We start from the raw sequence: 72,089 nt of genomic DNA, 5'->3' as shown, positions 1-72,089 counted from the left end.
AATGTTCAAAAAATCATTGTTTCAATTAATCTAAATTTATTTTAATTTTAAGATTTTAGAGAGATAAACATAATATAATTTTAACAAGATTTGGACAATGTTTACTATATATATGAGCTATATCAAAAAAAAATTTCCAACTTAAAAAGACATGCAAAAAACCTCAATTGACAAATTCTAGCAAAACTCAACAAATTCTCATATTTCATAACCATAAGTAGTCCCCATGAATGGAAGAAAAATACATTTTAAATGAATAAAAAATAATTCATCCTATCTAATATTCAAGTAATTCAAAAAATATAAAAACATAAATCATCTATCTATCTACATCTAGGTCGTTTACTAGGTTATCCATGCTCATTAGAAGCACAACTGGATCTAGCTCTTGCACCTGCTTGAGTGACCTTGTCATCTGCTATGACATCATCAAGAGTTAACCGCTTTTTAAAGGTATCAAGTCTAGTATGACAAACAGTGTAAACTTTTCTTTATTCATCAATATTACAAATATTATATGTAGCTTCTTGACTCTCCCGTAACATGAAACAAAGATAATATTAATAAAACATTAACGTTAAGTATAAAGATCAATACATAGAACCTAAAATTTAACATTTTATAATTATAAAAATAATTGAGTACTTATGAGATTTTGAATCTGTTGGGCATATTCCTTGTACTATATGTATCCAAGTGGTAGAACATGCTCGAGATCCAGAGTAATGACCCGATGTGTGATACTCATGTACCGAATCATATACTTATCATTTGTAATTACAAGATTTATCTATGTAAATATCTCATTTCTCCGTACATCCCACTGTAATATATAAGCCCAATGTCAACTTAATCAATTGTTGTCATTATTTTTACCTCAACGAGTTATGGTGAGCAATGCATCACTCGTGTCGATATCAATTGTAATGTGTTATTTGTAAACGAACTGTCGCATTACTTGGTTTGGAAAATGTATATCGACCATCTTAAAAAATATCAGTAGGACCATTGATGTCTATAAGTCCATCCTGCTAGTGCAAATTGCTGGACAAACCGTTAATCTATCATCTAAGTAAGGCGTTCACATTACCTATAGAATATAATTTTTTAAATATTAAACAACAATAATTCAGTAAAGTGTAGTAACTTTTATTAAACAAATAATTAAAAAAATACCTGAATAACAAGTTGCCTGTTTAGCTTGCTCTGATAAAATGTCATCTCATGTGTTGGATTATTTTCAAATACTCTACCTACACACCATCTAGTATTAAAATTATGTCGATTTAAATGTATTTTTTAAAGTTACAATTACATAATATAGATGCATATAATTACAAAAATAACATCGCAATAATTGGATTCGAGGGGTAGATGAAGTGTAACCCTAATAATTTAGACAATCCTAGATGAAAATTAGGGTAACTAGACTACCCACATGAAGATGTTCCCACAACCATAAGTGTTATTCAATAAAACACCTTTTTAATTAGATATGTTAATAACAAGCATTTAAAGTCTATATAGTATTTCTTGCTTTGTACCTATAGTTTCCAACCTGTTTGACCCTCTTTATCCATGCAAGACATGGATATTTGTATATATATGTCAAAACAGCAGATCCTTAGCTATATGTGCGGATGACGTCAAAATCCTCAATGAGCATAGATAACCTGTTAGGTCAGTGAATAATACACTACTAAATAGATAAAGTATATATGCTTTGACATGCTTACATGACATATTAAAATTATCATAATAATTCATGCAAATTTAACTAATAATCAACATATTAGATTCGTAATTTATTTTATACCTCCATAAAACCTCCTCACTAGCATTGATTGGTGGTGTCACAAATATCTTCTTAATCTACTTAAGATGTATACTAAGTTTTTTCAATTTAGAAGGAAGGGATGCTAGTCTAAATGATCTCTTGTATAACATAATTTTATTACAAACACTAAAAAATGAGACTATCCATCTATTAACGGGCAATCCAATTAAAACTATCACATCTTGTAGTGTCGATGCCATTTCTTCATGTCTAAGATGAAATGTGCATGTCTCACATCTCCACTGCTTAATTAGTACAATGATCAAGCCGTTGTCAAACTTGATATGGTTTAGACAATTAATGTATAAAAAATCTACACAAAAGATAAATGTCTGGACCTGCTCGTCTAGTCTCATCTACCCATGTGTATGGGAATAAATAATAGTTTCATCTTGAATAACAATTTAAATTATAAGTACATACATATATAATATTGTCATAACTAAATTTTAATCTATTTGCTTTCAATTTAATTTAATTTTTTAAAGGGAGTAAAATTTGAAATTTAAAGATAGGGGAATAATTTTGATTAAAAGACTGATTTGTCAACTTATGAATAAACTAAAGTTATAATGTGTTTTTGTCCTTCTCTATTATATATTCATTTTGAAAAAGATGATCATGATATCGTAGTTATTCATTATCAAATTTAACTTTAAACTCTAATCAAGTTCAAATATTAAAAAGATGATGAGTTTATTTTGTACTTGGAATTCCATATGCTCTAGGACTCTTATATTTTAAATACAAATATCAATGTATAGAAAATAAAGGAGGGAACATATCAAAATCTCTACATTAAGGGGAGATAACAAATTTATATTTCGAGAGCAGACCTAAAAGAAAAAGCAAAGCAAAAGGCCAGAAATCCCACACAAAACCTAAAAATCTTCCATTAATGATATGGAAAAAAATGCTTCCCTATCCATCTCTTGTTTTCTTTCTCTCATTGGTGTCTCTTTAAAAACAAAAGAATAAAAAATCACAAACTACTGACCAACTGCCATACTAATAGCTCTACTGATTCTAGCACATCAATGCCAACATATCCACGATAGATCCAACTTTTCCCTTCAATTATTGGCTAGTCTCACAACAATTATCTCCACCTCTCTCTAAAAAACTAAAGCTTTTATTAACAATAAAACTACGTTGCTCTCTCTTTCTCTCTCTTACAAACCTATATGCCTAAAACGACCATCAACAACCCCTAAACACCACCACTTACAACGGACCTATTATCATACAAAACTTTTTTTTTTTATTCAAGGAAACCTCATCTCCTGGAAAGTACATTTTGTGGGTCTAGGTGAGTGAGTAAAACCCCGACTATCTTATGCTCTTACAAGAGATGCACACCTTGACTCGAATTCAAAACTTATTATGCAGATCTCAAACCTTTTGTCATCACGTTACGTCCCTTGGGGACCATTATCATATGAAACCTATAACCTTTTATAGCAACACCTTTCTTCACTTAGTTGTTTCAATTGAACTAGCCTTCAAAATAATCAGCTTACAACAACACCATGAGTCACATGACCAGCAACTCTTTTTACTTTAGCTCATATACCAACATCTTTTTCTCCTAAAATATTAGCATAGATGTGAGGATATGAGGGGATTAAATCAATTTTGTTGTGTGAATTTTTCTAATTTTAAAAGATAATATTAATTCTCACCACAAGCATAGATAAAAAAATGAAATGAGAAGCTACCCAATCTTTTTTTCCATGCTCAATCCAGGACTTCAAAGCGTCATCCACGCACCATCGTATGTGGCAGTGCATGACAAACACGTGTTGTTGGAACCCACTGTTACTATAGCATCTGGTTTTATTTTAGTAGTCTCATCGTATTTAGCAACACTATTGAAGGTTGATTTAGAAGCTGAGATTTGTGTTTTCAAATTAATTGTTTGTATTTGTTGTGAGTATTTTTTTTAGCATTGTAAAAGCGGATGTATGAGTAGATTAGTAAAAATAGGCGTATGTGATTCATGATTTCATATTTTTTAACATGTGTTAAAATAATAACATAAAAAAATAAAAAATATCATAAAGTTTTTTTATTAACCATTTATAAAATTTACATAATGGCCAAATCCTAAAATAAAATTTGAAAAATGTATTTGCATTAACTTATGATTACTTAGCATAACAAACAACTCAAAAATATTTTTGCAAGTTTTAGTATTTTTTATAAAGTTGTTGTTTTATCACTTTTTGATTAAAAAAATATTTTTTTTGCTTTCATATAAACTTTATAATAAGTTTATAAAGTCCATTAGAATTTGACTAAAATAAAACGATCCATTAGGCCTGTATATAAAATACTAAAAACTCATCCCTTTGAAAAGGTCCAGAGCCTAGTTCTGTCATTCTTGCAGGTTCAATGACCATTTTAAAACTCAATCCAAAAATGTTTGAGGTAAGTGAATTCACAATGAGTATCAATCTCGGTATTTACAACTCTCTAGTCAGAAATATCAACTCCAATATTTATTGATGCTAGAGTAAAAAATATCAATCTTAATATTTGTTGATGTTAAGGGTCAAAAATATTATAAATAAACTATTGATAACATAGCACAACAACTTGTAGTAATTTAAGACAAAACTAACAGTGCAATCTGTCTAAGGTAGAACACTCTTTCCTCTGGTGTAACAAGTCCATTGCCATAAAATCTCTGGAAATCAGCTAGTATTTCTAATGGTCATAATACTAGGTAACAACTCCTTAAATAAGACATATCCCTTCTAATAAAAAAATGCCATATATTTATTATTTTTTCTAGTTTTTAATGGTTGTCGCCACATTGGGAATAACATATTATTTGCATAAAAAACAACTGCAATCAATAACTTTCCATCATATCGCTTATATAAATGTGTGCCATCAACACTGATAAGTGATCTACAATACTTGAAACCTTCAATAAAAAGTCCAAATGACCAAAACACACATCTAAAAATCATTATCCTATAATCAAGATTTTCTTTGTGCATCTAATCAATGACTATTTTGGATTTGATTCTTTTATTATCAACAATAACTTAAATAATTTTTTAAAAGATTCCTCGTGTGAACCAAAAAGATACTTGATGACCTTTTGTTTTGCAACTCATGCTTTATCATATAAAATTTTATACTTGTAATGTAATTTTATTTCATCCTATATGCTTGCAACCATCAGGCTTGATGACCTATTTCATCCTATATGCTTGCAACCATCATTAAAAGCTTATTCATTATAAGGGTTAACATAACATTAGCAATACAATTTTCATTAATTTGATGATGGTTTTTTTTTCACAAAGGTCAAAACACATATGTGTTGCCCTTTTAACTTTGTTATATAAAATGAATCTGACATTTTATGACTCCCACAAATACAAATTACATTCAAGTTCTTGCACATATTATAATTGAACAAATATGGAGTTTGATTGTTGGACTCAGTATTCAATAAATATGCAATATGCGATCATTTAACAACATTAACCTATTCATTTTTACTATTGAATGTTTATCCAACCTTCAACTTAGACCTTCTTGAAAAAAAGTTTATGACTTTATGCGCGCCATCATTAGAAATAGCAAAACTAGACCCAAAAACACTCCCAAATTCAAGAACAAGAGGTATGATTTCATTATCACTTCATCATCAATATCATTATCAAAGTCGTCATCATCATTCACCATCACATTTAGGTCTAACATATCATCATCCTCTTTGTCACTAGGTTCAAAATAGTCAAATCTATGTTGATCATTAAATGAATTGTCAAACATAGTATCATTTATCCTTTACAACAATCAACTCACAATAATTGTTTTTACCTCTACTAACTAAATTTGAATGACCAGTAGAAGTTGGGACATATAAAGATTTTGATTGACTACTCATATACAACATCATCATGTTTAAACCATTTTGGGTGAAAGAGTTAATAATTGTTTTAAAACTACTGTTACACATAATTGGTACAAGATAATATTAATGTTAACCAATCTGATACCTCTAAGTTATTTTAACATCAATATTATTATAATTCCATTGAAGTCCATGATAAATAGCTTTTTTTTCATTTGTGCATATGACATGCTTAAATTACTATTTAACAACAAACTGCTCTCACCATTGTATGTTAGACTATTGTTTATAACATGAACAATAGTGTTACCATAATGACATAACTTAAATATATTATAAGACATTCTATTAAAAAAATCAGATTTTAATCAATTGAATATAATTATATCTAAATTGCATTATCCTAACACTGTTTTCATGATATTTTTAATGTCCAATTGCATTAAATCAAACATGTATTAATAAAAAATTAATAAAATTAAAAAAATATCAAATTATCAACAATTCAACAAAAAAATTAATTTGTCATAATTTTATTATGATCAAGCTCTCATCCACGATATCATCAAATATAGTTAATTACATTATTGATTGATTCCACCAATACACATAAAATTTCTAATTTGAAAACTTAATTTCAATTAACCGTAACATATAATTAATTTATAATTAATTTAACTTATTTTTATGTTCAACTATATGAAATCAACTTTAATTGATTATATTCTTAACTAATTTCACATTAATTCAACAAATTCTAAATTTAATCTAAATAATTATTTTATTTTAATCAAATAAAATATAAATTTATAACAATATAATATATTTATCTGTAGGAATAGAAAAAAAACAAGGATGGTGGCATCAACAATGATGAAAAATATATCGATCAATTTTGCTCATAAAAACATTTAATGATGCTGACAGACCACCAATAAGTTTTATTTTTGGGTTGTTTAAAGGGTTAAATGAAGGTATTTGATGGGTTTTATAGAAAGAAAGTGAAGATGGCCGTCGGTTGGAGAGAGAAAACTATGATTTTGTATTTATTATGTATTCTTTAATCAGGGTTTAAATTTTAATTAATATTACGTTTGTCAAGCATGACATTTACTTTCTCGTGATTTGCGAGATTTACTTAAAAATCACATTTTTAGTGACAATATCAAAATATGTTATTTCATAAAAAAAAAAAAATCAAACAGTGCTATTCTCACGAAATTTTACATTTACTATCTTAATTTTACATAAAAAAAATCAAATTTTACATTTACTATCTTAATTTTACAAAATAAAAAATCCAAAGTTGAAAGAGGAGAGTGGGGAGGAAGAGAGTCCCCACAACTGGCTGTCCCCGCTGCTGGACAAAACTGCCAAATAATGCTATTGGGATCTTTCAAACCAGACAACCCCCCACCCCTTCTTCTTCTTCTTCTTCTTCCTCTCCCCTCTCTCTCTCTCTGCTAAACCCTCACCAACTCTCAACTCCTTTCACTTGTTACTCTAATTTACATCTTTCTAGCTGACTCGAGTGGTTTTAATTTTTCTACCCTTCGTTTGATTTTAAGTTTTACCCATCTTGATTAATTCTTCTTGGGCTCCATTTCTATAACTACTACTGCTACTGCTAGTAGCTAAGTTATTTTCTTTCTCTTTTCCTGTAGAGAATTTAATATCATTATATATAAGAGTTTCAGCAGGAGCAGAACACAAAGGAATATATTAATTTTTGAGGTTGTGTACATGGGGTCTCTCCTTCTGCTCCTCGGGGGTTACATTTATTACTATCGTTTTGTTAGCATCACAATGGAATGTTGGTGAGGAAGTGAGAGGTGGAGAGAGAGAGAGAGAGAGGGAATTTAATTTAAAGCTCTCGCTCTGGCAACAACTACTGCTCATCAATGGAGAGGCTCCAAGGACCCATTAATCCTTGTGTATGTTACTCTTGTTCATTTTCTTTTTTTCACTCTTTCTTTCTTTGAGTACCTTAACTAGAATAAAAGAAAAGGACTTGCATTTACTTATCCAAATGCTTGCATTCAATGCATTGCATTATTTTTCTAGAAGTGCTAACGTTTACTGCACTGCTTCCTTTCTTCGTTTGTTTCACTCTATCTATTGAAACTGAACACCCATCATATCCTTGAAAGTTGGTTTTTCTCCACACCTCCTCAGAAGGTTAGGTTTAAGAATCCAGCCAAGAGTTTCCCTCATTGCCTTTCTTTCTCTCAAGATTTTTTTCTTTTTCTTATTAAGTTATTGTTTTCTTCTTGCAGTTCTTAGGGGAGCATAACTTGGATTTCGAATGCTTAGACCAAGGATTTATCAATACAGAAAGCTTAAGATTTGGAGAAGAAGGACCATACTTTTCAAGCCCAATCTTTGATGAAAAAATGCCTTTTCTTCAAATGCTTCAAACAGTAGAAACCCCACCCACTTTTCCCTTCAAAGAACCCAGCTTTCAGACACTACTCAAACTCCAACACCTCAAAAAACCATGGAATATGAACAATTATTACATGCCTGAAACAGAAAGCCAAGTTCAACCACCGGAGCTTGAAAGTTGTGTCACCCATGACATATTTGATTTACACTCACCAGTCAAATCTGAAACCAAAGAACTCCCAAACCCACACTCAAATTCCTGCCTCGAAGGTGTAAGTCCTGAGCCCGCTGAACCCTATTCAGGTTCCTTAAATCCATGGGGTACTCAACCACAAACCGTACCTAATATTAAGACCCAGTTCTCCAAATCCACTACAATAATCACCAGAGAAAGAAGAAAGAGAAAGCGTACAAGGCCAACCAAGAACAAAGAAGAAATAGAGAGCCAACGCATGAACCACATTGCTGTTGAACGCAAACGCCGTCGCCTAATGAACGACCATCTTAACTCTCTCCGTTCTTTCATGCCACCCTCTTATGTTCAAAGGGTAATCTTAAAATTACTAATATTAATTACTATCTACATTTTCAGTTTGCAATTATTGTTATTATTACTCTCAAGAATTCAATTTTAGACTCAAGATTTCAAAATCCTTAGTTTCCTTTTCCACTCTTTGCATCCACGACTCATTTTTAAGTCTTGTAGACTTGAAAGTGACGGTGTCTTTCTTTTGTTGTTGAATAAAACAGGGTGATCAAGCATCTATAATAGGAGGTGCAATAGAATTTGTGAAGGAACTAGAGCAGCTTCTTCAATCTCTCGAAGCACAAAAAAGAATGAAAGAAATAGGAGCAGGCTCCACCATCGGCATTTCTTCCAACCAATACTTTACTTCGCCGCCACAAAGTGACAATCTGGCGGAGGAAGGAGGCAAATGTGAAGAGATAAGAACAGTGAAGAAGAAGTCGGAGGCGGCGGAGATAGAGGTGACTGCTGTACAAAACCATGTAAATTTGAAGATAAAGTGTCAAAGAAGTCTTGGGCAGTTGGTGAGAGCTATTGTTGCATTGGAGGAACTTAGCCTTACAGTTTTGCACCTTAACGTTAGTTCTTCCCAAGCAACAATTCTTTACTCATTCAATCTTAAGGTAATACCACTTTGTTCCCCAAGTTAATTCATAGTTTCTTCTTTCAGGTCAACTATTTTTTACCAGCCAGCTAGCTTGGTTCTTGCCTAATCCAAAACCCTATTTTCATGTCAGATACATATATATTTTTTTATGGGTTTTATTATGGTGTTGTAATGACAGTTAGAGGATGATTGTGAGCTGGGATCAACAGATGAGGTAGCAGAAGCAGTTCATCAAATATTCAGCAGTTTCAACGGCTAGCTGATTGGTCTGTATGGTAGGAGTGCTACCTGGCAAGAGAGGCAGGTTACAGCTGAATTTATAGGATTATTACAGTACTGCCTTCTTCTTTATGGAAAACAAGAAAATGTAATTTTGGCTTCATGAGGGTGGTAGATGAGGAGCAGACTAGGCAGAAGGGCACGACCATTTGTCTCCATTCTAAGCTAGTACCACAGAGAGGACTGCTGCCAGTACACAGAAGTGCACAGAAGCAGATGATGTTTATTGCTTAACCTGCTGAAATAGTTTGCCTCGCTCTGTCTTTTTTTTTTTTTTTTTATTTAGCAGGAAGGGGGGTAAAAGAGTTGCTTGGATGAAGGGAAGCGTGGGTGGGCAACGCTGGGAGTTAGGGGCATATAGAACAGAAATAGTTTGCCTCGCTCTGTCTTTACTCATTCAATTTTAAAAAAATAATTGTAAATTAAAATCTTAATATGTGTCTAATAAAATAAATTTATAATTATGCGTACCAATAAATATTTTTTTTAAATGTTAATCTATTTAAAGATTAAGTTGGGAGGTTGAAAAACAAACATAAGATATTTGTTTATTAGACAACATTTTAATTATAAAGGCAAGTTTTAAATAAAAAATAATATTCTAATAATATAGAAGCTAATGCATTAGAAGAATATAAGAATATTACATTGCATGACTTTTTGATGGTGCATCATTTATTTATAATTTTTGTTGAAATGAGCAGACCATTCATCACCTATTTATTTTTTTAATAAAACAGATGACACCTCGTCAACCATTTCAAGTAGATGAAAAATCTAGTCCCTACACTTCAAATGAAGAAAATTCATTTTTGATGTTCTTTTTCTCTCTAAAAAATACCTCATAAACCTTAATAAAACCAATTTCTAATCTGAAAATAACCTTTAATCAACCTAAAAAGCAAAAATCATCCCAACTTAAAATAATTTTTGAATCCCAATCTATTTTTCTAGCAAAATAAGAGGTTAAAAATACCGAAATAAAACTTTTTTTATAAAATAAAATCTATTAACATCAAAATCAATTTTTTTATTAATAGAATGAGAATAAGAAATAAATTTTTATCCTCTCTCTTCTTTTTTTCTCAACTCTCACTCCTCACAAAATAAAACGATTGAAACACAAAACAAATAAAGTGTAAGACTCAAACATCAAAATCTTAATAAACAGGGATTGAAAATAAAAAATAAAAGAAACTTTAGAAAACAAAATTTTAAAATTCACACCACATGAATATTAAGAAAAAGGAAAATTTTTTTATCTCATTATCAAATTTGATCCACATAATTTTAATTTGTTCTGAATAATAAAATTGAATTCTATTCTATCAAATTGAGTATTAATTTAATGTTAGGATAATTTATTGACACCATATAAATCTTACAATAATCTAAATAAAATAGATTATCAAATTTAATTCTTGATCACCATAATAAAGAAGAATGAAAAAAAGAAAAAAAATGTGGTGACTAGATTAAAAAATGCTTTTAAGGACAAAAAATAAATGGGGAAGCATTTCCCCAATTCGTAATGCTTTGTGTATAGATATCAATGTTTTAGCCACCTCTTTTATTTTTACAATGAAAAATGACAAATGTATCACTGATTGTATTCAAACTTCGTTGTATGTTGCATTTTATGAAATATTAACCACGTGCAATTTATTAATCATTTCTTCTTCGACAAGATGTATGAACATAAATATATTTTTTACTTGATGACATGCCACTACAACCTCTCTCTCTTTCTCTCTCTATATATATATATATATATATATGAATGTCTAACTTGATGAAGAATGAAAAAGAATTGAAGGAAATCTACTCGTCTTCGTAACGAGATTAATGATAAAGAGGCAAACTCATAAAAAAAAAATGTAGCATGTATTGTCAAAGGAATGATATGAAGAAAACATGTCAAAATAGATAGTATATATTAATAACTGCATTTGTTTTAAATTCTTAACATATATTATTGTTTTATAGTCATTTAATTTAAAATTTAATTGTATTACAATACTAGCAACTCTTTTTTGTAGGATCTGAAGTCAGATATTGTTTGAACTAAAGGAGGTTTATTTGCTTCTATTAACACCAACTAATGTGACTACTTAATTATACAGGTAGGTCTGGATTTTCACTTGTTCATATGGTTTAAAGAAATTATCAAATCTGTAATTAAGACTATCAAAACTTTAAAAGTAATTTTCCTCTCTTCATTCTTTAACTATTTAAAAAAAAAACAATTATCATTAATACTTGGGTTGATTTTAAAATCTAGGCTTAAGAATTCCTCCCTCCAAAGGTACTTTTCATCTCTTTATTATTGATTTTTATAATAATGTCTTTATGAGTTTTCAAAATTTTATTTAGAGTTAGCAACTTATGAAACATTAATCTTTCTTTTTCTTTTTCCTTTTCTTTTCCTTTACTTATGATTATTGTAAAAATACAATTTATGGCTTGATTGATGTGGGACAATGAGAAATTAGCTTTTTGGAACTTGAAAAAAAAAAAAACAAAGAGAGAAACAAATAATAAATTTCTTTCATGTATTTTTTCCATTGGTTAAGGTTTTTTTTTTTTTTTCAATGCTTGCCCCGTCAACTTTGTTTGTTGCATTTGCTCTTTTTAAACTCTTCATGCTATTTCATTCAAGGTTTTTTTCATGATATATATTGTCAATTATGCCACTCAGGTATGATTTTCTACTCGAGATCATCCGAGATCAGAGATGGTTAGATCAAATCTCCTACATGTGACCTTTTCAATATAAGGTGTATATATATATATATATATTTTTGATAAAGAATGAAAATATCTAATTGAGTTCCTTTTAAATTTAATTTACAATTTAGTAATTGAGCTGGGTTTAATTTGATAAAAAAGCCTAATAAATTTTTTTTGATTAAAAAGTCTAGAAAAACAAAACTCAACAAGAAATTGTTAAACCTCAATTTAATATATAGGCTCATTTAAAAAAAGAAGAAGCTCATTTAAAAGGATTAATTTTTCATGTTTTAATATAAAAAAAATGATCTTTATAGAAACGAACCAGTTCTATTTAAACTGGTTTTCAGTTCAATCCTGGTCATTTTATTAAGAAAAACAAAGCCCAAATCAATAGTGAACACCCCTGCAACTTCCTGCAGCTCCAGCATGACATGTCATAAAAAAAAAACATTGTTATTTGTAGCTACGTACGAAGGATATCTTGTTCTTATTAGCTTAGTCTTAACCTTTACCTTGTGGATTCATTCATCTTCAGATAAGAATAAAGGTTCAAGCAGGAAGGATTGCGAAGGTCATGTGGTTGAAGGACTGCGAAGGGCAAAAAGATTTTGATATGTAGAAGTATAATATAAATTATATTTTAAAATTTTATTTAATAATTTAAATTATTGAATTAAAATAATTTTTTGATATGATATATGAATTGTGTAAGTTTTAAACTTAAAATTTTTTATTTAAAAAAATATATTAAAAAATAATATAATTATATCCTAAAATTTATTTGGCAATATAAATTATTAAATTAAAATAATTGTTAATATGAAGGATAAAAATACAAAAATAAAAAAAAGTCAGAGGGGGGAGGAAGAAGTCTCTGAAAATTGTCATAAGGCTCAGATTGAGAGATGCGGACTGGACAGCAGCTATGGCCGCACACATCCCCATGTGCAGAAGCATCACCAACGTCCGGTCAGAGACAGATCATCCTTTCTCCAGACCAGTCCTAGTCATTTTGGTTTTTCGTGTCTCTTCTTCTGACAGCTTTTTGCTCCCCTCTTCCTTCTCCGGGGCCAGCCTCAATCTCTCCTCTTATAATTTCTTTTATATATATATATATATATCACGAATACATTTCTCTACGTGATTTATGGTTGAGTATATACTTTCAAAGAACAAGAATTAGCGGCAGATTGCTTATAATCCCGATTTATATTTTATTAAGGTGAAGCCAGGGGGCAACTTCCACCTTGATGACATCAATGGATCCAGAAGGAACATTGGGCGCACATATATATTGGAATAGGAGACTGCTTTATTTGGAAACCCGAGCCAGCATATTCAAAAACTAATCTCGTTTTCAGAGTTTCGTTGGCATTAGATTATGTGTTAATCTCGCATTTCCATATCATCATCAGCATTATCTTATCGTTACTTCTTCGAGCACATCAGCGTCTGGTATTCAGTAGAAACAGCTCTGTTTGTTTATTATCTACTGGAAAGGTTTGTCGTTGCTGGATGAGAAGTCGGAGGTCGTGGATTACCAAAGTCTTCGCCGTCAGCTGTGAAAACTCCGATGACGAAAAGTTTACGGGAAAAGGCAAAAGAAATAAAAAGAGAAGGAGTAAATAGAAACTACTTTATCTTCCTTGAAAATAAACCTTTTCATTTGTTTTCTCTCCTGATTCTTCTTCGGCATCTTCCCTGGCTTTCCTATGCCTAGTGACATGGTAATATCTTGCATATGTTCCTTGTGGTTGATGCATGCTGGTTCTCGTCAAATCCCTGATGTACCCGTTGCCCCCAGTACTCATTCAAATTCAGAGACATTCTGCAGAAAACTACAGGCACCATGTACTTCAGACGGACCTGATGTTTTGGCGCTCAGTCCGAGCCTTCACACGAAAACCGAAATATAATTTTTTTGGTTTTTAAAATAATTTTTTAATTTTAAATTAATTTATTTTTTATATTTTTAAATTAATATGAAAAATAATTTTTAAAAAATAAAAAATATTATTTCAATATATTTTCAAATAAAAAACACTTTAAAAGATAATCATTATCACTCTCTCAATCACCCTAAAATAATATTTTAAAAGATAATCATTGTCACTCTCTCAATCACCCTAAAATAATATTTAACATCTTAAAAAAATAATTCTTTTAATAATATGTTATATTTTTAATAATTAAATAATTTTGGTTTAAATATTACTATTCTGATTAAATTAAAAATTAAGTATTCATCTCAAAACACAACTAGTGTCCAATAACATGAGAAATTTTATATTAATAGTTATTTTATAAGTCAAGCAAAATAGATATTAAAAAGAAATTTACATTTGTCTAGCAAGAATATTTCGCCTAACATAAATAATAAATTCTTTAATCCTTTATCTTTTTTTTCTCTTTTTTTTTGTGTTTAATTTTTTTCCTATAGAGCAATTAACAATAATTAAACTTCAAGTTTTTTTTTAAAAAAAGATTATGATAACATAATACCATGACACCTATGAACATATATAAGTATGTTCCTATGGTGTATAGTCAACCCAATAATATTTTATTTATTCTAGTAATAAAATATATTATGTGCAATAATAATAAATACACATATATTTATATATCATACTTTATAAGAAATAGAGCAATAATTTCCTTCTATCCGTATTGGAGGAGACTCTCTTAACTATAGGTGTTATGATATTAGAATGACATATGAAATAAATCTTGTAGATTGAAGGGAAGTTAAAAAACTAAAATGAAAAAAACTGATAAGATAAATTATTCATTTGAAAACACAATTAATATCACACACATGAAAATGACATGGTACGACATTAGCCATCATACACTTAATTTCAAATCTTAATGCATATGAAAATTGTATGATTTTTGTAAATTTATATTTTGATGCCTTCATTGTAAGAATAAATAAGAGTAAAATTATTATAAATTATGTATAAGAGTAAAATTATAACTTTCTAAATAACAAAATATTTATTTTAAATAATATTATAACATTTTATATATAACCAAAAAGCTAAACTGGATAACAAATTCACTGTTACCATAGACAAATAATATTATTCACTATTATAATGAAGTTGGGGTTATTTTCCTGTTTTGCGTAGCTCATTGGTCATTATTAGATTAATCAAAGTAAAATTATATTTTTTATTTTTTTAGTCATAGTAAAATTACTAATTTGCACATTAAAGCAAAATTTTTGAAATTGACTTCTAGAGGCTTTTACTTCATTTTTTTAAGAATAATAAAATGAATTAATTATACTTAAAAAAAAATAAAGCTTGTATTAAAGAGATTTTTTTATCTTTTTACCCTAGTTTTTTTTTATTATCAAGTTGATCAAGGATAATTTAATTTTTAAAAAATATAAAATATTATTAAAACAGAAAAGTAATTAACATGTGCAATGCATGGGTTAGCGTATGGAAGATGTCCATAATCTGATGCACTCTTTTAGTTATTGATATTTTACTATTATTTTCCAATCCCAAATTATGGTAGAGCGTCACGTGTGGTGTTTGTGAGATGCGATGTTGCTGATAGAGCTTCTTCTTTTTTTTTCCCCAATCCTCCCCGCAATGCCATACTTGTCATTAAAAATTTCATTGTTATACTCTTAGTTTTTGATATTTCAACTTCAATCTTTATTCTTTTGATTTATAATATTTGTTTTTGGTCCTTTCATAAAAGTTTTATTTATTTTTAATTTTATTTTCCAATCTCAATTTATGATATTTTATTTTTTCAATTTGGTTCTTATTTAAAAAAACATTCCTGACCCTTTTGTACAATTTTTATTTATTTTTAATTTCATCATTCAATTCAAATTTATGATATATTATGTTTTTCAATTTGATCCTCACTCTTTTGATTTTTTATCATTTTGTTAAAGTATTTTATTTTCAATTTTATCCTCTAATTTATTTTTTGGTTTAATTTTGATCATTATTATTTTAATTGGTAATTTTTTTTGGATCCTTTAATCCTTTTGTTAAAATACAATTGATTTTTTTTTCTTGAATTCAACATTTAACATTTGACTGATAGGGATTGGGCTTTGTAGTTTTTCTTTGTATGATGCTTTTAGTCTATTGATTTAGATCACAAGTTTCAGAAGTTAACCCTGGTTTGTAGTTTTATTTTATTTTATTTTTTTATTTTATTATTCTGACATTAGTTTTTTTTAAAAAACATATAGGCTTAATTTGTGATTTTCTTTGATTTATTTTCTATTTAAAAAAAATATAGGCTTAATTTGTGGTTTTCTTTGATTTATTTTCTATTGGATTATTCTAATCTCATAATCTAGATTTTGAGTTTGATAGTTTAACCCGAGTTGACTCGTCTCTTATTATCAAGGTTACATGTTTGTTATGCTAACTTGGGTTGACTTCAACCAATTTTTTAGTTTTTTTAACTCAATTTTGTCGTTCCATACATAATTGGATGGAAATTAAACTACAATATTTTTTTTTTTAGAAAAAAATATGTTTTTTTCCCAAGTATAGTGATTTTTTTTTTTAAAATTCGAGAAATTTGGTTCATTTAATAACCTTTTTTAAAAAATTCGAGAAATTTGGTTCATTTAATATCATTGCTGATTTTTTTGCTATCTAATTAAAATAAAATCAACTTATTTAACTCGGTTAAGTCTATCATCTGAGTTGTAAATTTTTCTTTTTACTTTAAAAAGCACTAGTAGGCCAGAAATACATAAACATCATTTTTAATTAAAAAAATAATAGAGACTCACCATCAAATCCATGTATAGTCTCCCACACTACATGGACATAAAATTGTATATAAAAAGAATTCAATAATAGGATATTTATTTTCCAATATAGATCCTTTATGATAATGTAGGCATAATACCTATTAATAGCGTGTGTTGTATTTCAGGCACAATACCTATTAATAGCGTGTGTTGTATTTTTTTTAGGTTTGTTGTATTAACATCCTTTATTTTTTTAAAAAAAATATATTAAAATAATTTTTTATTGTTTTAAATTATTCTTAAAATCAACACATCAAAATAATCTTAAAATATATAAAAAAAATTAACAAAATTTTATAATTTAAGAAGCTGTGATTGTAACTGCATTCTTACATGCACCCTTTTAATCTTACAAAAAGAACGTTCATTGCGTGGCTTGAGTTTTTATGTATAAATTTTGGATTAAGATTGAGAGTTCTTTAAACTCTTATTCATGAATTTCCTTTTCTAACATTCATAGGAGTAGACATGCATAATCAAACCGTGTAAAGTATTATGTTTGCATGTAACTGTTCTTTCTTTCATTTTTTTTTTAATTTGGTTTTCTCTGTAAGGGTCTTATCATAATCAAGCTTTCTTCCTAATTACCGTTCATGACATCGATCGTGGGTAAACTTGATTTTATATTAATCTTTTTAGATAGAAAATGTGGAACAGGTAAGCATGTAATTAATCTCGATAATATCGTAATGATTTGGCGTCTTGGATCACTCTTTTCCAGAGATAATTCACTTCTTCTTTTTTTTTTTTTTTGTGGTACAATATTGTGATAATTCACCTTGAAATGATCTCCAATGTCCTTCACTACCAGACCTTTTTCTTTTACCCCAATTCCGTGAAAGAGATCCTTGTCCTGGATTCTCTATGCATTGTTCCTTGGGATTGTGAATCAATAAGCATAACTTTTTCACCGTGGAGTTCTCCTTTTTCTCTTCCTCTTGTTTTTATGTTTTTAACTGTGAGCCTGGTTAATGGTCAGCCAAGATGGCAATGAAGAGGATTTTCTGGGTATTACAAACCTGTTTTAAAACAAATATTTAAAACATTATTTTTTAAAAATAATTTCTACTTAATTATATGATATAAAATTAAATGCTTACAAAATCAAGAATCAATCCGAATGTTTGTTTGAGGCTACAATATTTTATATAAAACAAACAAAATAAATTATGAAACTTATTTTTCAATCAATATAAGCTAACCAACTAAATATATAATTCAATTCTTAGACTTTATTGAGTTTAATAACTTTATTTTTTTAAATTATTGTTAATTAAATATACAATAATAAAAATAATCAATCTCAAAATTAAGCATTGACCAAATATCAAGATACTTATTTGAGAATACGAGAAACTAACTTATAGAAAATAAATTAAAAATCAATTTAAAATTAATCAAATGTTAAGGAATAAAATTTAGAAACAAAGCAATAAAAAAAATCAATAAAAATCCAATATTACAAGATAAAAAAGAAGAAGAGAGAGCTTAAACACATAGACTTGCCACCCCAGGCCAACATTTGTTTTTCTTTTTTGTTTTTTTTTTTTTAATTTAAAGGGTGATAGGTGATCTGCAGTGGTTGAAGACTTATCACCTATCAAACTACTTGCTGAGAATTCAGCGACAATCATGATGCTTAAAAAAAACTAAAGGTTATTTTAGTCTAAATTTTTATTTTCAACCCATTTTCATATAAAAACACCATAAGAACTTTTGCAAACCACTCACTAATTTTAAAACAATAAAATAAAATAAATAAAAAAATCTAAATTGAATCCAATCTACTTTTTTGTCATGTTTGTAGGAAGAAAACCATCACAATCAAACTTTTTTTTATCGAATGGAACCATTTATCATCAAAATTAGTCATTTTTGTTATTAAATGATGACAAACCAACAATTTTCTCTCTCATTATTGTTTTTATATAACTTTTTATCTTCTCTTTCAAACTCAAAGATTAAAATGTTAAGAAAATGGCCTCATGGATCAAAATTAAAATTAAAAATCTAAAGGGATTTAATATAGAGAAAAATAAAAATAGGTGGATTAAACAAAACTTTTTATAAAGAATTTGAGATTGACTTGAGATTTCACCTTGCTTTACACTTTCATTTTCATTTATTAAATTTTTTAAATAAAATTTAAGAAAATAGCTATTGATTTAGACATAAAAAGCTACAATTGAAAAAATAAACTTAAAAATAAAGTTGGATTAAAAAATTTACAGTATTATATATTATTATAGTAATTTACCTAACTATTTTAATAAATTTTCTTTATTTATTACTATAAAACTTAGTTTCTATATATGAAAATAGATCTAATGATATTCATTATATGTGAAAACACACATAACCATTTGGTTTTGTATGTATATAATGAGCACAATGTATATATCAGTAGTAGCAAGTACCATTAAGTGCGTGAGATTTGAGCGCCATATTTGAGCTTAAGATTATATTCTTTCTTAATAATGCTATTTGAGAGTGAGTTTCAATTTATTTTTTTATTAAAAGTTAATTTTTTTAATGTTTTTAAAACATTTTATTATATTAATATAAATTCGAACATCAAATAATACTAGGAGCGTCAAAAAGAAGAAGAAGTATGGGTTGTTAAGCCCAGATCTTGCATTTGGACGTAAAAGTCGCAATCCATTAACGTTGCATGGTTTTATTTTAGGTCATTTATCGTTTTTAAGAAAGCTCTTCAGTGCTGTCGGCCTGGTCCTCAGTGGGCATCTGGGTCTCAGTTGAATAACAAAATGGCTATAATAATTAAATGAGTTTATCTTTTTGTAATTAAGATGTCATGTCAATTTTAATTTTAAAGTATGTAATATTATATTTTTTAAAATATTTATTATTTTAAAATATATTAAAATCATATATATTTTTTAAAATTTTAAACATCAACTCATTAAAATAATCTAAAATATTTTAAAAATTAATTTGATTTTTTAAAAAAACAATTACCAAAAAATTTTCTAACGACAAAAAAAACAAATCAAGACTTTAAACTTTACTTGATTAAATAATTTTTTTACGTCATTAATAATAGATTTGTGTCTGAGGTCTCAAAAAAAATACTAATATTATTATTAATTGAATTATGAAAAAAATTGCAAGAATTGGTTCTATTTAAATGGATGGAGAATCGGATTCTCCACTCACTTATTATTATTATTATTATTATTATTATTGTAATAAATAGGTATAGTTATAAGAAAAATCTGATCGTGTTTTTATAAATAAAAATAATTATAAAAAGCTTTTTAAAGTTTGATTGTATGTTTATTTTTCTTTTATATTTTGAAAAATTATATTTATATAATTTTTTAAATAAAAGATAAAAAATTAAAAATTAAAAAATCACACAATTACTCTCTCTCTCTCTCTCTCTCTTATCTTGCTTTCTCTACTAAAAAAATCATAGTCTTTCTCTTCCATTGTCTGCAATTTGCTCATTTCGTTGACCTGATCCTCTTTTTGTTTCTGCTTCTTCATTATGGTAATTTTAAAGCCATGAAGAACTCATATCTTTAATTTGCTTACAACTTCAAGGTTTTGGAATGCAAAAGGATTTCATGGATCTCTCTCGAGTCTTGACAATTTGAATTTAAGGCCAGGATTCTAAAGTTTTTTTTTTTTTTTGTGGAATAATGGGTAATGTATTGAAATTTGAGGTGGGGTTTATTAGGGTTTTTCTTGTTGAATGGGGTTGAAAACCTAGATGATGATGCCAGATCAAAGATATAAGAAACTGGCTGGCAGCACAAGAATCCACGTAAAATAGTCTCCCTTCCTTATTCTCCCTCTGTGCAGACATTGTTCTCATACTTTAAACATCAATCAACCATGTCGAATCGTTGCTTTCTCACGCTGAGAAGGTGAAATCTAGATCACAGCAGGTAAACATCAATCAACCACTAATTTTTTTGGCTCAAACACTTACTTTTCTTTCATCTTCTAGATATTCACGCTAGTCTAACAAAAATAAAAATAAAAAGTTTTCAAGTCATTTTAGTTTTATATTAAATTTAATTTTTATTTTTTTATTGTTATTTTTTATTTAAAAATTTAATTTAATTTATTTTTAATATTTATTATTTGAGATATGATTAATTGAGAATGAAATTTCATGATTTTTTTATAGGATAATCTTGGTTATATAACCCAGTTATAGACTTGAAAAGTTAACTCGAATTGATCACGATTTAAGTTTTAGATATTTTTTTATAATAATTTTTTTTTCAATCTTATTTTTTAATATTAAATTTATTGAAAATTAAACTTTATAATTTTTTTTATTTCTGTTTTATGAAATTATTGCAATCATGAACTAGATTATGAGTTTAATGGGTTAGTATGATAAGTTAGAATAGATTGACTTAAATATTAAAAATTAAATATTTTTTTAATTTTATTGTTATTTAATTTATTTGAAAATTAAATTTTATATTTTGTTCTTTAAAAAAACACTAACAATACCTAAATCTTATTTTTATTATTTTTTCCCCTGTTGCTTAACATCTCGAGCCATCTATCTATTTAATTTAGAAAATCTAAATCCATAGAACAAAGTTGGTAGTAATTTGTCATTGATGAGTTATTTTTACGTAAAAAAATATTTGAATAATAATATTTTTTGTTTTTACATGTTTAAAAATGTGTTTGGAGATATGAATGCAATTATTTTTTAAAATATTTTACATTTAAAAATATATCAAAATAATATATTTTTTATTTTAAAAAAATTATTTTTAATATCAATACATCAAAATGATTTAAAAATATAAAAAATATATTAATTTAAAATAAAAAAATAAAAATATTTAAATTTTTTTAAAATATTTTAAAACATAAAAATATAAAATTACTTATATCGTATCCCCACCTTGCTCGAAGAGATAAAAGTGATGCCATCGAGCACAACGTTACTGACCGAATGGAGAGGATATTTTTGGCCAAGTTTATGGGAAGGGGGAGAAAAGAAAAACAGAGAAGATATCATAATAAAGTTGTAAGCACAACGGAGGTCCAGCCTCGAGTAACCTATCCAATCATAAACACCATAGATTAGCTATCCAACAGCCACATCAGCATTCTATCTACATGGAAGGAATGTGTGGTGCTCTTGCTTTAGACTTGGAAGAAGATCCATCTCCACAGTCTAATCAAGAATTTATCAAACAGTGACTTTCCCTTTGTGACCTTTAGAATCCTTTCACAGGACAAACAGTGCAGTGACCTGTACGGATTCACTACAGTCATGGCTTCGACTTCCTCCACACCCTTGTCAATCTCCTCCTCATCAAGCCTTATTGATGCCAAGGCTTCTCGCCAATCAGCAGTTGCATCGCCACAGTGTGTGAGCCTCCCTAAACTCCCCCCTCCTCCTGTCCAGCCCCAAAACCGCCCCTGGAAAGCCGCTGCTTATTGTGAGTCTCAAATAATACACATACATGTAGACACTTCGCATTACATATCAGAAACACAGATTTTCTGTTTTATTCACAGTGATTTTTTATTTTTAATTTCAGGTCGAAAGATCGCTCGCAATGTTATGACTATGGCTACAGGAGAGGCCCCAGTAGAAGTCGCTTCAACTGAGCTTGCAGAGATTGTCAAGACAGTTCAAGAAGCTGTAAGAAATCTTCCTCTCTTGACACGTGCTTTAATTAAGTTTGGGAAATATTTTATTTGAATCTGTTATCGGTGGACAGTGGGATAAAGTTGAAGACAAATATGCAGTGAGTTCAGTTGTAGTAGCTGGTGGAGTTGCACTTTGGGGCTCGGCTGGGTTTATCTCGGTGAGCTGCTTCTCCAAATGCACTTTTTTCCCAATGTTATTTCTTTAAGTCCCCTTACCTGCCTTTGGCATTGCTCTTTCCCTATAAATTAAATTGAAGAGGTTAAAGTGTTCCTGTACCAGGCAATTGAGAGACTTCCTTTGATTCCTGGGGTTCTTGAGCTTGCTGGAATTGGCTACACTGGAGTAAGTAGTATTTTCTCAATTTTTCTATTTTGATTTATATAAGAAGACAAATTATATTAAGTAGATTTCATTTTCCTTCTTACGTCTGAAGGCTTTGATATCATCAACATCCAACAAATGCCTCCAACGTTGATGGAATATTGTAGGATATAGGAGCCTGTGCGAATATCAGCACATCACCTTAACAATCTTCAACTTAATAGCTCCTTTTTTTCGTTTATGATGTCTGAAAACTTAAAATTTATTGTTTATACAGTGTGTGGCTAACAATATAATATTTTTCTAATGTGTCACGCATCACCTGTTTTTCTTGCCAGTGGTTTGCATACAAGAATCTGGTTTTCAAACCTGACAGGTAAGTGTATGCTTGCTACACAACCACCTAGAAATTGGTGCAAAAATGCATCATGTTTGTCTCATTAATTTTATGTTAATACACATGGGAAAATTGCAGGGAAGCTTTGATTGCAAAAATAAAAGACACATTCAAGGAAGTAATTGGTAGCAGTTAAAGGAAGCCAGTTGAAACACTGCTGCAATGAGATGAACTTTCGGTTTTCTCAAAAAGAAAAAAGGAATCATGCCGCTTTGTGCATGAACTTGTTGCCTTGCTTCATTTTGTTTACATAAGCTTCTAACCAGAGTAAATCCATGTAATGTACCTTTATCTTGAAGATACATGTAATTAAATATTTTGCTACTTGCTCTTGGAATTAGTTATGCCCATAATCACCTTCTAGGTGGAAGGTCTAGAGCAGCTATATTTATCTTTGGTACTTTGCGGCTATTTGCTCTCTCCCTTTGTGTGCTAGCAAAGCAATTCAGCTTGTTTCTTTGGGTTTGCAATGTATGAAGACTCCAGATCAAAATTTTGTATTGCCTTAATTAGAGAAGAATCTGACCAAAAGCATCTGGGAAACATTTACAAGCATGAAAATGAAGCGTTTAATGCTGATCCACTGAATAAATGAGGAATTCTGGATATTAAAGGACTGGTGAGTGTCGATTGTCTGCACAGCACTTCTTTCAATCTGAGGAAGGATGAGGATAAAAATGAAATGATGTCAAACTGCTCGAGTCATGACATACAAAATTTTAAACCGCGACTTGCAAGGACCTGATATACTTCCCATTTTACTGAACAACACCACAAGGTCTTAACACATGTAAGGATTTGATTATTGCAGTCTTAAAAATATCGACCTCGGCTAAATATATATCGTTCAGTTCACCATTCACAACAAAAACCATGCTTGGCTTGGCGACTAAACAAGTTCACAAAACCATGGTTTTCTTAAATCTGAGGCTCTAAATGTAGGCAAAGAAAACAGTAACCCAAATATTGTTTTACAAGAATCTGTTGCCAGAATTTGCTTATAAAGACAAAACCCTCATCTTGTGGTTAATCTCAAAGCCTAAACAAAAATTAGATATGCGCCCTACATAAAAGCAATGACAAAAGCTAGTTAAAACTCCATGGACCCATGGTGATATCACTAGGTGAATTGCCCTGCGCGACGCCGCGGGGTGCAAAGTGAACAGTATAAGAAGTAAGCTGTAGATTTTTTGGATTGATACACGAAGAAGATGATCAGACAGAGAATGGAATGAAATGAAAAAAAACATTGAAAGCGTCGACGCTAAACTGAGAAACCAGATGTAGAAGGCTATAGCTGCGCTGTCTTAATAATCCAAAAAAGCTAGAGCACTACATATTTGAAGTGTAAATTATGTTTGCAGAGCTGGTGCAGCACTGTTTGAAAGTAGTGTAACAAAATAAGCCACCAGGAATAGAACTGGGACGTCTGCTTCTGTGTTATTACGTGATCAGAGGTTGGTATTAATATATTTTCTCATCAATTTTAAAGACTTTAAAGCTTTAGCATTCTTTCTAGTCAAAATATCATAAAATAAAGGTGCACCATATACAAACTTTACGACATCAATATCTATTCTAGATTTCTTGATAATAAGTTTTAAAAATTGAAATCATCTTTTCTACTTCTTCTTTCAATAATTTCCTGTCTAGGATTCCTTACTCCCAATTCATATATTTGAACTTCATCTCTGCAAATTTATTTTTTAAATCTAATTCTAATCCTTGTTGAGCAATCATAATAAATTCTTTTTTAAGAATTCTAGCCAAACATTTTCCCTTGCTTCCATGAAGTGATGCAAACCCTATAAATACAAGTATCTACAAACCCATATAAAAATTAATTTTCTGAAAAAGGCTAAGATTAAAATTGAATTTGAGTTTAACCCAGCAAAAATCTTATCCTAAAGAACCAAGATTATAAAGAAGATCACCCCCACCTTTCACTTATATCAAGATGCAAATGAAAAGCATAGAAAAACACTATAAAAATTGATCAATTCTTTAATAAATTTGGATAGTTTAATCAAGAATCAAAACATAAGAGTTATTTATAAAGTATACACAATATATAACAATTTTGTTATTATTGTCAAAATTGAATAAAATCCTTACATAAAAATATTTATATGTAAATCCTAAAACTAATGGGTCAGACATGCATTGAATTTAAATAAAGTTCAAACTAATTAAAATTAGATTTAAAATAATAAAAATATATAAAATAATAGTTAAAATTATTTTTCACCCTTTGTCATTTATGATAGTATAAAATATCCAAGAGAAATAATTATTGAAGAATCCTCACTAAACTAAAATATGATATCATATAAAATAAAAAATAATTTATGACCAATTAGTTCTTCTTATTTGATATGAAATTCTTATAATAATAAGTAAGCCAAAAGCTCTTATATAATTTCTCAATAGCATCAAGAACTCCTTATAGTGAATATAATCTATAACTTTTAAGAAAACAATGTTTTTTCTGTTTTAGTATTTTGCTTGTAAAGTCTAGGGCTAATGTCAAACATGTTGTTCTCTCTTGTATAAATGAATTATAAGACATACTATATATGGATAGAAAGGTATAAATGTATAGTTTCCAACCCTGCTGGAATCGCATCCAAAATCCTTTTGTAACTCCAAATATGAACCAAAAGATAGACAAAGAGTTAAATTGACAAACTAGAACCTTTTTAACTAAAACCTCTTAATGTAGTCCATAGAACTCCTTTTGGATTCACTTCATTTTAAGCCTTAAAATAGAGCTAATAGACACTCATAAACCTAATAAACACTCCTAATAGATCATTTTATGTAGTAGTCAGGATTCGCATCATGAACCTATCTAGATATCATTTAATAGTTTGTTCAAGATATTGCTTTAATTTCACCAAATCAACCAAAACAAATTCTAATTATATTATAGTGAAGCGAGCTTGGATTATTGTTTACATATTATTTCAACTCTGGATTGAATTTAATGGCAAATTTCTATACCAAGTAAAAGCATCTTTGGTTAAAGAATTTGAAAATGATATTAATTTTAAAAATTCAGAATCAAATGCTTTCTTACATTGGTAAAATAAATCTTGGTATATATTCTATAACAAACATAGTCCTTTAGCCATTAAATAAAATAAACTCTAGAAACTTGAAATTATTAGGATAAATATATATCCTATCAATGTACTCTAAATATGATTTTTTTATATGTTAGCTTATGTATTTGTTAAAATCTAGGTCTATAAACTTGTTTCATTATCCCTAGAATATACTCTAGATCAACTTTATTTGGAAGTCCATTCATTTCTACGTCATTTAGAATCATAATCTCATCTATATATTTAGTGTTGAACTTTCACAATTAGTAAATTTATTTTTTGAACTACTCCTAGCTTCATCTACATTAAAGGCTTCCCTTAGTTAATTCTTGGTTCAAATAGATGATTATTCCTAGTACCGAACGGTTTTGGTCATTCAAAGATTTTTTTTTATTTATTTTGTTTATGATCATACCTCTTAGGATTTGATTCTTTTTCCACTTTCTCATCTAAATAGTTCTTAACTTTAACTACCATTTATTGAGAAATCTTATTCACTATCTCCAACAAAGTATAATTAAAATAAAAATCACTTCGTCATTTCCTTTGTTTATTTTGGTGTTTAATTGTGCATTGACATATTCAGTAGCCTTAATTATTTTCTTGTAATATTCTTTATTCATGTTTTGTAATTTTTCTACTTCATGCTTCAAACTTATCTCACCATTCTGTCTTTTTCTATCATTAGATTTTAAAATGGCATGAGTTAATTTTTCATCCATTGTTATAATTATATTTAAATTATATTTAATAATTTTTATATTGATTATACATTTCTTTTTAGTTTTTCAGAAAAAACATTTATACCTCTCTTCATGTTTTTTAATTTTTCTATTTCATGCTCTAAACTTATTTCATTATTCTACATTTTTCTAACATTGGACTCTAGAATAACATGAGTTAATCTCTCATTTATTATTACAATTACATTTAAATGATATTCAATCTTTTTTATTTTAATTCTATATTTATTTTTATTTTTTAAAAAAGAATTTATACCTTTCTTCGAGTATTTTATTTACATCATTCACTCTCCATTCAAAGAGTAAATATCTCTCTTCTATAGTCATTAAACATGCTTCCTTTTCATTTTATATTTCTTCCCCTTAAAGGTTTGATTATTTATTTCCTTATTTATTAGAGACATCAACTAATTTTTCTATTTTTCTATATTTTCTAGTAATATTAATATTTTTAGTGTCATAGTTTTAAAGAACAACTATAACACTCCTAGTGTGATTGCCTATTATTCTATAGGTTCTTTTATATCTATCTTAGTTAAGAGGATTTAATTTTATCTCAATTTTAGATAGCAAGTCTAATTTATGAAATTTATATTCTAGACCTTCGCCACAACTCTAGATTTGTGATTTTAGACTCATATCAATGCTAGAATATAATTTAATTAATGAGAAGTAATCAAATATTTTAATGCTATGAATGTAAATAAGAACTTTAATATTTCAAGATTAAAAAATTTACATTCATTGAATGATCTTTGGTTTGATTACAACCATGAACTGAAATGCCTTGACTGATATTTTTGGTGTTTTCTGGATTTCTATATAATGAAAATTCCAAGCTTGCTAGATTACAAACCTACTAATTACAAGCTTACAAGTTACTTACCTGTTGATTACTATCTACTAGTTGATGTCTATAGATAAATAGGTTTTGAAGTTACTGCAAACTTGATTGAAATGGCGTGCAATTGTTATTGGAATGTTGAGTTGTTATTATGTTTGATTGTCTCCTTCTTCTTTGTTCAGCCTTCTTTAAATAAAAAAAACTATAGAAAACCACCTAGTAACCATACATCTTCATTCTTTTTAGTTTTAAGGATGCACAACTTCAACTACTTTTCTCTGATAATCCACACACCTTGTCAATTTTTCTTGGATAAATTTGGACCTTTATCCTAATCCTCCTTCCATTCAATCTAAATTTCATCATTCCCTTGTGTATCATTATCGCACCTCGTAACCAAATCCCGAACTTTTTAATTTGGCCCACATGACTTGGTTACATGCTTCTAGTCATACCAAACCAAATAGAAAAATGTCATTGCCTAACCGAGTTGCATGAGAACCTTGCCCATGCATCCATCCACGAAGTAGATGAATAACAAGTATATATAGTAAGCACCCCTCCCAGCATAAACAACAATATGCATAACTTGCCGAAACGCTTTTCATGGACAATCACTCCTATGCACAAATCAAGGAAAGACTAACCTACAAATTAGAGCCCAAAAATATCGAGATCAACAACAAACGCTAGCACACCAGCAAGCGGAAGATGCAAATAAAAGAGAGAGAATAAATACTGATAAGACGTGCAAACCCTGTGAGCTAGAAAGACAAACACAAGCTATAATTCTGTAACACAAGAAATAATGCAGCTCTTGGTGTGTTGGATGGAAAAAGGGCATATGAGGCAGAAAAAATCATAGGAACATAGGTAAACATTAGTTGAACAAAGCACCTAGCAGCTCCTGGACCAGACGTATCTGGAAGAAAAAAAAAGCCAATCGAGGGGGTGTACCTTAGAACTATTCTAGTGAATAGTTGATTGCCTCTAAGTGAACAGTTGAATCATCAAATCTTTTATTTTTATTTTTTTTAATTATAACTGTAATTATAATATTGCAAACCAGTTCTCTGCCTTTGGAATATGTGATGCTGTTGAAGAGAAGATGGTGGGGACATTAGACGTAAGTTAATGAAGGATAACCCAAATCATTATTGTTTGATTGAGATATTATCTTTGATCTATGATAATATCTTCCATTAATGGTTGGTAGTTTCATAACATCCGGCCATCAAGTTTTTTGTTCCAAGATCCAATAAATTCACTACGAGACACTATCAAATACCTTTTCCCAGTTCTGCTAGGGAACATGCATCAAACAACTTCATTTCTCATCTGGTAAGAGTAACTAACAAGGGCTTATACGAGTTACAGCTCTTAAACTTGGATATCATCTACTTCAAGAACTTCGTAACCTAACAGTGATAAAGATAAGATACAAAATTGACACTTTTAAATCCAGCACTGAATGCCAAGTTAAAAAGGTGATTTTACCTTCGTTCCTTCCCTCCTGTTGTGTTAGTGAAACCATGTCAAGTTGAGACTCGTCTATGCATGGAAACAGTAGTAATCTCTGAAAGATTTGGAAGAATCTGCTCCACAACAATTAATTTCCCATCAGTTAGAACAAATATATGACAGCTCTTTAAAAATTCCAAGTAGCAGTATTCATCATCCCAGTCACTAGGGGAAACTGTCAACAAGGTTTTAACTCACCTATAGAATGATAACATCTCCCTTTGGAACGCTTTTGAACATATCTCCCTCCACATGTTTGACACAAAAGTTCTCTTTTAGTTGCTACGTTTCAACATTTCACAACAGGGCCACCCTGGCTCCTGTTCAATCTAGCTTCAAGAATCTATAAAACATATATGAGATGAGTTGACAGATTCTTAATTGTTGTTATGACTAATAACAACGTTGTACTGAGTAGAACTGATTCAATTGAAGATAAAAGGCACTGGATGGATAAAAAGCAGTGGCTTCCTGGCATGCTATTTATTATCTTTTAATCGAGCACAAGTCACAGAAACCTCAACTTTAACAACTCACATAAATACAATGAGTGTTGAGTATTTCAGACCAATTTATTCTCAATTTCAGTCATAAATGCTTGATAACTATAGAAATACTTGACGAACTTAAATAATGATTTGTTAAACGAGAAAAAAATAGAGATGGGACTAACAGCTTGATTGTTCTATGAGACAATATTTTGGTGGTTAATTTTTCACTGTAGTGATCACGGAGAGTGCAATGAAGGAAAGTGGTGAAGCTGTTAGAAGATTAATTGGAAAGAAATAGGCAAACAAATGCATCATAGATTTTTGTTTCCTTTTTCTACATTAAACCAACAACTAAAAGCAATAATACAAACATTTAGAATTAAAAACAAATATTGAAAAATACAAGAGTCTTAGAAGAAACCTGTGTTTGTAGCATGCAATAGCATTATTCTTGGAGAGAAAATGCTTCCTTTGCAGATGGATAATTTTACATATATTACGATTTCTTTTCTAAGATACAATAATCCATTTGAATTTTTGGATGCAACAACAATTTCTCAAACCTTTTAATCATTTAAATAAAAAAAGAGTCAAGTTCGTAGAAAGTTACTTATCAATATTATTAAACTTTGAACACGTAAAGCAAATCTTGAAATCTATATAATATGTTATTTTTTTAAGCTTGAGTTTAAAATTAACCCGTATGGAAGCTACGTCGATATAATTTAATTAATTTAAATAGTCTTAAAATTACCCATAAAACAAGTAAGAAGCATGTTTTGGTTTTAAAAAATATTTCAAGATGATATTTTTTATTTTATTTTATTTTTTAAATTTTAAGATAATGATATATTAGATCGACTCGAGTTTCATATCTTAACCCACCAAACCCTCAACCTAGATCATGAACTCCACTAGGTTTAACAGTTTTGTTTTTAAAAATTATTTTTTACTTAAAAATATGATAACAAAAATTATTTCTAGCAAAATTAAACACCAATCAAATACCATAATATTTATTTGAGATAGTAATAACCTCACACAAAATAAATCAAAATAAATTATGAAGATTTTTTTTAAAATCAACCAAATATTAAAAGACATGATTGATAAATAAAAGGAAAAAAATATTCAATCAAAGAAAAAAAGGAGCCAGTCCAACTTTGAAATCTTTCAACCTGACTCATTATTTAGCCTATGTTTAAAATTAATTGATGTAGGAGTTTTTCTGACGTGATCTAATTAATTTAATGGGTCTAAAAGCAATATGAAAAACCAATAAAAAAGCTGGTTTAGCTTTAAAACAAATTTAAGATGACATCTTTTTTGCAATATTTAGATTGTGACATTGTTAATTGACTTAAGCTTTATTGTTTAACCTATCAAACTAAAAATCTAGATCATGTACTCTAATAGATTTAATAATTTTTTTAATTATTTCTTACTTAATAATATGATAATGAAAATAAATACTCATAAAATTGAGCAGTAACTAAATATTGTGATATTTGTTTGAGACTACGATAATTTTATAAAAAACCAAATAAAAAAATTATAAAGATCAATTCAAAATCAACGAGATGTTTAAAAATGAAATTAAAAAATAATAAAAAAGATTTCAAAAAAAATAAAAGATGTAATTTAAATAGAAAATAAAAAAGGCCATTTATTCACTCTTCACATAAGTAGTGAAGAAGCTGGGTTTATCCAGTTCTTATAGTAAAGACTAGTTAGGTAGCTCATGATGGAGTTTATCCAGTTTTTATAGTAAATAATAGTTAGGTAGCCCACGCTCCACCACGGGCTAATTTTTTAGCATAAAAAATATCAAAAAAAGTTAAGATCAAAAAGCGTTAGTTAAGTCTATTTGCAAGGCTAGATTTAAGAGTCTTGGGTTTGGCTACAATGTTTGGTTCTAGAGTAATATTTATAATATTAATTATAATACCAATAATAATATTTATTATACTAATAATAATATTTTAAATATTAATAAAAATATTAAACTTGTTTGACTAAGTTCTTATAGCTTTTTATCCTTTGAAATTAAATTTATGGTTTTTCTTTAATGATAATAATAATAATAATAATAATAACAATAATAATAATAATAATAATAAACTTAGGTCTAGAGCCCTAGCTAGACTGAAGTTTTTGAGGTCTAGTTTTCCTAATAATAATAAAAATAATAACATTAAATTTATCCGATCTAAGTTCTTATAGTTTTTAATCACTTCAAATCAAGTTTATAGTCTTTCTTCAATAGTAATGATATTTTTCTCAAATTTAATAATAAAAAAATACTAGGAATAAAAATAACACTAATAATCATAATAATAATAAGAATAATAACAATTATGACAACGATGACAGCAACAACAACAACAATAATAATTTTTCATTGTACCCTTCAAATCAAATCTATAATATCTTTTCAATAGTAATAATATTTTTTTTCCAAATTTATTAATAATAATGACAATAATAATATTTATAATATTAATAATAATATTAAATATGTCTTACCTAAGTTTTTATAGTTTTTAATTTCACCCTTCAAATCAAATTTATGGTTGTTTTTTAATATTAATTATATTTTTAAAAAATTTAGTAATTATTATATTAGCAATATTTATTATAATAATAATAATAATAATAATAATAATATTTATAATACAAATAATAATATGAAACTTGAATGACCTAAGTTTATGTGAGTTTGACTACAACGCAAAGCCTAAGAACATTTGGTCTAGCTGTAACATTAAACCCAAGATTCTTGTATGTGAGTTTAGCTGCAAGATTGTATCATAAAAAGTGTGATAATTAAATAGAAAAAAATAAAAATAAAAATAAATTAAATAAAAAAATTAATTGAAAAAGAAAAAAACAAAGCAAAGCATTATTCCAATAAATAGTGCTTTACGAAGAGGGGTATAGTAAAATAATATATATATATATATATATATATATGCTTTAAAATAATACAAAATTATTAAAATATTTATTTTAAAAAATAATTAACACAAAAACAAACATAATTTTATAAACTACAAAAAAAGTAAAAAAATATGTTGTAAGAACAATATCTAACTAATACAGTCATTAGAGATTGTGTTGTTGTTGTTGTAAATGAGTTTTTTAGCATTTCTAGAATTTTTTTATATTTAAATATAAAAACAAGTTAAAAATCATTAGAGCTAACGTGAAAATAATCAAAAAAATATCACGTAACTCATAGTATGTTCAGACAAAAAAACTTGACTTGCTAGTCTCATAGGAAAGCTTTTTTGACGTGATTAGTTATTACATAAACATCACAAGTATAATGCTACTCTCGTAAGAAAGCTTTTTTGACGTGATTGGTTATTACACAAACACCACAAGTATAAGTTAAATGTTTTACATGAAAGTTTTGTGATAGTGGTTAGTATTTAAAATATATATATATATATATATATATTAAAAAATATTATTTTATTTTTAATATCAGAATATTAAAATATGTGAAAATACTAAAAAAATATTAATTTAAAATAAATAAAATAAATAAAATTTAAAATTTTTTTAAAATATAAAAACAAATAGATGGGGCAGGGCCACCCTGGCTCACATAAATACAAAATACAATGAGTGTTGAGTATTTCCAACCAATTTATTCTCAATTTCAGTCATAAATGCTTGATAATTATAGAAATACTTGACAAACTTAAATAATAATTTATTAAATGAGAAAAAAGTAGAGATGGGACTAACAGCTTGATTATTCTACGAGACAATATTTTGATGGTTAGTTTTTCCCTGTAGTGATCACAAACAGTGCAATGAAGAAAAGTGGTGAAGCTCTTAGAAGATTAGTTGGAAAGAATTAGTCAAACAAATGCAACATAGATTTTTGTTTCCTTTTTCCACATTAAATCAACAACTAAAAGCAATAATACAAATAATTATAGATTAACGAAAGTGAAAAAAAAAGACAACTCATTCACTCACTGTTTTAAAACCCGAACCGACCCGGCGAACCGAATCAGGCCTGGGACTGGTCCAGGTGGAGGTAAAAACTCGCTTGAGAGTTGGCCTGATAAAACTCGGTCGATTGGGCAGGTCAACCTAGGACCCGGTCCACCCGGTCAAACATGACTGAGACCCAATCTTTTTTATATAATAATAATAATAATAATAATAATAATAATAATAATAGACATTAAACGATGTTGTTTTGGCCTTTTAAAAGGTCAAAACATTGAAGATCAACAAAGCATAACTGGGAACAGATCAAAACCTAATTAACAAAAGACCAAATCAATCGTTGAGGAGCTAAGGAACAGAAGACATCTTGATCATTGTTTTTTCTCTTTGGAAAAATTTAGAATCTCCTTTTTTCACTTTCTTTTTTCTTTACTCTTTGCCATTTTTTGAATTGCTAGCATAGATACATTCGCAGCCCAATCGCTAGGAAAAATTTCAATAGCTGACATCGATTCGTTGTTCTTTAATCCATTCGCAACCCAATCATCTCAACCTCAATTATGTTTCTCTGTTCTTTTCTTTTCTGCAGCCGAATTTCAATTTCTATGAAAAATGATTCGCTTGCAGTTTTAATCGATGATGGGGCTGTCATTGTTTATTACCATAATAAACTCTAGAATGTAGTTATTAGAGTATGATTTGATGCTTATTACCATGATTTTTTTGCCAATGCTATTGAGTTGATGTCAAGTGCATTCGGCAGTTATTCTTGAGTTGCTATACAATTTTCAGTTTCCAAAGTTATGAGAATAATGTATTTGCTCATTTGATGCTTAAACAGATTGTAATGTATCGTGTTGATAAAAAGCATTTGATGAGAATAAAACTAAATATTAATGCATTGTGTTAAGAAACCAAATATTGATGAGAATGGGGATTTAATAATTGGATAGTTTTCACTGATTATTTATGTATTAAATAGTTTCCAAATATTAATGTATTGTGTTGAGAAATTATGGGGTTGTCATTATTAATTTCCTAGAGCATCAATTGATTAGTCTTTTTATATTATGTGTGATTAACAATGGGGCTGTTATTGTTAATCTAATGAATGGATTGCAAAATGATTTGACTTGAAATTATATTCCCTCCTATAAATTACGTCAAGTCTTAAAATGTCTTTATATGATGGTAGCACTCTAAGTAGTGATCATTTAACGACTCAATCATCTCAACCTTCAATTTCCATGTCAAGTGATGGTAGAGGAAGAACGGATTTGGCATGGGGTCATTGTAGAGAAGCTTTTGAACTTAGTTTTAAATGTAAAAAAACTAAATTAGTATGTATATATTGTGCTAAAGTATTTACGAGTGGTGGCATTAATCGATTTAAGCAACATTTAGTTGGAGCTAAAGGAGAAGTTAAACAATGTCACAAATGTCCTCCTGGTGTTTGACATCAAATGCTTTTGAATCTTAAAGGAAATACTGGAAAAAAAAAAGAGTTAGAGAAATGCAAGCAGATTTCAATCCATTTAATGCACAACAAAGGGAGCATAAAAAGATGATGATTAGGCAATTAGAATATGATGATGATGGTGATGAGGATGTTAATACTAAAAAACATATGTTACCACCGAAGGTTCAAAGCACCAACATTCTAAAACAATCGATTACAAGTTATGAAAAGTAGAAGAAATCTGTAACATTGGGGATATATTTCATCTCGAGAACAACTCCTGGTGCTTGAAAGTCTCTTTAAAATTGTTAACAAATGCAGGAAGCAGTTGAACAATGTGATTTTGCTTTAGAGAAATTGATGATTGATGCATGTGTGTCATTTAATGCTGGTAACTCTGTGTATTATCAGCATGCCATAGATCTTGTAACAGTCATAGGTCCTGGTTATAAAGGACCAAACTTGCATGTTATTCATGGTTATTACTTGAAAAAAGCAGTTAATAAAGTCAAGTTTTATGTTGAGACTTATTGTGAGATTTGAAAGAAAACTAGTTGCATATTAATGACTAGATGGATAGATCAGAAGAGGAGGACTTTAATTAACATCTTAGTAGATTGTCCTAAATGAATAGTTTTTTGAAAAACTATGGAAGTATCAGATGTCTCAAAGACTACTAGATTGTTATAACAGTTGTTTAGAGAGATTGGTTTGTATGTTCAAGTACAAAATATTATGCATATGGTGACTGATAATGCTGCAAATTATGTTATTCCTTCAATATTTTGGTCTTCTTGTGCTGCTTATTGCATCAATCTTATGCTCCAGGATATTGGTAAATTGCAATCAATTTGTTATGTTGTTGAGTATGCTTCTAGTATTATAAAGTATATTTATAATCATTGTTATTTATTATATTTGATGAGGAAGTTCACTAGAGGACAGGAAATACTTCATCCAGCTCCTACTCATTTTACTACCAATTTTATTGCATTGGAAAACATTTTAGCTCATAAAGATAAGTTGAGAGCTATGGTGACATCTAAGAAATGGGTCTTATCTACTTATGCTAAAGATAGCAAAGGAAAAAATTTTGTTGAGAGTGTGCTAAACTCTCTGTTTTTAGAAGAATGTGCAATAATTGTGTGAATGAGTGAACCTTTAGTTTGATGGTGATGATAGACATTCGATGGAATATTTATATGATGTTATTCATCATGCAAAAGAAGAAATGATGATAAGATTTCAAAAGAGAAAGGCTAGAGTGAAACTTTTCATAGACATTATTAATAATCGGTGGGATGGACAACTTTATATAAATCTTTATGCAACGGTATTTTGGTTGAATCCTCAATTTCAATATGATGCAAATATAATGGATAAACATATGAGCACCATTTCTGGACTTCTAGATGTTCTTGAGAATTATGCACATGAAAATCTACCATTGTAAAGTAAGATTACAAGTGAAATGAAGTTGTTTAGGAAAACTAAACATGACTTTGGTCAAGTATCTGCAATAAATAATTGCACTCTTATGCCTCTAGGTATATAATTTTTATATTTGAAAATATTATTTGACATAATCTTACACTCTTACTTTTTTTTTTTTTGCATAGATGAAGGGTGGATGACATATGGAACCAATGTTCCAAATCTACAATAGTTGCCTATACGAGTCTTGAGTCAATTTTGTAGCTTTTCAGGATGCAAGAGAAATTTGAGCATGTTTAAACATATTCATTCCAATAAGAGAAATAGATTGGAGCACCGAAGGCTTAATGACCTTGTTTACGTTCACTACAATCTAAGATTGAAACAAAAGTATTTTTCTTTTCTCTAATTCTTTAAATATTATTTTATCTTGTCTAGTAGCATTATTAATACTTATATTGTGTTTATCTTCACTTTTAATATATAGGAATTATTGGAAAGGATGAAGTTATTATCCAATTAATGTTGAGACAATTTGTGACATTGAAAATTAGATAGTAAAAGATGACCCGTTAATTTTGACAACTGAAGAAGCAGAGAGTTTTCACCACACTCTATCAACTATGATCATACAAGATACTTTAGATTATGATAATTAATGATTGATTATTTAGTGATAAATATTATTTAAAATAAAGCATTGTTTAACATATAATATTTATTTATTAATTATATTTGAAATGTAGATGTCATAAATGTTAATAATATTGAAGATGATTGTGATGATGAAGTTTCAAAGGAGCATGCTGATGATTTATTAGGTGTTGACGAGATTGGCTCAATTCTATCGATATTTGATCCAAATTTTGCTCCTATGGATATAAAAAAAAAAAAAACTTAATGTGTTCATTCAACAAAAGTGAATGTGTTATTGATTTAGAATGTATGTTGTTGGATGTTTTGTTTTAAATATTTTAGAATTTATATAGTTGGATGTTTTGTTTTAAATATTTAGAATTTATATTTGGTTTGTGTTTTGGATATTGAATTTAATTTATGTTGTTAGTTTATAATTTAAATTTGGTTTATATAAGTATTACATTATAACTAATTAGGTGTTTTATACAGGTGTTTTTTTGTTGACCTGGATCAACCCATCTAACCCATAACCTGATCACTTGATAAGATTGAATTTTAAAATTATGCTTTCACACTTCACATAAACAATGAAGAAGCTAAGCTTATCCTGTTATTATAGTAAAGATGGTAATATATAAAATTGCTAACTAAATACCAAATACATGGAAAAGAAACAAGGTGGTGTATCTATTACTTTTGATCCAGTTGCATAATTATTCGTTATACAATTTATATAAACTCGGTGTAATTTTTTCATTTTGATTAGGGTTTTTTTATTTTTTATTTTATCATTTTAAATTACATTAAAATAGTTTTATATGTTGAGATTGCTTTCAATTTATATTCCTTCACATATACAAAGTGTTGGTAAATACTTCGATAATAAATTAAAAATTAATTTTACAAATTAGAATTTTATTGGTGGTTATAAAAAGAAATTAACAGAAGAATTCCAACTTAAAAAACATTCCATTTGAATATGGACACGGGAAACTTTGATTTTCACCCTAAAATTTTAGTTTATTTATTTTTTTCATCTTTGTTATTTTAAAATTTAGCATTTTAATGTCAAATTTTATTTTTTTACGTTTCAACCCCTCCCTAGATGTTGAGATATAAGAGAGAAAGTTGCAAAATAAATTCTCTTTAAAATTTTAGTTTATCTATTATTTAATATTTGTTATTTTAAAATTTTGTAGTCAATCTTAAATTTATGTTTCTACTTTTCAAATAATAGAGAAAATTGCAAAACAAAAGTTATGGAAAATTAAAGTACTCGGATGATTACATTTCAACTACTAAAATAATTAATTTTGATATTAATATATTTAAAAAAAAAATTCAGTGGAAATGGTGTTACTATTTAGCAATGTAAAAAAAATTAAAAAAAAAATAAAATAGATCAAGATCTGTAAGTTTTGTTTTTTATTCATTTACTTTTTGTATTTTTAAAGAGATTAGAGATTATATTGCGGTTAAAAATAAATTTATTAATACGAAAACAAGTTAAAAACATTGAACTCGGAGACTAATTTTCAATCATAGAGCTAGTATGAAAGCAACCCATCGTCTATTTAGAGAAAGAGTTGGACCAATGAAATAATCTTATTTCTTTTATTGTAAATAATTTTACAAGTTAAAGCATCTAGTACAATTCTACGAAAGCTTTGTCCAGCTGGCAGACACTTTTTTGACGTGACTTGTTACCGAACATTAAAAGCATCATAAGTCATTACATTACTCTAGTTGCATTGTAGAAGAAACATGTTTCACCGAACAGAAAGGGTTCATAGCATGTCAGCTTGCAAGGTTAAATCCACAAGGTAAAAATTACCCAATGAAAACTCAACTCCAACACTTCATATTTTCTGAATGTGGTCCCTAAAACTTTGTTTGCAATATTGTAACCCCCTCCATTGCTTATCTCAAGGATTCCTTACACGACTAAAAGATTGATGTCTTGAAAGAGAAGAAGAAGAAGATGATGAGAACTTTGAGATGGAATATTAATGTAACGATTAAACAATGATAATAACAAATGTCAAGGTTAGAGGTTCCACTAATGGTATATCAAACAAGTATAGTATAAACTCTTATTATTGAATTGGAAACCACACACAAAGGAGGTTCCAATCAGATTATATATTGTTAACATGATTACATTAGTCATCTTATTCAATTAATGCTAATACTTGTAAATCTCGTCAAGCATTCATGATTATAACTTATGTTAACAACAAATCAAGTTCCTTTCATAGCTCAGGTGTCGGTTATACCATACATTATGGGCTATGAAAGTGCCAAGCATTTGTTGTACCAAGTGTTATACAACATAAATCAAGATTAGTCATTTAACAAGCAAAGTATTAAAGAGTGAACAAGATAGCAAATATAAAACATGTTAGTATCAAACATTAAAGTCCATATTAAGTTTACATTATACTTATTCTTACACCATTAGTGTAACCTTTTCACCTTGACATAATTAACTTAGCTAGACATAATGAAAGAAAGCAAAATAGATAAACAAAATAAGAACATAAAAGTTAACTAAGTAAAGGAAAGGAAATGAAAGGCATAAACTTAATATTAATGAAAACAAAGCATAAAAAATACAAAGAGAGAAAGGAAGAGCATGATCTTGATCAGGACACCAAGATGCCTAAATGCATGGCAAATGCCTCCTTTTATAGGCCAAAAATGGGAACTATTGATTTGATGACTAATTGATAAGTGGGTGACCAACTTTTGACTTGGTGACAATCCTTATCTTCTCTTGTCTGCCCAAAACGTCATTGATAACGTCAAAACTGGAGCCAGTTGCAAACATGAAAGTTGTAGGCAATTGTCTCAGCTTTCTTGTGTAAAAACTTCAGCTCATTTGGACTTCTAGAACTCCAGATATGGCCAAAATACCGAACAGTGCTCGGGCTGGAAGACAGATTCGGGCTTCTTTGTTGTTGCTACAATTTGGACTTGATAATGGCCTTTTTAGATCTTGGGCTCCATATGAAAGTTGTAGGCCTATGTCTTACCTTTCTATCCATATAAATTGGACCTAAATCTGAGATATATAGCTCCAGATATGACCCATTTACCGAACAGTGTTCCGGTTTGGATTGCACCGACATCTCTTTTCTAAGTTTGGCCATCTCTTTATCCTTGCACTTTAAGTTCTTCAAGTCATCAATCAATCCTTTTATTTATGTGATAGGCCTGCATTAAAAGTAGACATTTACCACAAATTAAAGGTATCTTATATTATTAGATATATTATTATAAAACATGCTTTGGTTAAGGAGTTATTGGTACTTCAAGTGCAAAATGATGATATAAAACCATGATAAAAATACACTTTTAAGTACTAATCATTTCCTCATCTTTAACTTTATTTATATGAATTAATAATAATTTTTTTAATAAATGTGGTATTTATTGCTACAACAATCTATTAATAAAGAAAAATATAAATATATCTTTACTAAAACAAAACCGCATATTTTGTGTTTAACATTTCATTTATTTTGTTGAATAATTCATTTTTAATTTTATATGTTTTAATTGCCAAATTTATATTTTATTTATTTAAAGGTGGTGTTAGAGAGTGCTTCTATTTTTTTTTCTTGGTGTCTTTTAAAAATGCTTTTGACTTTAAAAAAATAGCAAACTGATATTTCTTTAGTATTTTTTTATGATTTTTACATGTTAATGTTAAAAAATAAAAAATTATAAAAATAAAAAGTTAATTATAAAAAAAACAGCATTCAATCTCAAACTATTACATCGGTATTTATGTGTTCATGCTTGATAACACGTAGCAGCAAAGTGACACTATATATATATATATATATATAATCTGTTCATCATCTTGTCTTTTCTTTCATGGAAACGATTGATCTCCATCCATGTCCGTACTCCAGATAAGTTAAACAAACCAAAACGACGACTATTATACAAAAACAAAAATCAAACTTCATTTCAAAATAAAATATAAAATAAAATAAAAAACCGACGTTAAAAAAATCAAACAATCAATCATTTCATCTTAAATCAATTGATCGGCGCAAAAATTAACAAGTTATTTTTTAGAATTATAGTATTCGTTGTTTTTTTATTTAAAAATATATTAAAATAATATTTTAATATATATATATATCTAATATAAATGCTTTAAAATAATACAGAATCATTAAAATATTTATTTAAAAAAAAATTAACACAACAACAAACATACTCTTATAAACTACAATAAAAAAATAAAAAAATATGTTGTAATAACAATATCTTATAAAAAATACAGTCATCAGAGATTTTGTTGATGTTGTAAATGAGTTTTTTAACATTCTTTAAATATTTTTTTGATATTTAAATATAAGAACAAGATAAAAATCATTAGAGCTAACATGAAAATAATCAAAAAAATGAACTCTCGTAGAAAAACTTTTTTGATGTGATTGGTTATTACACAAGCATCACAAATATAATGCTACTCTCCTATAAATTCTTTTTTGATGTGATTGGTTATTACACAAGCACCATAAATATAACGTTACTTTCATAGGAAAGTTTTTTTTAACATGATTGGTTATTACATAAATACTACAAGTTAAATGTTATCAATTATTTTATTTGGTATCACCAATCAGTCAACTAGTTTATTTAAAATTTTAGATTTTGATAGTTTAAGAGTGCTTTTATTTTTGTTTCTTGATACTTTTAAAAAATGCTTTTGATTTTTTTTAAAAAGTACCAAATTGATACTTTTTTAACTTTTTTTTCAATGATTTTTACATGTTAATGTTAAAAATTAATAATAATAATAAATTTAATTATAAAAAAATCATTCACCTCAATCTCAAACTATTACATAGGTATTTATGAATTCATGCTGGATAACACCTAGCAGCAAAGTGGACACTAATATATATATATATAGCTTTCACTATATTATTTTTTTAAAGGCTGTTTATTTTTTGTATTTAAAAAAAATTAATTTTTTTATGTTTTAATTTATTTTATAATAATAATTTTTTAGTGTTTTCATTTTATTTTAATACACTAATATAAAAAATAAATTTTAAAAAATAAAAAATATTATTTTAATATATTTTCAAATAAAAAATATTTTAAAAAATAATAACAATCACCCACCTAACTACAATAAAGTAATTTGAAAAATATCATTTTAATCTGTTCACCACAATGTCTTTTCCTTTATGAAAAAGATTGATCTCCATCCATGGCCATACTCCAAATAAGTTAAACAAATCAAAACAATAACAGTTATTAAAAAAAAATTAAAACCTATTTCAAAATATAAAAAACCCACCGAAAAAAATCAAACAACCAATCATTTTATCTTAAATTTTTTATTTTAAAATATATTTAAATAATTTATTTTTAAAAAAATTATTTCTAATATCATCACATTAAAATAATACAAAATTATTTAAAAACTTTATTTAGAATAAAAGATTTTAAAAATTAACATAAAAACAAACGCACTTTTATAAACTACAATAAAATACAGTCATTTGTCGTTGTAAATGAGTTAATTAATATTTCTAGAATTGTTTTAGATATTTTAGTATAAAATCAAGTTAAAAACATTTAATTTTAACTTTAATTTTCAATCAATAGAGCTGTGGTCGTAAGTTTACCAGAAAAAGCTTGACAAATGAAATAATTTTATTTCCTTTATTATAAATAATTTTATAAGTTAGAATATTTACAAGAAAAGCTTTATCCACCTGTCAGACTTTTCTTGACGTGATCGGTTACCAGACACCTCTAGTATGAGTTAGAGTATGATCGGTTAGGAAATGATGCCAAATTTCGTAAACTAATGTAATAACCCTCGAAGTAGTTTAATTAACCTACCACAAATGACAACGAAGACGTGCACTTTTGTTAGATAGTTTTAATGTTAAAACAAATCTCGGATTTATTTTTTTCCAATGTAAAAAATAATAATTAAACATTACTAACATGTTTTTTAATAAAAATTATTTTAATCATAAAATTAAAATATAATAAATATTGGATTCTATTTTTTTTAATTATAAAAATAATAATATACTGAATCAAATTCTTTCTAATATACAAAATCAAGGTATTGCTAATGTGATTTCTAGCTAAAATAAAAACTATAATTATGAACTCAAAACATAATTCATAGTAAATAATATTTTTTAAAATATTAAGACAATAAGTATTAAATGATATTTTTTAAAAAATATTTAGATGATTATAAATTAGATTGAATTGGGTTATCTCATGTAAATCTATCAAATTCATCATTTGAGTTATGAAATCTTAATAACCTAATAAAAATAATTAAAATAAATTATAAAATTTAATTTTCAGTTAATTTAATGTTAAAAAATAAAAATAAAAAAACCATCCTAGTCAATGTGAGTTACTTTTTCAAATCATTACTAATGTCATAAGATCATGATAACTTTATATAAAAAAAATTAAAAAATAAAGTATAATTTTACCAATTACATATTAAATAATTAAATTATATATAAAAAATTAAATTATTGAAAGATGAAATTAAAAATTATATATATTAAAGCAAAGCATTGTTACAGTGAGAAAGGAAAAAAATAAAAATTCCCAAAGTGTGGGTATAGGTTTGTTTTTTATTATTAAACGAGATGCTTGTTTCTTTAAGAAAAATAGCGATAAGCTGCCTATAGTGATAAGTGACCTGCATTGTTTGATCCGTCGGAAGATTAAAAATCAGGATAAGTTTTTTAGCCCTCAAAACTTAATTTTCAATTTATTTTTTTTGCTTGAAAACACCTTTAAATATAATATAATCCTTAAAGAGCAGTTAACAACATCAAAACATCCTCCAAAATCTAAAAATAAAAACCAATCAAATAAAAAAAAAATGGATCCCAATCAACACTAAAAAATAAGGAGATTCTCCATTGAACTATTCTAAAAAAAAAATCACTAACACAAAGATTGTTTTATTATTTGATTGTTTTATTATTTTTTGTGTATGGAATGTAATTGGGTGACAACTTTCTTTCTATTTTGCTATTTTCTAGCAGTTTTTTTTTAAATCTAAGGATTAATAAATAAATAAAATAAAATTTTGAATTAAAATCAAAATTTTAAGACTTTTAAGATTGGTCATGCATCTTTTTTCATGTTTTACATTACAGTTCTCTCTTTAAATATTATTTTTCTATAATAATTTAACATTTTACCTCATAAAATTAGGACAGAGAAGAATTCAATAAAAAATTAAGGAAACAAATTTAAAAAAAAATGAAAAGAAAAAAAATGTAGAGATCACGATTCATGAACAATGAAGCTCCTTTCAGCTATTAGTACGGAGTTAGTTCCAATGCCTCTACGTAACACTCATAGTATACACCGATCATTTATAATTATTTGGGATCCACAATCACCACTTATTGTTATTCAACATATTCATTTGTATGAAATTCTAGTATAATTCATTTGCTCATAAATCCTTTTTACACGGCTTAATTGAGAGGAGTTTTTCTTTTACGTTCATACATGGATAGGAATGCATTGTTGCAACAAAATTACAATATTAAAAACACTCTAAAAAATATGAAAAAATAATATAACTTTTTCCATGGCTTTTATTTTTGTTGTACTAATATTTTTATTTTGTTTTTTTAATTTTTTTTACATGTTTATTTTTTCCCATGATTTACTTCTTTTTTAAAAAAAATTATATATTTTTTTAATATTTAACTGATTGAGAATTTAGTTTTATCATTTAAAACAATTATGAATTGCTATAATATTTTTCTATATGAGTTTTTTTTTATAATTTTTTTTTCAAAATGGTCATTTTCAGTTTTTTTTTTATATTGAACTAGTTGAGGATTTAGCTTTGTAGTTTTTTTAAAAAAAATATTGTAAATTGCTACAATATTTTCTCCACGTTGTTTTTGTTTTGCTACAATATTTCTCTATGTTTTTTTTTTAAATTATTTTGTTGATTTTTTTAATATTAAACTGGTTGAGAATTTAGCTTTGGCTTTCCCCAACTGTTTTTTCTTTATTTCTTTATTTTTATTTTTTTTGGTTTTTTCCCAAAATTTTCTTTTTTGTGTTTTTTTCAGAATTATTTCTGTTAATTTTATTTTTTTAATATTAAGTTGTTTGAGAATTTAGCTTTATAGTTTTTTCTTTAAAACATTGTTGATTGTTACAGTATTTTTTTATATGATTTTTTTTGTTTTCTTTATTTTTTTTCCAGAAATGTCTTTGTCAATTTTAGTTTGTTTTTTTTTTCATATTCAGCTAGTTGATAATTTAGCTTTATAATGTTTTTCTTAAAAAAAACATTATGAATTACTACAATATTTCCTCACATGATTTTTTCTTACAACAGTGTTTTTCCACATGTTTTTTTATTGATTTTTTCCTAAAATTATCTGTCGAATTTAGTTTTTTCATATCGAGCTTATTGAAAATATTTAACTTTGTATTTTTTTTTAAACATCATTAATGGCTAAAGTGTTTCTTCACATGATTTTTTTGGTTATATTTTTTTAATTTTTTTAATATTGATTTTTTTGTTATATTTTTTTAATTTTTTTAATATTGAGTTGGTTAAGAATTATAATTATATATTTTATCATAAAATATTATAAATTGATGTAGTGTTTTTTATATGATTTTTTTTTATTTTTTATGATTTATTTTTAAAATTATTTTTATCTATTTTTTAATATTAAATTGATTGAAAATTTAATTTTATAATTTATTTTTTAAAAAAATATTATAAACTGTAATAATATTTCTCAAATTTTTTATAATTTTTTCTATAAATTTATAACGACACGTAAACACACCATTAACCCACGGCACCATATAGGCATGGCAACTAGTCTATTTGCAAAACATGTAGCTCATCAAACTTCTATCTTGGGAATGCTAAAAGCTGATGAACAGCTATTTTATTTATTCCATAAATATCGTTCTACACGGGCAAGCATGAACGCTTCAATTATGGTAGAAACTGGTAATGCATACTCTAATTTCTGCAAAATGCAATTTTAAGCAGTAATCTACTTGAAGAACTCCATTACCCAAAAATTACAAACGAAGGTTTCAAATTTGATGCCACGGAATCCAGCTGCAGTGGCCAGGGTCTTGAATTCATCTTCAGTCCGTTCTTTCCCTCCTGGATTTTGAGACATCATCAGTACATCAAGTTGCGAGATCGCTTTCGCAGCAGGACTTGTCTTGGCCGTGATCGGAAGAACTGATTCCATAACAATTACCTTCCCATCCTCTGGAATAGCTTTGTAGCAGTTCTTCAACAACTTCAAGCAGTGATCATCACTCCAATCATGGAGTATCCACTATAAGATTATATATCCAGTAGTCGTTATTAGTGATTTTGGTGTCTAAAATTGATCAAGTGGATTATATGCCGTCAGACTTTTGGTACCTTCAAGAAAATGGCATTTCCTTTGGGAACACTTTCAAACATATCTCCTCCCACGTGTTCCACACCTGTATGAGAAACCAGTTCAACATCTATGACTAGGTCTTTCGTTGTATAGTCTTTGCCTTGTCCTGTAAAGCCTGTGATGCTTTGCAAACTTCTCTTCTTTTCTTTTGGGTTCACTGAAAACATTTTTATGGGTAAAGTATATGTGTGGCTTGTCATGTTTTAGATTGTGGCACCTCAAATTTCAGATTTTGGTCGTATGAGGTTTGAAGTTTCAGGCGGATTAATTAATGAATACGGAGCATGTTATCATGTTTTCCTAAATTCTCTCATTTTTTCAATTTAATTTTCCCACAGCGTTTGATTAACCTTAATCAATGACATAAACATAAGCTAGTATATATCAGCGGAATCAGAGAGAATAAAATTTAACAATTACCATAAATTAAACGTTAGGAGAGGAGGAACAAGACATCCCAGGATAGGCCGGCGCATGCTCTATAACATGTGGCAAGTCGAAATTGATACCCTTGATTTGGGGATATTTAGAGGTTACTGCCTTCATAGTGTGTCCCAAGCCACCACCAATATCAACCAGCTGTTTCAGGTTCTTGAAACCATTGTATTTCTCAAGCATATTTCCAATTACAACAGTGGTTTGGTTGTACATTGCTGTGTTGAATACCTGATTGAACCTAGGGTCCAAGCCAGGGTACTTAAAGGCATGTACTGCGTGGACTCTGTCAAACGCAACTCCTCCTTCAAGAACTGCATCTTTTAGTTGAGACCTAGCAGGAAACGGATAAACATTGAGACTAGATAGCTGCCCTTATCAACAAAATAGAGAAAGATAGGGGAGAGAAATGATGATAAGAGGTACAATGTTTACTAATATTATTATAGTAAATTGAAGCAAGCAAAAATTAAGTCGAGAAAATGTGACAATATATAGGGAGGGACAAACCAACTCTGTAAGAAGACGTTGTCTTGAATCAAGGCCATGAAGGGGGCCAAAGAAACACCATTTTTGTTGGGCACAAAGTACTTGGACACAGGAGCCAGACTGTAGAATCTCTCCGAGCCATCGACAAAACAACAAAGCACTTGGTGGCTAGCCAAGAGCCTTAGAATACGGTCCAGCATCTTTGGTGCATCGGGGTTATCTGTGGGCATCTTGGCTGCGATATCTGAAGCAGAGAGTTTGACATCTGGACCTGCTTTGGCTATGATCTCAAAGATGCCGAGCTGAATCGCCGTGTGTAGAGTCATGGGTAGCACTGAGCTCAAAGCTAGTTGCATGGCATATCCAAAGTGTTCATCTTTTGCTTCATCAACTTGACTGGCTTGATTTTCTATTGAAGATGCCATAATGCTTTTTGAGGATGTTAATCAATTTTAGATAGAAGAAACCTGAGGCGTTTATGAATATTCCGCTTCAAAAGTATTTATAATGGAAGACTGGATGAAATAGGTGACAGTGGAGTAATCTTTTTATGAACCATAATCGAACGTACCACTGGTGACAGTGGAGTAATCTTTTTATGAACCATAATCGAACGTGCCACTCACGCGTTACATGAAATTGGAAAAAAAAATATTTAATTATTTAATTATTTTATATATTTTTAGATTGTTTTAATATATTAATATGAAAAATAATTTTTTTTAAAATAAAATATATAATTTTAAAATATTTTTAAATAAAAATTACTGTAAAAAATAAGAATTAGTACATGCTACCGACATATCCACTTATATATTAAATTAAATTAAACCAGAACAAAACCAAATATCCTGGGTGTTTTACTATAGACGAGTGGATTGTACATACTCTGTGAATTGTAAAATGGAATTTTTTTCATTTTAATAATTAATTCTTTATATGTTCTGTTTGTTTTTTGTGGGTTAGTTTCTTTTCTTTGAATATCCTTAACAATTAAAGGCGTTAATTAGATTCAAAAAATTAATTGGATGTCAATTAAAGGATGTATAATTTGAATTTGTAGCATATCTATACAATTAAAAAAATAAAAAAATAAGAAAAAAAACATGACTCATCTTAAATTCATGCAAAAAAATTACATTTTAGACCATATATTACCTGTGACTTTATTTTTTATCCATTTATTTTTAGAAATATTAATTTTAATTTAAAATTTTATTTTATTTATATTTTATTTTAAAATTGAAAAAAAAGAGTTAAAAATAAGATACGAAAGTGATCGGATGAATTTTTCACCATAGCTAGAATTAAAGATCAAGCATGCAGGCCCAGAAAGCTATAGCCCAACGGTGGAAGGAATTTGTTTCCTTTCTCTACATCAGGGTTCAAGTTTTATTGTGCATGTTTGTTATCTCGCCGGTATCTTATATATTTATTGGGCTTGCAGGATGTTCAATGAGTTAGGAGATTACTTGTGATGCGTGAAAAAAAAAAATCAGGCATGCAGGCCTAGCTTGCATGCTCACATCCGCCAGAACTTCTATTTGTGAGTCATTTGCACTGGCTCACCCTAACCTGAGTGTCTAGTTTCTTTTTAAACAACATTTTATTATTATTTTTATTTTTTATTAATTTTTAATTAAAATAAATTGTTAAGAAAAAATTAAAATTATATTTAAGATGTCATTCCATTAAATACCATTTAATTTTAACTTTTTTCAAATAAGTTTATAACACTCTTTTTTACAATATTAATAAATATTGTTTTTTTATAGTGATTATATTATTCTTAAATTATTAGTCAATATTCATTATAATCACATAATTAAAATTTTATTTCTTATTTTATTTCATTAAATACTATTCAATTTACCATTTATTTTCATATATATATATATATATATATATATATTAGCAATCATTGTATATATTATTATATATGAACCTACTACGGAGGTATTTTTAGTTTGTATATATGAATACTCAATGAAAATAAAGTTTATATATTATTATAAATTTTTTTAATTTTTTTCCCAGATTAGCCCTTTTTTATTATTATTATATTGCATGCAAAATGGCTAGACATGATTTTCAATTTGTTTTAAAAAATATATAATTTTCATTTTATTTTTATTAAATAAAATGTGCTTTATTATGTTTATCCAATTTGTCTACTATCATCTTTAATTTAAGGTTTGATTTTTATTTTTATTTTTTAAGACTTAATAATTACAATAAAAATTTTGTGAAGAATTTTAATGATTTTATTTTTAGATTTATTTTCTAAATATGTTTACCAGGCTTGATGTTGTGCGCTCCGAAAAGCTACCATGGACCAATTGTTTTGAAAAAGAGGCCCAAGCTCATCTTTCCAGTTGCACCATCGGGCCTGTTTTCTAGCCCATCTCTCAAAAGCAAGACTGTCCCTGTCTGACGCAACGCAGCGTATGCGCCCCTTCAAGATTCACACAGGGTAAGAAATGAAAAATAAAAAACTTCAATGGCCAAGATATTCATGGACTTCTATCACCTTGATCACACCGTCGTCCATAACGAAACTTTAGCAAGTCAAAACAAAACCCGGCAGTCAAAGATAACGGCACTCGACTATTCACTGGAGTAAAAAACACCAGCCTCGTTCTGTGGTGCGCATCTTCTGTTTCTCCGTAAGCCGCCACGTTGGCACACACCATTTCTTTCCTCCAATCTACCCGTCCGTAAACGGTACCGTGTGGAACCGGTCCTTAGAGAAGAGCCACGTCACCAATGAAGCCCCGACATGATATGCGACTTTACGGAATTAACCTTAGAGAGCCACGGACTTTGTGGTGGAGATTTGGAGATTGAAAGAGGAGGGCAAAAATGGGGGGAAAGTGCAGGGGTGTGATTTAGACTAATCAGCTACTAAATAATTGCCACATGGCATCATCTCTCTCTCCCTCATAGTTGGGCAGCCAACTTCAATAGCAGCCTCAAATAATATAAATTAATAAAAAAATAAATCCACAAAATATAGTGGCTGAGATTGTTCCTTGGTGTAGTTTCTGGTGTCTTCGGGGTTACCGAAAATTGGTTTTCTCTTCCCTCTGCCGCTTCCCCTCCTCATCAGTTCTCGCAGGACATAGTTTTTGCCTTTTCAATTTTTTTTCCTAGTTTCCGATCCACCATTGCCGGGAACAGTGAGTTTTCATGTGAGTTTCCGGTGAGTTCGTGCGTGCATGGTCGCTAACTCTATCCGTACTTGTACAGCTTTCCTTCACCATGACTTTCTCGCAAGGTACTTTCTCTCATTTCTAGGTTTTGTTTCTTTTCATTTCCCTTTGGTTGCCGAGAAATTTGAACCCTTTTTTTTTCTCAGAATTCTATCAGTTGATTTGCCTCATTAAATCAGTGAAAATATTCGAGATTTGTTTAAATATTTCTCTGCAACAATTATAGTCTACCGTTAAAAATTATTGGAAGCTGTTGTTAATCACTGATTCGGATTTCACTGTTTTTCTTTCTCTGTTTGTTTTTTGAAGGAATTGGAGTCTTTGTGTTCGTTTTGGTGAGGACTCTGAATAAAGGAATTTACTTTTAAGTTGTAACGGAGAAGCGTCTCTCTGTTCTGGTGGATTCTTTTATGTTCTTGAATGATTTATTGTACATATACTCTAAGCCTCTACCTCTATACTGGAAGTGGTATTTTATAGTTTATTTATACGTATACGTATAATTATAGCTGTTGTAATACGTACATACATACGGATTACAGAGAGACGAATCTCTATCGATTGTTAGTATCTTGTTTGGGTGTTTGCAGTTGTAGCGGATTTTCTGATTCTGTGGAATTCAAACAAGACGACGGCTTTATTGGTAGTATTGAGTGGTGCAAGAAATGAAGGGAGGCTTCTGTTCTATCCGTTGCTCGTTAGCGAGGATTTGAAGCAGCGTTAGCTGCTTAAGGTCCGGTAATGGATACATGCTCCTCTGGAGAAGACTTGGTTATTAAGGTAAAAAATAAATAAATAAATTAGTATTAGGTAACTTTTATTATTATATTATTGATCTTTAAATTGTTTCTTTCAAATTGAAATAGTATTGGTTTTGAATGTTTATATTTAATCTAATCTGAATTATTAAGTTGTGTTAATTATAGACGAGGAAACCATATACAATAACCAAGCAACGAGAAAGATGGACAGAGGAGGAGCATAACAGGTTCCTAGAGGCATTGAAGCTCTATGGACGAGCTTGGCAGCGAATCGAAGGTCTAATTTTCATATATTCTTCAGTTTTATTTTTTAAAATTAATATTGATGCGGGCTGATTTATTGTAAATTTATGAAGTGTTTTCAATATAAAAGTGGGTGGTTGATACGAAATTATGAATATTCCTTATAGGAATGCATGAAAAACTGTTCTTTTCTATTTTACTCTTAATTGGAGATCGGACTCTTCTCTCTTTGTGTTTTCATCTTGGTGTTATGCAGAACATATTGGTACAAAGACTGCCGTGCAAATCAGAAGTCATGCACAGAAGTTCTTTTCAAAGGTCTGTATCTATTTGCCTGCCTCTATATCAACTGTATATTTTTCTGCTTCTATATTTCTTGATTCGGCGCATCATCGTTGATTCTTCAGTTGTGTGCCATCTAAATTATATGCCTCAAGATTATTTTGTCATCATATATGTAATTTGAATTTCTGTTCACTCTTTTAGAAGGAAACTGTTTCTGGTGCTTGGAACCAACTAGAGTGTATATGTTGTTCTTACACATGCTTGTTGCACAATACCCACACAGCTTATCAAAGTTTTTGAGAGATTGACAGTGGTGGACTATTTGCTGGGACTTTTTTGAAATTATAATTGACAAGATCCATGCATAAGAGTTGAGTATATTTAACATGACTTTTTGAGGAAGATTGCCACCCCCCCCCCCCCCCCCAATCAAGAACATCCTCCCATAAAATATTTAGTCTCTAAAGATGATTGGTTTTTAAGTAGTCAGGGAAAGTTAGAGAAAAGAATAGGGGGTGTTTGAAACACTTTTTTTATGCTCAAATAGTACTAGTTCTTACGCATTGTGTTTAGACTCTCATAGAAGGAAAATAGCCACATTAGGATTTCAAGCAGCGTACATGCCACCAGTCAATATCTTTGATTAAAAATATCTATCTAATTAGCGAGTTAACTATAAGGGAAAATATGCATTTTGTATAATTTGTGCCCTTTTAGTCTCTGTAGCCATGTAGGTGGCACCTTTGGCTGTTACAATATGCAAACTTCATATTGATCCCTTTTAGTCTCTTTAGGTATGCATGGAGAATTTAGGCTCATGCCAGCCAGCATTTTCTACTTCGGACAAATTCAGAACCATCTAGAAATTGAACTATTGATCATCTAAGGTTTTAAATGAGCATGGAGATTTTTATTTAACAAATATGCTTCTAATAATTCTTGAGGGTTTGGAAGTTTCATTTTGGTTGTTTACTAGACCTGGACTGGAGTATCTGAAATTTCTGACAATGTATTTTGATGACCTTCCACTTTTGAATGTCATCAAGATCACCATATGTGCTTGTCAATATATCTACTTTGATTTGTTCATATATCATCAGGTGGAAGTTCATTGTAATCCATGATGCTGTTGATATCTTTGTGCTGACATATGGAGGTGCAGATGACTTTGTTGTCTTTTCTTACCATTTTTTAATAGTAATCTTTGTAGTTCATGCTGTTATGAAGATTATATCTGGACAATGTGTTGTGCCATCCCAAGCCACAAAACCTTCAATCAACATCAACTGGTTTATAGAGTTACATCTTGTAGAAAGGCACTAACTTCTAAGAAAGAATCCTACTGGAGTTTAGAAGGGTCTAGCATACTTTCATATGGTCATACTGTTTCTACTCAATTATGTAGAAATCAGTAACTTGGAATTTATAATGAACAATATAGAGGAGATTGGTGATCTTTTTGGCAGTGGCACCTGGGAAATCTGGATCTGTGATTTGTGACAATAGTGAACTTGCTAAGCAATTTCGTTAACATTCACCCATGAAATTATGTGGCCTACTGGCCTCGTCCAGTCACTTAAGTAGGTCTTGGCTGTTTTTTGTTGCTTAACTGTGGATTTTGACATTAGGACCCATGTTAGGTATATTTAGGAAAGTTTGTTTAAGGGGGGCACACTTTCTCTACTAACCAACAGACTTGTGCTGTCTCAGTTGGAGGGTGACCCCATTTTTTGTTTAAAAGAAAATGTTTCTTCTAGTTATTCATGGAAGAGCAGAGTACCAGAACAATTTCAATGAGGACTAGGAAATATTTGTTATCAGCATAAGGCTGTTTTCCAAAAGTAAATTAAAAGACAAAACAGATTTTTTAAAAAGAGTTAAAGAACAACTTCCAACATTTTAACCAATTTTATTAGAGCTTCAAATGAAGTGACAATGTGGACAGAGATGGCTATCCCAAGCTAGCGAAGTTTGAAGATATACAATCTCCTTATCATTGGTTGAATTAGTTGTACTATTTCTATTTCTGCTATTGTGATCCTTAGTCCTCTATAATTGCAAGAACCCTTGATATTAGTTGTGCTAGGCAGAGCATGTATGTTCCAATTTGCAGTCCCAGACTTGGTCAGTCCATATTGGATGTATTTTTAACTATGTTACTTTGTTATAGAAGCAACAAGATATGATTCACTCAACTAGTGTCTTAGAAGTGAAAATTCAGAGTATTACCATTCTTTCAACATTTTTGCAAAAAAGTTGCTGCTCTTAAATGTGAAAACTGCAACCGGCATGAGCCTTTTACCATTCGACCAAGAAATAGCCCCTAATTTTATTTGTATTGTATGATATTCTGGTTAATAAAGTATACTCTTTTCCACACTTAACATATGATTCTTTACTGTTAGATTTCCTTCAATTTTTTTAGGCCAGAGATGGAGGTGGGCTATTTTTGTGAAGGTTTCATAAAATGCTAATGGGACTATTTTATCTCTTTATCCATTTTAAGTATCAGACGTAAAATCTATGTGTTGCATGATAATAACCATTGGGAAAATCCCTCATGTTTCCCTGTTTGTGTCGAATTGGAAAACAAGCCTTTGTAAAGAATTATAATCAAAATCACCCTGTATTCATCACTTTTCATGAATTCAACCTGATTGGTCTGAATTGTAAACAACGTGGTCTCTCCCTCTAGGGTAAATTCATCACAGTTTGTTTACAATTTAATCCAACTGGGTTGAATTGATGAAATTTGGCAAATATAGGTACATTTGATGAAGTTTTTCTTTCAGGGGCTTGTTTGCCAAAGTAACACAAACACAAGGACTGAAATGGGGAGGGGGTTTCCAATATCATTGAATACTAACTGAAAAACAATGAAATGGCGAACTATATTGATTGGACTTTCTGTTTGGATCATAAACAATAGTTCCCTTCTTCAGTTTACCTTGATTTGTTGCTTATCTTTGATATAAATTAGAAAACGTTGAATGGAGTTTGATGATATGAAGGCTTATGTGAAAGATGTAAGAGCCAATTACCACATGAAGGTTTTCATCTTACCAAAAAAAAAAAATGAGATTCTTATTTGTTAAATTTGGAGTCACTGAACCTTTATATAAGATGTTGAAAACAAGCTGCCGAGCATGATGCCAACATTGATTAGTATTGAAATGTGAAAAATAGTTCAGCTCTTTCCATCTGGATTGAGTTTCTATTACCTGGTGTATGGTCAGTAAACTACCAAAGAATGGCATAGCTGTTACCATTCATTGTCCTGCCTAATCATTCAATATTCTGAGTATTTTCAGTGAAAATTACAACAAAATGTGCCCATGAGAAATCCCATGGTCTGTTTCTATCTGTCTCAACTTCATCTCCATATGTATTTTGCTGTTCTGATATTCAGTGAAAATTACACCAAAATGTGCCCATGAGAAATACCATGGTCTGTTTCTATCTGTCTCAACTTCATCTCCATATGTATTTTGCTGTTCTGATATTAAGGGGGGGCTGGTTTGGCCAAGGAGTCAAGATGACTACTTGGCCAAACCAGTCCCCCTTTTTTTTTTTGTTATATGAACAGTAGCAAGTATAGGAACAGTACTGAGTGAGTGTATGCGCAGATGTACTCTTTATAGATTATAGGTAAACTAATTTTACAGCATATTCAACTGACAAGGAGGGACTAGCGAACTAAACTACTGTATTTTATGATTTGAAAGAGGGCCACATGATTGAGGATGGATAGTTTTGTGAGGAATTGCAAGATTAGGAGTTCAAGGAGTTTAAGAGGGGAGATTATATTTTTAATAAATGAAAGGAACGGGTATCGAAAATCCCTCCCATTTTCCTATGCTTATTTCAATGAAACTTATAAATGGTAAGAGTAAACATCTACTTCGGAGGAGGTGGGGGGTCACATGAGCAAACACATCTGCATGAGATGGCAAAATGAGCAAGTGTAGGAGGATGCTATCTGAATAGCATATTTTCTTTTCTTTTTGAGCATGGGTGTGCTTTTTTTTGTAAGATCTCATGGAAACTCTTGAACATCAGGTGTTTTAGTGCTGCATATTGAGGCAGTTTATCCATCACGATTATTCCTCTTCTTTTGTATGTGCACCAAATAGTATAGCAGGCCTAGGTTATTTTTGGGTCGTTAACATGGAGATTTAGACCTAGGAACTACATTGAATGATGTTTAGGGGCATGGAGATGTCATCTCATAAAATTCTCATCTCATCCAGCAACATTTTAGGCGATGGGTTGTGGGATAAAGTGGCACAATTGGATTACTGAGGTAGCAAAAACTTTCTGCTGAAACGTAATGCATCTTATCTGACTTATTTTGGCAATATATAACTGCCTTTTTTACCGTGTTTTGATACTGAAAGGTCTTAGATATGTTACTATTTGGTTTCAATCCTATTCTTTCTCAACCAAAATAACATGCTTCTTCTGAGTTCATAGAATAAAGTTGCATGCCTTATATGAGAATATTTAGAAATACTCTTGTCTGATAATAAACTATTTCCGTGCTGAGGTCTTACCTTCGATTGTGGACTCTTGCCATGTTGTGGAGCTGATTTTTTTTCATGTAATTTATTCTCCGTTGAGGTGTTAACAAATATCTCACTTGCAGTTGGAGAAGGAGGCTGTTGCTAAAGGTGTTCCGATAGGAGAAGCACTTGAAATAGACATTCCACCACCACGTCCCAAAAGGAAACCAAGCAATCCTTATCCTCGAAAGACAGGTGTGGGTCCTCCCACATCACAGGCAGGAGCAAGGGATGGAAAGCTTTTAACTTCAACTTCTTCTCCACATTGTAGGAAAGTTTCAGATTTGGAGAAAGAACCACGTCCTGAGGTGAACTATCATTTTCTTTTTCCCTCCTTGTTCACTCAGTTGTTCCTTCCCCTTCATTACGATTTTTTTTATTGTACATTCTACAGAAACCTAATGGAGATGAGAGGCCAACCAGTGCTAAGGAAAATCAGGATGACAATTGCTCAGAAGTATTTACCCTTCTCCAAGAAGCTCATTGTTCCTCTGTAGCTTCAGTCAACAAGAATTGTGTACCAGCACTAGAGGTTCTCAAAAAGACTAGCTCTTTCAGGGAGTTTGTACCTTCACCGAAGAAGGGAAATCATGATGCATGCAATGAATCCTTTATCACTGTCGAGCATGAAGCAAATCAAAAGTTGGACAGCTCTGATGCCAATCAGACAGTTTTGGATAATGGCACTGTTAAAGCTTCAAAATCAGAAAATGCTTGCTCCTTGCATGAGATATTGTTTCAGCAAAAGAAATCAGATGATTTTACTGGAGCATTGCGAACAGATGGGATGCAAACCATGCAGAACTATCCAAGGCATGTCCCTGTACACGTTCTAGATGGGAGCCTGGGAACATGTATGGAAACTCCCTCTGATTTGTCATTTCAGGATTCCATGTTTCATCCGGTAGGAGATATTCCAGCGTGTCCCATTTTATACTCACATCCTGCTGGATCCACTACCACTGATCATCCAACTAATTTGCCAAGATCCTCTATGCATCAATCATTTCCATTTTTTCCTCCATTTACCCCGATTCATCATAATCAAGATGACTACAGATCATTTCTCCCCATATCCTCCACATTTTCGAGTCCCGTTGTATCTACTCTGCTACAAAACCCGGCAGCCCATGCTGCAGCAAGCTTTGCAGCTACCTTTTGGCCCTATGGAAATGTGGAGAGCTCTGCAGATTCTCCAGCATGTGCCCTAGAATGTTTCCAATCGGGGCAAATAAACTCTGCTCCCAGTATGGCAGCTATTGCCGCTGCTACAGTGGCAGCAGCAACTGCATGGTGGGCAGCACATGGACTACTTCCCATATGTGCTCCTCTTCACACTGCCTTTGCCTGCCCTCCTGCTTCTGCAACTGCAATTCAGCCTGCAGATACCGATCAAGTTCCTCCAGCCAAGCCAGAAAGGAAGGAAACAACTCCTGATAATCCTCCTTTGCAAGGTGAAATACAGGACCTGGAGCACTCTGAAGCTGTGCAAGCTCAAAACTCTGCGTCAAAACCACCATCGTTGTCATCATCAGATTCTGAAGAGAGTGGAGGCACAAAGCTAAACACTGGACCAAAAGTTACTGATCACGAGTTAAATTCAAAAGCTTCTGAGGTCCAGGATTCAGGCAAAACAAAGAGCAGAAAACAGGTTGACCGTTCTTCATGCGGTTCAAATACACCATCTAGCAGTGAAATTGAGACAGATGCATTAGAGAAGACTGAGAAAGGCAAGGAAGAGCCAAAAGAAGCTGATGTAAATCATCCAGCCTATGAGTTGAACTGTCGCCGCAGCAGAAGTAGCAGCAGCATGAGTGATTCGTGGAAAGAGGTCTCCGAAGAGGTGGCTAGATAAATATACTTCTCTGTTGATAATTATTTAATGGCATTCCTATAACCCAGAAGAGTAGAGATTATGATTGTATTTTGCATTTATCTCCACTCTATTCATGTTTTACTACTTTTATCAGGGGCGGCTGGCGTTTCAAGCACTATTCACCAGAGAGATATTGCCCCAGAGCTTCTCACCTCCACATGATCTGAAGAGTAAGATGCACCAGAAGGAAGATACTGAAGAAAAGAAAGATCCAGATGAGAATGATGGAGATGCGTCACTGTTAGATCTCAACAGCAAAACATGGGGTTACTGCTCTGGCTATCGAGAAGGGGAGAAAAATGCTGTAGTGCCTAGATGTGTAAACGATGGGGAGGAAGGGCTGCTGACTATTGGACTTGGACATCGAAATCTGAAGGCTCATCTAACCGGATTTAAACCTTACAAAAGGTGTTCACTGGAGGCCAAAGAAAGCAGGGTGGGAATCACTGGTGGCCAGGACGAGGAGAAAGGCCCCAAGAGGTTACGTTTGGAAAGGGAAGCTTCAGTTTGATACTTGATATTGCACGCTTAAACAAGGGAAAATCTTTGTTTTTGCATGTAATTTCTAATTTTCTCCCTTGTCTGTCATTCTGTTCATGTTTAAATTAGAGTAACTGCAACCCAGTCGACTTTTCGTGCAAGTGTATGTGCTTATATATCAGACATTGGCTTATTTACTTTCTTGAACCCATGACTGAGTATCCATCAAATAGACCTAGATAAGAACTTAAGAAGCATTAAGTATTGAATTGGCCTTGCATGGCCTTTCCCCCCCGAAGTTCATTATTCTTTCCTAACATCTAGGTTTTACTGCTCTCTTTCTTACCAATCACATTGTGGCTGTGACCACAAAGTATCTCCTTGTTGGTCAATTGCCCGTTGCCACTGATGTGTGAAAGAAAATTGAACTTGCGTTGAGATATCTTCTGATACAAGGTTTTTATTGTTATTGTTTTTATCACGAATTTGGATTATGTCTCAAAGAGTATGGATACAGAATGACATTTTAGTGTTTCTTTTAAGCAATTTTCTGAGGCTCGTGCCTTTTTCTCAACAGTCCATATCAAAGATTCTCACATAGGACGAAGGTTTGACAAGCTTCCACGTAGTTAAGTTATGGGCATGTGCGCAGCCATACGAGACTTTGCATCTAACAAGACAATGATGGCTGGTCATACAAAAGAATAACACACAGAGTGGGTTCAGAATTTTGCCTTCATAAACTAGCGTGCTCTATTTTTCATCCTTGTTTTTTACAAGTAGGAATCTTACTATTCACCTGATCATATTTGATTTTGATTTTGGATACAACTGATTTGAGGTAGCAATGAGAATTTCCGTGCAATCATCAACTTAGAACTTATGCTAAGAAAGCTGTCATATTTACAATTCTTTCCAGACATGGTAAGCAGTCTTATTTACACAGATCCATTAATGAATAAGCAGTCTTATTTACACATTCCTCAAACATGGATCATCCTTCTTCCAGCATGACGGGTCTGCTGTATGTTATTCTGCACATCATATATGCATCGAAGGGCTTCCTTGGTCATGTCAGCATATTACTGTGCATCCATTTCAAGAAACATGCAGGCTTAAAATTGCACGCCACATCTGACATTAATTTTCAGGTTATGTGTTGGTAATCTGCAGCGTAAAAGGGTTTCTAAATATAGCTGTACAACAGTTGTCTTCTACTTGGTAAGAGAATCAGGGGATTGTTCAGGAATAGGCTGCAACATTGAGAAGTGAGACCTATGAGACTGCAAGTTGAGAATGTAGCTTTGGATTCGCTTCCTACAAGCAGAAGTTAATGAAAACGGAGGTTTCAGTGGGAGAGATGTTGCTTCTTCTGCTATAAAATGAAGCAGAAGCATTGCTTTGGAATATGAGACATCAGCACCACCCTTGTTCTCCATATATTCATCTACCTGAAAAGATTACAAGAACTGCCTGGCATTAACGTATTTGTATAAGAAACAGGACAATTGATGCTTACAGCAAAGACGTTCGTCACTTACAGCACCACTTTTCCCAACAGCGAGTGCTTCTTGAAATATCAATTCCATGGCGTCAGGCATCTCAGCAGCAGCTGCAACATATTTGACAGATGAGAATATTGCAAAAGCAGTAACACGGGAAAAAATAAAGGCAAGTATTTACAGCAGATTGATACAAAGTCATACCATCCATGTCTCTGAGATTATGTGATAACTTCTCTGTACGATCAAACGCGAGAATGAAACTTTTTTCTGCCCACTTGCAGGCAGAAGAAGGCTCAATAAAATCCATTTTACCACTTGCTGGCGGGATCAAATCTATGCCTCCATGAACAAATGTAGATTCATTGGCTGAACTGCTTTCAGGTAATTCGCTCCCTTCATTAGAGGCTACCCAGTGGTCACAAATTTCAAGAACTTTCTTCCATATAGCCAAAACAACAGGCTCAACTGAAAATGATTCCAGAAACATTCCTGAATCATACTGCAAGCAATAGCAATTACAACTTTACATCAGAAACAGAAACAGAAAGGAACCATTTCTACAAGAAATCAAAAGTGAAAGATCAGTTTAAAAGCAACTGGGCATGTGCAAATATGTTTAGCAGTACTATATATATGTATCCTTTCTACTCTTCAGATACCTAATTATAGCACATGAAATTTTTTCAACACTGCATATAATATTATCCTATAGCTCAAGAATTCAAAATTAATATTAAAAATGGTTCTCGTAAGACATAAGACTAAGGTTGGTGATACTGTGAGTCAGTTTCCACTGGACAAGTTGCTCATGAAGAAACCTAAAAGGAAAAAAGAACCTCTGTTTATATACTTTGCAGTTGTACCATATGCCACAATGGGCATCTGGATTTATAACCCATCTTGTCTTAGAAAACTTAACATACTAACCTTTTCTTGGGCTAGTTCTCCAATTGCCTGTGCATACTGATCTAGGAAGTGAAGCTTAATTGAGGGATGTGGTATGGGTAGTCCTTGCACTTCCCTTAATATATTTGGCACACATGAGGCAGTTAATGGCTCTGATCCATAGACCTGAGGATCGTTTGCACTACCAACAGAACTACCAGTAAACTCCTCTGTTTGTATAGCAACAACCATATCCTGGTTATTTTTCTGTGGTAGCTGTACAGAAGATTTGCTGGTGGAGCTATCTTGCAGAGATGTTTCAAGGTAATAAGAGAAATTTTCCGTTGAAGAAAAATGACGATTGACAATAACATAATCCTTCTCCAGGGACTCCATTAAATCAGCAACTGAATAGAAAAGAGGAAATCAGTACTTGCCCAAAAAAGAAAAAACTACGAGCTGAATTGTAACATATAAGAAAGCAAACGGAATAGAATAGAATAAAAGCAGACCTCGAAGCTGATACAATGAAGATTGGCTGCCATAAGCAGATCTCCTCATCCTATCATGCACAATACTTGGCACAATCCCATGAACACTGTCATTTCTGGATGTACTGTCATGAACCTTTGCCAGCACTGTTATGTTGTCATGCTCAGATGTGCTAGCTAATATTGCATTTCTATTAGCTGAGTGCAAGCAAAGCTCCATTTGAGACCTTGTATTAGAAGCAGACGCATCAAACTGCTCAACTAATGATTTCATTTGTGGAAATGGAGGGGATTTAGCATCCAGTAATAGCCTACAGAATTTTGTGGTGGTAAATATATGCAAGTAGCTTTGATATGCCTAACTGCTAACACGTCAAAGCAGAAAGTCTCAACAGACATGAAATGCACCAATAAGAAAGCATAAAAAAATGAAGGTCCTGACTTCAGAACATTACCTTGGCTCCTTAAGGAACTTGTGATTGAAGAACTCCTTGAATGTTAATCGCTCAACTGCAAATAAAAGTCAGAACATCTACATGAAAATTTCATAGGTTACAGCACCAAGTGACTCAGATATGACCCTTATACTTTCTAGCTTGGCTTATATACTTAAAGGGGGTGATTGGAACAATGGTAGATGTTGCTTTTCAAAGAGTTTTTTTATTGGAAATGCATTAAAATAATATTTTTTTTATTTTTTAAAATTCACTGATGACACAAACACATCAAAACGATCCAAAATCACAAAAAAAAAAAACTAATAATTTGCAGCAAAAAAAAAATATATACAAAACTCCGTTTAATGTGGGGCGAACACCCCCTTCCTCCAGTAGTCCACCCCACCCACATGCAATGACATACCAAGCATGCGCACATATAATAGAACAAAAATTTCACCATAGTAATCAGTACCAGGGTTTCGGCATAAAAGGCTTCTGCAAAGATCCACACAATCTGGATGGAGCTCCTCCAACGCACCTTCCGGAAACCTCAGCTCTGTAGATGTCAAAATATTCTGGAAAAGCTGTTTACAGCAATTAGCAGTGAGAATTAGCCTTGAGCTGTATAATGTATGGAAAATCTTTAGGTTTCTCGTATATTTAGTTTGAGCATAATTCTTTTTAAAACCTGATATTGGCTGTTACCATCAAATGGAGGCTTCCCAGTTACCAGCTGGAACAAAACTGCCCCAACACTCCATAAGTCAGCCTGCATAAATGATAAATTATGTTAAAGATTATACTTCTAAAAAATTAATTTCCTTACTATCAATTTTATGTAAATTCAATGTTACATCACCTTCGCATCATACTTTTTATTCTGAATAATCTCTGGAGCCATGTATAATGGTGAGCCACATAGTGTATCAGCCAAGTCTGATGATGTCAAAGACCTGGCATATTTAGAAATTCAGGGAGATAGCCGAGTGTTAGAAAGAATCTCATGAGCATTACAAAGCAGCTTAGTATTTTAGGTTTTTGGCATTCAGATCAATAAGAAATATTTGTCAAGTTTAGCTGCTTAACGAAGCTGCTACTTGCTTGCACAATTTTCTCAGTGAACTAGACTTTTCTACATGGTAATTATTACATAGAGTTAACAAATTTATTTACAAAGCTACTCAAAAATTGTGTTTTCACAGATGTATAATAACAGAAACCAGCAATGTTACTTCCATGACGACCCCTTAAACCAAGAGCCGATCATAAATCTGATCATTCAATAGTATATGGTTTTTGCAGTGATTTAAGAAGTTTCATATATAGCATTGGATCGCATTATTCAAATTATTCAAGAGCATATAAAGGCAAGCCCTATTTATCAAATTGTCTCTCTGAAAGATAAACATGAAATTGGGATGCCACTTATGAAATATATGGGCCTGGATAAACTGTGATAAACTTTGTAGGCAAGCCAAATAAACGGGAAGAGAACATTTCAAATTGGTGGAGTGTGCTAAAAACAACAGACATTTCTATTCTTAGAAAAATCTGAAATGAATATCACTTTCCGGGGAAAAAAAACATCAGTACCATCAAAGCATGCTTACCTTGCAAAGCCAAAATCACCTATCTTCAATTGTGGAGTTAAGTCATTTGACAACAAAAGTAGGTTCTGCAAGTATGACAACTTCCAAGTTCAGAATGACAGTAGAGTGAGAGAAGCTAAACTAGCGGTTAATAACCATTGAAAGCAAAATAGAACAGAACATAAGAATACTGTATGAGCAGACAAAAAACAATATGTGCAGATGCAAAGGCCCTGACAAAAAGGATCCAAATGTGATGATATAGCCAGACACAACAACTACAACAATAACATAATCTCACTAAATGTTGCCAGAATAGAACTTTGAAAATAGTCAATGTACCTGTGGTTTTAAGTCTCTATGAATAAGATGTTTTTCTTGAAGAGCTTGCAACCCTGCAGCTGCAAAAAGAAAAGACAAACAAAATGTTTGTTTATTTCCCTCATGAACCGCGGTGAAAGGAAGGGATGGATATAGTACCAACAATCTATTTTGAGAAAAACCTCACGACTTACCAATTAAGAATATCGATTTATTATAACCTTGCGTTAAATGTCCTCTTTTCCCGTTTAATCTGAATTAATCATCCTTAAAACAAATAGCAACGCTTTTTAAATTTAAACAGACACTCAATTGCTCACTATTATAATATTACCGTAATTAAACAGACAGCAAAAGAAATATTTGCAGGAACCCAATTGCAGAAACACTAAAAGCATGAAACCCATTATAGTTAAGCACCCAAAACAGCATCTTTCTAAGTTTAACCATTCAAAAACTATCTGCAAAGTTCATATTTCATGAAAACAGAACCACCAATATATCTATAAAAGGAAGATTAATAATTGATTGTGTGGAATACCCAATCGCCTCATAAAGTGCCTTGCTACAGCCTCGGTTACTTTCCCATGGCGTTGAATATACCCAGCAAGAGCACCTCCATCACAGTATTCCAATACAAGAAATATCTTATCTTCAGTCTAAACAATATCATTACAGAAAAATCAAATTACAGCAGGACCTTAATAAAAAATAACAAGCGCGCGCGCGCGCACAAGGGGAAGGAGAGTAGAGTTTACCTCAATAGACTCAAAAAGGCGAATAATGTTGGGGTGATTTATAGTACTGAGAATAGAAATTTCTCTAAGCAAATTATCACTAACTTTTGGACCAAGTAATTTTTTGTCAATTTCTTTAACCGCAACTTCTAAACACGAAGACCGGTGTTTAGCCCTCCAAACAACAGCAAAAGACCCCCGCCCGATTCTCGGGCCAAGAATATAATCACCTATCAAACGGGTCTGGTTAAGATCCATCGAAGGAAGAAAAAAGGAGAACTAAGACGGGTCTCGGTCTAGGTCTAGATGGGTTGATACTGGTATGATTAAAGAGTGACAAGAAAATATTGATCATGCAGTTGCTTTTGCACCTGTTGTCGTAGAGCCATGTTGTTGGTCTTACGTGTTTGGCTAAATAGTCCCTACCACTTTGATTCTGGATTTTAAAAGTATTTTTGTAAAATTTTAAAGTTTTTTATATTTTTATTTATTTTAAATTAATATTTTTTAATATTTTTAAATTATTTTATATATATAAATTATTTTCATATACTAGTATAAAAAATAATTTTAAAAAAAATTATTAATATACATTTTAATACAAAAAATTATTTGAAAAGTATATATTTTAAAACAAGCTAAAAAAAAGGTGCAGAAGATAATAGGGATAATGGGTGTTTCATAATGATTTTTATTTAAAAATATATTAAAATAATGTATCTTTTAATTTTCCATATTAACACATTAAAGTAATTTAAAAATATCAAAAAAATAAAATATAAAAAATTCAATTTTTCTTAAGGAATTAATTTCAAAAAATGTATTTAAAAAAAAACATGATTAAATCACAAAAATAAATAAAAACTCATCATTCAGAAACCTCACATCTTGTCATTTTTCAAGGATTTATTTAGTTATCTTTTTCGAATTTTTCGTGCCTCTTTTGGTTTTAGTCGGTTTTGGTTATGCTTTATAATTCATGGAATCTTATGGTATTCAAAATGTAAATGGTAATATTTTATGGTTACTTCATATATTTACTTTTAAAGGAAAAAATAGATATAAATAGAAAAAAAAATATAGATATAAATATTCTCATCATTTTTTGTAGGTCATGAGTTTCATTTTATATCTCTTTCTTATGTTTGTTTTTCTCCATCACGATGAACATAAAAAAAAATATATATAATAAAAAGCCATTTTATATCTCTTTTTTATGTTTGTTTTTTTCCTTCATGATGACCATAAAAAAAAACTAATAGAAAGCCATTAATTATTATATGAGCACCATATAATTTTTCAAAGAAATAAGATTACTCTTATATTTATCTAGATTAATTATATTACATATTAATTTAGCTCGTACTAAATTATTGGCATGCATTATTCTGCTAATCAGATTTAAATTATTTCGAACATAAAAAAAAAAAAAAAAGCTTTAAGCATAAAAAATTATTTAACATTGTTATTAAACTTGAATTAACGGTTAACTCTAACTTTTTACATAGACCATGTTTAAAATTAATTTGCATGAGAGTTGTCGTAACATGAAACCGTCAACTTAGTAAACCCAAAAGAAACAGGATGATTGGTAAAAAGCGTAGTTTAACTTAAAAAATTCAAGATGATATATTTTTTAAAATTATAAAAATAACATATTAGATTAATCCAAGTTTCACGGTTAATCCTCTAAACTCATGACTCAGATTATAAACTCCATGAAATTTAATAAAATTTTTTTAAATAATTTTTTACTTAATTATATGATAACAAAAAATAGAAACTAGAAAAATTAAGTTCCAATAAAATACCAGAATATTTGTTTGAGACTATAATAACCTCGTAGAAAGCAAATTGAAATAAATAATAAAAACTAATTAAAATCAACCAAATGCTAAACAATAAAATTAAAAAAATAAAGTAAAAAAATTTGATCAAAAGAAAGAAATAGGAAAATGGAATTTAAAAGAAAAGAAAAAAGCCTCGACTTAGCAATTCAACCTTAAAACCTTTTAATTTAACTCTTTGTCTAGCCTAAACTTAAAATTAATTTAAATGGAAGTTGTCTCGATATGACCCCATCAATTTGATAGGTTAAAAATACACTAGATGACTGGTAAAAACATGATTTGACATTAAAAAACTTAAAAATAACATCTTTTTTTTTAATATTGAAAGGGTGATATATAAAATCAACCATCGTGGCTTAATATGTCAAACCTACAATCTACTTCACAAACTCCACTTGGTTTCATAAGTTTTTTTATTTTTTTACTTAATGACATCATAATAAAAATAGACGTTCGTATAATTAAACATCAACTAAAAGTAATGATGTTTGTTTGAGATGACGAGATCTCTTATAGAGTAAACAAACACAAATTATGAAGATAAATTCAAAATCAATCAAAAATTGAAAGATGAAATTGAAAACAAAAGGCAAAAAGGATTCAACTAAAAGAAAAAAGAAAAAAAGAAATTGGAAGATTGACTTTTAAAAAAAAAAGAAAAAAAAAGCCCAACACAATGGATCAACCTTGAAACATCTCAATTCGATTACATGCCTAACTTGGGTTTAAGATGTATCTTATAAAAGTTGTCTAGACGCGACTTAATTGACTTGGTAGGTTTAAAAACAATACGGATAATCAGTAAAAAGCATGGTTTGACTTTATAAAAAATTTCAAGATGACATCTTTCTTTTTAATATTAAGACGACACAATATATTAGATCGACCTAAATTTTGCATCTTAGCCCACTAAACTCATGATCTAGATTGTAGACTCCACTTAGTTTAAACAACTTTGTTTTTGAACTATTTTTTACTTAATAATATGATAAAAAATTAAGTGCTCATAAAATTAAACACAAATAAAATATCAGGATGTTTTTTTAAACTGTGATACCATATGGAAAGTACACCAAAACAAATTATAAAAACAAGAATATATAAATTGTTATAAGATGAAAATGGAAAAGGAAAAAAAAAGGCAAAAAGGATTTAATTGAAAAAAATAAAAGATGAAATTTTTTATTTTAACAAAGGAAATAAAAAAGGGCCTAACCATCAGGTTAACTTTGAAACCTCTTAATTCAACTCCTTATCTATGTTAGGTTTAAAATTAACCCGCGTGGGAGTTGCTTTAACATAACTTACTTGATTTGACAGGGTCAAAAACAACATGAAAACTAGTAAAAAACATGTTTGGCTTTAAAAAAAATTTAAAATGACATCTGTATTTTAATAATGAGATAATGAAATATTAGATCGATCTAGATTTCAAAGCTTAACCCGCCAAACCCGTGATAAACTCCATCTTTTTTTTAACTATTGGTTTACTTAATAATATGATAATAAAAATTGACGCTTGTAAAATTGAACATCAACAAAATATTAGAATATTTGTTTGAAACCACCTTATAGAAACTAAACTAAAGTAAATTATAAAGACCAATTCAAAATCAATTATAAATTAAAAGATAAAATTAAAAAAAAAGGCTCAACCTGCCATATTAATCTTAAAACCTCTCGGCTAGACTTTTTGTCTATCTTAGATTTAAAATTAACCCATATGAGAGTTGCTTTAATGTGACTCAGTCAACTTGACGAGTTAAAAAATAACATAGAGAGCTGGTAAAAATCATGTTTGACTTTAAAAAAAAGTTTCAAGATAATATCTTTTCATTTAATATTAAAATGATAACATATTAGATCAACCTAAACTTCTCAGTTTAACTCGTTAAACTCGTGATCTAGATTATAAACTCCTCTTAATTTAGTATCTTTGTTTTTTTTAAATTATTTTTTATTTAAAAATATGATAATAAAAATAGACACTTGTGAAATTAAACACTAACAAAATATCATGAATTTTGATTGAAACTACAATACCTCGTATAAATTAAACCAAAAACAATTATAAAGACTAATTCAAAATGAGACAACTGTTGAAAGATAAATCTGAAAAAAAAAAAAGCTAAAAAGGATTTAATTAAAAGAAAAAAAATTGGAAGATGAATTTAAACAAAAAAAAGGACCTAACTTAATGGGTTAATCTTGAAACCTTTTGACTTGACTCTTTGTCTATCTTGAGTTTAAATTACCCACATTAAAGTTGCTTCAACATGACCCATTTGACATGGTAGGTTCAAAGACAACATAAAAACCGGTAAAAAAACATGTTTGACTTTAAACAAAATTCAAGATGACATCTTTCTTTTTAATATTGAAACAATGATAGATAAACTTAAACTTTGTAGTTTAACATGTCAAGCCTATGACCTGAATCATAGACTCCACTCAGTTTAATATATTTTTTTAACTATTTTTTATTTAATAATATGATATTAAAAATAAACCCTTGCACAATTAAACACTAAAAAAATGTCAGGAAGTTTGTTTAAGATAATGATACCTCATAAAAAATAAATTAAATTAAATTATAAAATTGAATTCAAAATCAACCAAATATTTGAAGATAAAATTACAAAAAGTATTCAATTGAAAGAAAATAATTAGAAGATAGAATTTAAAAAGGGAAAAGAAAAGGGAAACAAAAAAAAGGCTCCACCCAAAGGGTTAGCTTTGAAACCTATCGACTCGATACCCTGACTGGCATGGGTTGAAAATCAACCCAAGTTGAAATTGTCTCGACATGACACAGTTGACTTGGCGGATTTAAAAACAACCGGAAAAACAAGTAAAAAAAAAAGTTGGGCTTTAAAAAAAATCCAAGGTGACATCTTTCTTTTTAATATTTAGACAATGACATATTAGACCAACTTAGATGCTATAACTTAACCTATCAAATCTATGATTCAAATCATAAACTCCACTTAGTTTAAGATCTTTGTTTTTCTTAACTATTTTCTATTTAATGATGTGATAAAAAAATAAGTATTCATAAAATTAAACACCAACAAAATATTATGATATTTGTTTGAAACTATGATACTTCATAAAAAAGTAAACCAAAATAAAAATAAAGATAAATTCAAAATCAACCAAATGTTAAAAAATAAAATTAGAAAAAAAAGGCTAAAAAGATTAGCTGAAAGAAAAAAATTAAATGATGATTTTAAAAAAAAAAAAGGAAAAGGAAATAAAATATAGGCCTAACCCAGTGGATTCATCTTGAAACATTTCGATCCAACTCTTTACCTAGCTTAGTTTTAAAATTAACTTAATAAGAGTTGTCCTAGAGTGACCCAATCGATTTGGCGGATTCAAAGACAACCTGAACAATAATTAAAAAAACATGGTTTGACTGTTTTAAAAAGTGAAGATGACATTTAAAAAAAAAATATTGAGATGATTATTTATTAGATCAACCTTGATTTTGTAGTTTAACCCACCAAACTCATGATCTAAATTATAGCCTCCATTTAGTTTTCTAATACCCCTTTCTCTAATGTTTTCAGTTTTTTTAGTTTATTTTTTTAAATATTAGTTTATTTTTTTAACTTTTTTTATTTTTATAATGTTTAAAGAAATTATTATAAATAGTTTTTATTTTTTTAGTTTACATTTGATATAAATAAGATTTATTTGCATGATATATTTAGAAAAATAAAAATCATTTGTTGTTTCTAATAAAAAATAACCTATAAGATAAAAACAAAAAAATGGATAAATAAAAATGATTTTATAATTCTTTTTTATTTTTAATTGAATTATTTTAGTCACATAATCTAGATCGCATGTTTAATAAAATATTTCATGTTGGCTCAGCACTAGTTAGCATTACATATTTGTGATGAATGGTCTTTTATATCATTATTTTTACTAATTTTCGGTTCCTCAACATTATGTTTTGTTTAAAAAGTAGTCCAGCTTTGCAGCAAATCACGTGTATGAAAACTAGTATTGTTTCTAAAAATGAAAGTATAATCTAGAACAGATTTATAATTAAATATGGATAAATAAAATTAATTTATAATTTTTAAAAATTGAAGTACAAAATAATAAAGAACCTTTATAATCATTTTATTTTTTTTGTAATTATTTTGTATTTTTATAATTTTTTAATAAATTATTATAATTTAGCTTTAATTTTTTTATTTATATTTGATATAAATAAGATTTATTTGCATGATGTATTTATAAAAATAAAAATCATTTGTTGTTTGTAATAAAAAATAACCTATAAGATAAAAGGAAAAAGAAAGATGGATAAATAAAAAAGAAAAATCATGGTTAAATATTTACATACTCATTTGTCTCTTTTTCTAGGAGAAAGGTTGACTTTCTATTTTAGTTTTAAAAAGCATTAATAATTTTTTCTTAGTTTATCGGTTTGTAAATTTATATTTAAATTTAAATTAATATCCTCTCTATCTTGTTTATTAAATTTTTTAGTTCATCTTTTTTATTTTTTCAATTTATTATATATTTTTATAAATTTTTAAAGAGATTATTATAATTTATCTTTAATTTTTTTTCTTTTATATTTGATATAAATAGAATTTATTTGCTTGATGTATTTATAAAATAAAAATATTTTTTTCTTGATAAGAAAAGGTAACCTCTAAGATAAAAAATAAAAATAAAAATACATAAATTAAGGAAGATTTAAGGTTGAATATTTGCATACTAAGCTCTTTTTTATTTTTAAAATAAAGAGTATTTAATTATCTTTAACAACTCTTTCATTGTTTTGCCATTTA

General features: G+C 29.6%; 5 protein-coding genes across 12 annotated transcripts; 3 read left to right on the top strand and 2 right to left on the bottom strand.

The window, feature by feature from the left end:
• The first annotated feature begins 7,103 nt into the window (after positions 1-7,103).
• LOC105126244 (transcription factor bHLH67-like) lies at positions 7,104-9,809 on the top strand. The gene is made up of 4 exons (XM_011027059.1): positions 7,104-7,648; positions 7,991-8,647; positions 8,850-9,248; positions 9,411-9,809. The coding sequence occupies exons 1-4, from the start codon at positions 7,616-7,618 to the stop codon at positions 9,489-9,491; spliced, it is 1,170 nt and encodes a 389-aa protein (XP_011025361.1). The 5' UTR covers positions 7,104-7,615; the 3' UTR covers positions 9,492-9,809.
• A 12,324-nt stretch (positions 9,810-22,133) lies between these two features.
• On the top strand, positions 22,134-23,910 carry LOC105126243 (protein CURVATURE THYLAKOID 1B, chloroplastic). 2 transcript variants are annotated; one of them, XM_011027057.1, is made up of 6 exons: positions 22,138-22,492; positions 22,595-22,698; positions 22,778-22,864; positions 22,987-23,049; positions 23,367-23,404; positions 23,504-23,910. In XM_011027057.1, exons 1-6 carry the CDS (start codon positions 22,324-22,326, stop codon positions 23,559-23,561), a joined length of 519 nt encoding a protein of 172 aa, XP_011025359.1. In that variant the 5' UTR covers positions 22,138-22,323; the 3' UTR covers positions 23,562-23,910. The 2 variants fall into 2 exon arrangements, with proteins under 2 accessions (XP_011025360.1, XP_011025359.1); XM_011027058.1 differs by lacking the exons at positions 23,367-23,404; positions 23,504-23,910 and adding an exon at positions 23,141-23,291 and having other exon boundaries at positions 22,134-22,492.
• Positions 23,911-46,563: 22,653 nt separating this feature from the next.
• LOC105126241 (caffeic acid 3-O-methyltransferase-like) lies at positions 46,564-48,518 on the bottom strand. 2 transcript variants are annotated; one of them, XM_011027055.1, is made up of 4 exons: positions 48,057-48,518; positions 47,570-47,880; positions 47,090-47,154; positions 46,564-47,000 (listed from the first exon to the last, which is right to left on the bottom strand). In XM_011027055.1, exons 1-4 carry the CDS (start codon positions 48,458-48,460, stop codon positions 46,704-46,706), a joined length of 1,077 nt encoding a protein of 358 aa, XP_011025357.1. In that variant the 5' UTR covers positions 48,461-48,518; the 3' UTR covers positions 46,564-46,703. The 2 variants fall into 2 exon arrangements, with proteins under 2 accessions (XP_011025357.1, XP_011025358.1); XM_011027056.1 differs by having other exon boundaries at positions 47,090-47,157; positions 47,573-47,880.
• A 2,501-nt stretch (positions 48,519-51,019) lies between these two features.
• Positions 51,020-59,661, top strand: LOC105126240 (protein LHY-like). 5 transcript variants are annotated; one of them, XM_011027050.1, is made up of 8 exons: positions 51,020-51,312; positions 51,557-51,582; positions 51,838-52,027; positions 52,174-52,285; positions 52,508-52,569; positions 57,182-57,406; positions 57,493-58,941; positions 59,069-59,661. In XM_011027050.1, exons 3-8 carry the CDS (start codon positions 51,989-51,991, stop codon positions 59,483-59,485), a joined length of 2,304 nt encoding a protein of 767 aa, XP_011025352.1. In that variant the 5' UTR covers positions 51,020-51,312; positions 51,557-51,582; positions 51,838-51,988; the 3' UTR covers positions 59,486-59,661. The 5 variants fall into 5 exon arrangements, with proteins under 5 accessions (XP_011025352.1, XP_011025353.1, XP_011025354.1 ...); XM_011027051.1 differs by having other exon boundaries at positions 51,557-51,645; XM_011027052.1 differs by having other exon boundaries at positions 51,020-51,332.
• Positions 59,662-60,240: 579 nt separating this feature from the next.
• On the bottom strand, positions 60,241-65,817 carry LOC105126239 (serine/threonine-protein kinase ATG1-like). Of its 2 annotated transcripts, none has more exons than XM_011027048.1 (13): positions 65,444-65,817; positions 65,227-65,344; positions 64,707-64,765; positions 64,386-64,450; positions 63,635-63,728; positions 63,464-63,544; positions 63,248-63,359; positions 62,791-62,845; positions 62,357-62,646; positions 61,887-62,251; positions 61,161-61,458; positions 60,996-61,066; positions 60,241-60,905 (listed from the first exon to the last, which is right to left on the bottom strand). In XM_011027048.1, the coding sequence occupies exons 1-13, from the start codon at positions 65,678-65,680 to the stop codon at positions 60,669-60,671; spliced, it is 2,082 nt and encodes a 693-aa protein (XP_011025350.1). In that variant the 5' UTR covers positions 65,681-65,817; the 3' UTR covers positions 60,241-60,668. The 2 variants fall into 2 exon arrangements, with proteins under 2 accessions (XP_011025350.1, XP_011025351.1); XM_011027049.1 differs by having other exon boundaries at positions 65,227-65,301; positions 65,444-65,532.
• Positions 65,818-72,089: the final 6,272 nt, after the last annotated feature.

Source organism: Populus euphratica, unplaced genomic scaffold (assembly GCF_000495115.2).
Source record: "Populus euphratica unplaced genomic scaffold, PopEup_1.0 scaffold75.1, whole genome shotgun sequence".
In the NCBI taxonomy this organism is placed as follows: Eukaryota; Viridiplantae; Streptophyta; class Magnoliopsida; order Malpighiales; family Salicaceae; genus Populus; species Populus euphratica.
Note: the sequence above shows the minus strand (reverse complement) of the source record. Positions and strands in the feature narration are given on the sequence as shown.

Bases quoted from the DNA above. Each gene is read 5' to 3' on its own strand.
- LOC105126239 (XM_011027048.1), bottom strand. From the start codon at position 65,680: ATGGATCTTAACCAGACCCGTTTGATAGGTGATTATATTCTTGGCCCG. The intron at 63,729-64,385 runs GTAAGCATGCTT...TAAATATGCCAG, and splicing joins GGTGATTTTGGCTTTGCAAG to GTCTTTGACATCATCAGACT. The intron at 62,647-62,790 runs GTAATGTTCTGA...AAAATTCTGTAG, and splicing joins AAGTTCCTTAAGGAGCCAAG to GCTATTACTGGATGCTAAAT.
- LOC105126241 (XM_011027055.1), bottom strand. From the start codon at position 48,460: ATGGCATCTTCAATAGAAAATCAAGCCAGTCAAGTTGATGAAGCAAAA. The intron at 47,881-48,056 runs GTTTGTCCCTCC...GTTTCCTGCTAG, and splicing joins AACGTCTTCTTACAGAGTTG to GTCTCAACTAAAAGATGCAG. The intron at 47,001-47,089 runs GTACCAAAAGTC...ATAATCTTATAG, and splicing joins GAAATGCCATTTTCTTGAAG to TGGATACTCCATGATTGGAG.
- LOC105126240 (XM_011027054.1), top strand. From the start codon at position 51,989: ATGGATACATGCTCCTCTGGAGAAGACTTGGTTATTAAG. The intron at 52,286-52,507 runs GTCTAATTTTCA...GGTGTTATGCAG, and splicing joins AGCTTGGCAGCGAATCGAAG to AACATATTGGTACAAAGACT. The intron at 58,942-59,068 runs GTGGCTAGATAA...TACTTTTATCAG, and splicing joins GGAAAGAGGTCTCCGAAGAG to GGGCGGCTGGCGTTTCAAGC.
- LOC105126243 (XM_011027057.1), top strand. From the start codon at position 22,324: ATGGCTTCGACTTCCTCCACACCCTTGTCAATCTCCTCCTCATCAAGC. The intron at 22,865-22,986 runs GTGAGCTGCTTC...TTCCTGTACCAG, and splicing joins GCTCGGCTGGGTTTATCTCG to GCAATTGAGAGACTTCCTTT. The intron at 23,050-23,366 runs GTAAGTAGTATT...TTTTCTTGCCAG, and splicing joins CTGGAATTGGCTACACTGGA to TGGTTTGCATACAAGAATCT.
- LOC105126244 (XM_011027059.1), top strand. From the start codon at position 7,616: ATGGAGAGGCTCCAAGGACCCATTAATCCTTGT. The intron at 8,648-8,849 runs GTAATCTTAAAA...TGAATAAAACAG, and splicing joins CACCCTCTTATGTTCAAAGG to GGTGATCAAGCATCTATAAT. The intron at 9,249-9,410 runs GTAATACCACTT...TTGTAATGACAG, and splicing joins TTTACTCATTCAATCTTAAG to TTAGAGGATGATTGTGAGCT.